A 72,089-nucleotide genomic window follows, 5' to 3' on the forward strand; every position below is an offset into this window, starting at 1 on the left:
CCGTCCAGCAAGATCGGGCTCCTTCAGTAGGACCATCCAGGGAAAGTGAAAACCCACCGCCCTCTTCCCCGCCTCTACCCCTGCTGGCCTCATTGTCTCACTGGATATAAGGTCCTTATAAATTCACTTCCTCAAAGGGAGAGCAAGCAGTCCAGCACTTCACATGGCAAGAAAGTGCACAATGATGCAAAAGTAGGGGAAACAGCTTCTGCAGGATCCCCTCGGGCCCATCATTGCCCCTGCCCCCAACACGCACAATCACACCATCTGGGCTCCCCCTGAGCAGATTGAGAGCCGCACAGGCGTGCTCACTCCAGCAGCCCCCTTATCTTGGAAATCCACCTACGTGTGACCCAAGCCCGGGTCTCCCCTATCCAGGGTTCACAGCTGTATCTCTGGCCAGCTTGATTTTTAGATTTTAAAAATCAAAAATCAAGCTTTTTTTATTTAACGCAAGAGCCACCACCCCACCCCTGTGGGCCCAACACAGGTCTGTCTGCTTTCTGAAGTTCTGCTGATGGAGGGCTTTTTTCTTCCTTCCTTCCTACCCTTCTTCCTTCCCTTCTTTCTCTTCCTTCCTTCCTTCCTAAATGAGGACACAGTTTCTTTAACAGTAAAGGATCATCGGCTGCAGGTTATACAAATTGCACACAGTGACACCACCTGTGCGTCAGAGTCGATTTGCCTGTGGACACATCTGCCCCCAGAGTCTATCCTTTGCTATGACAATACCTCACCAGCAGGAAATGACATTGTCAGGAAAACGAAAATGGTCAGATTCTGAACACAACTATGAACAAACAGAGGGCAGTCAGGCCACGGACAGGAGCCTCCCACTCAACCAGCTCTGACGGCAGCTCCAAGCGGCGGAGGAGGAGATATTACTCAGCTGTTTCATGGACAGACTCATTAAAACCTCAAGTCATTCTGTTCAACCAGCTTTCAGAAATGGAAACAGGCCCTCAAGGAGACTAGCCGAAGAACTGAGTGACTCAGGTGGCAACTCAGTTGTCCCCTCTCCAAGCGAGAGCCCTGCCTACGGTTCCTTATATAATTCTCTTAGTTCTCACAGCCCCGTACATCAGACAGCTTGTGTTGCTTTATGCCCTAAATGTTTGGATCATCGAGTCAGTTCTGACATATGCCCTAACCTGGGCAAAAGAATCTTCACAAATGATGCCTAAATGGTTTTGGTAAATCCATATATCAAGGCAAACAGGAATGCACTGAATATGACGCCAAGTAAAAACTGTAGGCATTTTGGGGGAAATACTCCAAATGGGCTAATGTTGAACAGTGGACAAGAGGTAAGAGTAGGAAGATGAGAAGGGCCAGATGAGAGAGAGAGAAGGAAATTTTAGCTAGATAGGGCACTAAGTAAAATCAGTGGCTAAAAGCAGAAACAGGTTTGTGGAATCAGAAAATACTAGTTCTGTGGTCTAGTGGTCCATGAGCAGTCTTCTTGCCCCTCCTTCACCTCCTCTCTATTGCTGGCGCCCTCCTCAGACAGAGGTCTGCAGAAACAGCTTCTGTTGAAACAAGTCATGGCTGAGAAAACCAGACTTCCTAACGTGGCCGAGAATCTGCTTTTACAAACTCCAAAGTGTAGGGCGAAAAGGAAAAGTCTTGAGCTGCAGGGTGAGGTTATGCACAGGTAAGCATTTCCTGATGGGAGCACAACGTTTCGCCTTTGGAGAAGGTGACTGGGGAATGCTCAGGTGCAGTGCGGATGGTGACAAGGACAGGAAGGAAGTTGTAGGCTCCTCCAGCAGCCCTGTCCCTTACAGACCTAGGAGTCTGTCCAGTTAGCTGCAAAGCCAACTGCAAGACTCTAAGGGACTGAGTGATCCAGCCGCTCTCAGCTCAGGCTCTGCCATGGTGGTTGCGAGAGCTCAGGCTCTTCCTGCCCTTGGCGAGGGACGTTTCCCTGGCTGTCAGAGAACACGTGCATTTTCTCATTCACCAGCGCTGAGTCCTCCGGGGCACTTCTCAAGGGCAAGGTTTTCGTAGCCCCTTCCAGCTGCCCTTTCTGGAGTCATCTTCATCTCCAGTCACAAGAGGGACAAACTGGCAGAGCACAGAGGGCAGCTTAGTGTATGATCATGTACTCTGACCTTGGTTCAAAACTGGTTCTGCCTCCTACTAGCTGGGTGAACCCGTAAAGATTCTGTTTCCTTTTCCTTTCATGTAAAAGGACGGTAATGAAACTTAAATTATGGTAAGGGTAAAAAGAGAGAACATATAGGACCCCCCTTAGAACACAGCCTGGCACGTGGTAGGCACCCAACACATGTGCCTTTCTCCCTGTAAACACTGTGCTACAGCCCCTGAGGTCCTGGGGAACCCGGCAGGCCAGCCTATGGGGCAGAGGAGAGGAATTCACCCCCCCAACACGAGGCAAAGAGAGCTGGATGTGAGCCAGAGAGCACACTTACAGTCACCTCGGCGGAGCGACACAGAAACAATGGCCACTAAACTCATCTCTTCTGGAAACTTTGGCCTTGACAACTTTTGACTCCTTTTGTCATTAGAAACTTCCTTCAGAAGACCCTTCCCTACCCCCCAGGGGTTTCAGGCTCTTTATGACTTGAGCTGAGGTTTTCCAAACCTTGATGCCTGGGCATCAAAACTCATGACATTGCTGAGGGGGGCACAGACAGGAGCATTTTTTAAAACTCCAGTGATTCTAATGGGCAGCCAGGGTGGAAAACCACTGCACTACTCTTTCACTGCTGCCACAGGTTTAAAAAGCTGCCTCCTTACACCTGCAAGGAGGGTAAACCATGCCAGCTGGGAGAAGAGCAGTCACTAGCACCAGAGTTGCTCCGGGCAGGAGGGCGGGGCCACAGCTACTGGTCCCAGGCATTTCCTGGTGATGCTCCCAAATGACATCCCAGTGTCCAGAACAGATAGTCATTCCTTCCGCACTGTCTTAACAAATCACTGCTTAGACGCAGCCCGATAGCCCGCAAAGATGCTGGTGCAAGGCTCTTTCAAGTGAGTAATGCCATCGAAACCTTTCCATCTTAGCCCTGCCCGAGATACAGATTAATCATTTTTCCTGGTGATAGGAAGTTAAGCGCAGCTATATCCAGAGATAATTTGGATTTATTTTCAGGGCATCTGGTTCTCTCCTGAATAGATTCCATGGGCTAAGACAGTCACTACCAATACCCTGTTTCCACTAGTCAAGGGAACAATAAAAGTCTAGAATGAATCCAACTCAAATGATCTGTCGAACAAAATAACTTTGCAAGTTGTCAAAGACTCTGGACATCTGATATCTCAGGTAGCATCTCGCCCAATTCGTAAGACCTTATTTATGACTCGGCAATGAGTTCCTTTTCTGAGACACTCATCTTTATTATTTTACTATTATAAGCCATGAAGCCATACCACCTCTCTAGACAAAACGCCTTGTGGTATTTGCCCGAAGGTCCTACATTCCAACAGACATTTTCAAGAAATTACCATGTTATGTACATTCCATGGAAACCAGTTAGAATCTGACCCTCGCCCACCCCTGTTTTTGGGGAGAGTGAAGAACAGGAGTAACTTCTCTAAGAGGCACTGCCAGTCTTTCAGCTCTTGGGCAAGGCCCCAGTTTGATATGCACAAGTTGGTAAATAATAAAGAGCCTTCCCGGAGTTCCTGTTGTGGCACAGTGGTTAATGAATCCCACTAGGATCCATGAGGTTGTGGGTTTGGTCCCTGGCCTTGCTCAGTGGGTTAAGGATCTGGCGTTGCTGTGGCCCTGGTGTAGGCCAGTGGCTACAGCTCCGATTAGACCCCTAGCCTGGGAACGTCCGCATGCCACGGGAGCAGCCCTAGAAAAGACAAAAAGACAAAAAAAAACGAAAAATAAAAATAAAGAGCCTTCCGGAGCATCAAGCAGAAAAACCCTGGCTTTAGATACACATTGGGCTTCAACAGAAGAGGTGTGTGTGTGCAATTCTCGTGTGTCAAGAGCCTCTCCATTTAGAAGACAGCTCACTTGCTTGTGCTTAGAATCAAGCATACATGACACAGACAGAACCAGAGCCCTCTGCTACTGAGCTGCTTCCCCCTCAGGTCATCCATCAGGTCATAGAGACAGAGGGTGTTTTCTCAGGAAAAATCACGCATTGCACCTAGAGGAACAGAAAGGCAGGGCTTGCGGAACTGATGTCAGCATCCAGATGATGACAAATGTACTTGCCAGTGAAAAGCAAAGAAAGCCTTGGTTAATCCCTCGATGCTCCGAAGGAGGTAAACCCCGCTATGTATTTAATGCCTCTTTTCCTTTAAGGAGCTCGCAACAGTGTCTGAGGCGGTGGCGACTGTTTCAGTGCGGAGGTGCCCACTGTAAAAGGAAGTAAATAAAAGGGAAGAAAGACAATGCCTCCCACCCCACCCCAGCCCCAACGTGAGCAGGCGAGAATACATGCCCAGAGCTGAGGGATCTGAGGGGAAAGGCATCCCCAGAAAATGAAAATTCAGCTTATTTAAAATCTAGGTCCTTCTAAGTTAATAATTAGAACTTTAAAAAGCACCAGGCAGAAGAGAAATGAGCTTCAGTGAAAGGCTTTCTCCCCCAAGAGATTTGTTCAAAGTCTATTTACTGACTGCCTACTATTTACAGTAGGGGGCATCATCAGAGATGAGGCAAAGACGGCAGAAGTCCGGACACTCTTCAGCCGCTCTCCACACCCAAGACGAAGGACGACATTCTGGAGATCGCCTCTCCCCTCCCCTGTGAGGAAGGGGGGATGCCAGACAAGTCTTAACTGCAAACAGAGTTCAAAGCCACACATCCTTCAATTGTTTCCTAACCAATAAACGAATGTGCTCTGAGGGTCCATACAAAAATATCACAGAAGTCAAGTCCCTCAAAACCTGAGCCCAAACTATTAAGGTAGAATCAAGACACTGGTGGATGAGAAGTGCCTAGTGAGACAAGGCAAGTACAGGGACGCCCGAGCATTAAAATGCAGGGTTTCTGCCAACGCGCCCCCTGCTGGCGACTCTGAAGAGCAGCGACCTCCGTCAGCAGGGGGTTAGCAGTTGGGGTTAGCAGCCTGCACTCCCACTGCAGCCGCTTCCTCCTCCATGACTCCTGCCACCTCATCCCCACCTCAGTTCTTCTCAGAAGCCCATCCACCTACTGTTTGGCTGAATGCATCACTTCCTCAGAAAAAGAGAAAGAACAGAAAAGGCAAATCTGTGCAGACAGAATGTAGGCAAGGGCTTGCTTGCGGCTGGGTTGACATGTGCCTGAGATATCTGTTTGGCGTGATGAAAATGCTCTAAAGTTGGATGGTGGTGGCAGTTGCATAACTCGGTAAATATACTAAACATCAAATTGTACACTTAAAACAGGTGAATTTTATGGTTTTATGAGTAAGGTTAATTTTTAAACGTATTAATTGTGTTTAACATAAAGCCATGAGGGTCTAAACAAAGGGAGGAGAAACAGCTTTGCTGAAAACACCGAAACACGAGCAACTGGACTACAGGTTTGTTTGGAATTCCTTCAACTTTAATTGTGGAAGTAAGATCAGGCAGCCACTGAGGATGAAACGCAGTCCCCGGGAGGAATTGCGATCCTGTTTTTTTGTAAAGTAGACATGGTAAGAGTTACTCTTTTATTAGCGAAAATGATCAGAAGTTGCCAAAAATGTCCTCATTCTTCGATTGTCTCTTTTTTCCCAGTTTCTTGACCTTCAAAGAGAGGATATCTGGCCTCTACATCGGCCCATGTGATGCTGCCATTGGCCAGGTCGCGGACCACGCTGGGCAGTTCGGAGACCTGGGGTAAAAGCAAAGAGAAGTCCCAGAGTCAACCAACTTGATCAGACTGTCACAATGAGGCTTCGCCCTCAACTCGGGACACTACACAGAGAGCCAGGTCAGTGTCCCCGCAATGACAGGATCCCTCTACAAACTGGTCCCTACAGCAGGTTTCCTGTGACTCCCACTGAAGCCTCTTTACCGAAGCACCCTCACCTCCTTCCCAGGCCTGGGTTCACGCTCTTCCTCCAGCCCAGAAAGCCTGCCAGCTCTCGGATAACTGGCTTCTCCGGCAGAGCCTTCCCTAGTTACTCCGCATCTCCAAGCCCCATGGACTTAGTTCACGTGTGAAATTTCACTCTCAGACCAGGGGTCAGTCAAGTCACATGAACGAAGGGAGCTGGGAAACTGGAGAGCCCTTGGTAAGGGGGGCCAGCTGCTCCCCAGCCAGAACCAAGCCTTGGTTGCCGCATAGGAGGGGGTTCTCAAATTTGAGTGACCCTTGGAATCATCTAGAGGGCTTGTGAAGCAGTTCTGCCTGCTCTCTCTCCCTCCACAGCTCCCCCACCCCCCGCTTCTGATTTAGTAGCTGTGGGGTGAAGATTTCACTTTTCTAACAAGCTCTCAGGTGATGCAGACGCTGCTGGTCCAGGGACCACCCTTGGAGAATCCCTGCCGATGGAGACATGGGTGCAGAGCAGCCATGGTTTTGTAAAAAGACGAGCCAGAAATCTGTGACTTCTGAAGTAGACTATGAACTCTTTTAGGAAAAAGCAGTTTTTCACTTGTTTTCCCTAGTGCTAACTCTCTGTGAGAAGCAGAGCATATGACAGGCACTCTAAATAAAAACCTATTCAAAATAAATTAGTCGGCGACTATCAATTAAAGTGACCACTCTCCTCTCCCTCCTGTACTCTTCCCATCTCCATTATTCCTTTCCCGTTAAGTCCAACTACTGAAACATTATTCACTGTTTTGAACAGGTTAACATGAAAACCTTTATATGTACACATGCATACACTTAAAGACAAAACTGTCGAAGCCCTCCAAAGCCAACTAATACAATTATGGCAACCACCGCTTGGGATTGCATTTCTCTTATCCAAACAAACAAACAGCTATAAAAGCAGACTGTCAGAGAATGAGTTCAGAGTGATCCAAATTCATGAATATTTTTATAATTAAACCGAGGGGATTTAGGAGTCTGTGCTCTGTCTGATACAAATTTATGATCAAAATTAAAAAGAAAAAAAAAGGGAAGGGAACATAAACACAGCAGCCTCTTCAAATCAGAAGGGAACCATATACATTTCTAAATGAAACATGCAAACAGGAGGCAGCTACCTCTGCTCTTATCTGCCGCATGGAGTCTCGGTCCCGCAGGGTTGCCGTGTGAGGGGTCTTGTTCACTGTATCGAAGTCAATGGTGATGCCAAAAGCCACGCCGATCTCATCCGTCCTGGCATAGCGTCTTCCGATAGACCCAGAGGAATCGTCTACTTTGTGAGACACACCGTGCCTGGTCAAGGCTTCCGCTATCCAAAGTAAATAGTTAAAGAAATTACAGTGGAGAAAGGGTTGATGTCACCTCAATGTCATGCGAGCTCAGGAAACTTACAAAAGGGGTGAACCCCAAAGTGCAATAAGCTGCAGGAGCCAGAGAGAAACTTCCAAAAGTTTAACTCCCTGCTGGTGCCCAACCCCTCACTCACACCTATGTCTTGTTCGGCCAGGAGTGAGTATCAGACTAAGAGCCAAGGCCAGGAGGCTTGCGTGGCGCTGAGCAGCTCCCTGGCCTCTTCCCACTCCCCAGCTCTGAACTCTGGGCCACATCAGATGATCCCTAGGATCCCTTTCCATGCTGTGGCTCCAATGGCTGTAGATCTGCTAGGGCTGTCACCCTCCACCAGGACCAAGAGAAGCAAGGATGTTTTAAATTTAACTCTTGGGTCCTACCCTGACTCACTCAAAGGCTAGGAGGAAACAACCTGAGCAAGCATCCTCTCTCTCTCTCTCAGAAATAAGAGCTGAGGCTAAAACCATGTAGATGTATTCTTTTTGAATATATATTTTTATTGAAAAAGAGACACCTTCTAAAATTCAGACCACTTGACAGTGTCCCCAGGGAGATTACCCAACTGGATCTACTCACATAATTCCTTGACAAATGGCATGAACTCCTGGTTCTGGCTCAGTGGAAGGACGGAACATTTGAATGGAGCTACGACGGCAGGGAAACTGAAGAACTAGACGGGTCAATGAGAAAGAAATCCAAACACGTTAGTATATAAACATCTAAACATTAATATCCAAACTTCACTATCAGAAGACCAGACAATATGGTATGAAAAGCAATGTGACCAAACAGAGAAAGCAGGATAACCAGAACGAGAATCAGAAGAGAGATTTGGTTTTCAGCTCTGAATTTGGACCACCTCAGGGAATCCGACCTCTCTGGACTTCAGTTTCTCCATCTAAAAAGCAGCTCTCTTCCATCTACTCTGCTTACTTGGCAGGTCTATTATAAACAGGTTAAATGATGTGGAAGCCCTGTGACAGTTACCATCCGAGATGGGAATTTTTGGTATTACATAGAAGCCTTACTTCTTTCTACGGCGATCCCTAAAAAACCTGCCCCCGAATCATCGAGTAAGTGGTAGTGTCCAAAGACAAACTCCTGTTCTGTCCCGTAAGAGAGTCAGCACGGCTGAAGGATCACTGAGGCTCAGTGACTAAGTAAAATAAAAGTTTAATAGCTCACAAAGGCATGTCCAAAAGAAAGAGGAGAAAACAAAAGTGCTCTATATACAGGCAGTGAAAAGTACAGCCCTCCTAAACTGCTCCTAAAACAGCTTTCTAGTTATTCAGAAATAAGAGAAAGCGAAGGTATTCTGTGGAAGGCAAACCAGTCTACTTTTTGGGTTGGAAATGAGGGATAAAGATAGTTCTTTAATAATATTGTACAGGAGTTCCCATGTGGCACAGCAGAAACAAATCCGACTAGGAACCATGAGGTTGTGGGATGGATCCCTGGCCTTGCTCAGTGGGTTGAGGATCCAGGGTTGCCATGAGCTGTGGTGTAGGTCGCAGACACGGCTTGGATCTGGCGTTGCTGTGGCTGCGGCTGTAGCCGGCAGCTATAGTTCCGATTCAACCCCTAGCCTGGGAACCGCCAATGCCGCGGGTGCAGCTCTAAAAAGACAAAAGACAAAAAATAATAACGTTGTACAAAAGGTTCAACTGAAGGCAACATGGGACTCAATGAAAAGGTCCTGTAAAAATAATGAATGACATGGGTTCCAGGTTTGCCCCCAAAGCCTAATTAACCTTAAATGCCAAGCCATGGAGAATATCCCACAGTAAGTAAACCATAGACTCCACCAACATGGTGTCTGAACCACAGAACACCCCAAATTCCACCCCTCTCCTTCTCTTTGTGACACTCCATTTAATGTGGGAGAGAGGCAGGGACCTGCCTTTGTAGAAAAATAACTTTTTGTTATCTCACCGGCAATGTTTTTATATCAAATTTATAGAAAGACGGATCAAGGGACTATGTGTTAATAATTTAGAAATGCTTTTGGCGTTCTCGCAGCCTAATCAGATTTCTCTTCATGATTAGAATCTATGCAATTCATAAAATACTGTTAACTAATTTATTCTTGCTTAGCTCTTATGAAATTTCTATTAAAACTCTAGCTATGTCGATACTGTTAGATTCAAAGGAATAGCTAAAGGGCCTTTTAAAAAACCTTTTTATTAGAAAAATAAGCAGAAAAAGCTTGACGGAAATTTGGCATCTGAAAAGAATGCATCCTCCAGTTAAGACGACATCATTCCTCAGGAAGAACCATGCTCTAATGTTTCATGTCTGGGGTCTGGCTCAGGTTCTTACTATCTGCTAACGAATGAAAAGCTGCTCCTTAAGTGTCAGGAAATGAAGATGTGACTTCAGGGCAGAGAATAAAAAAGTGGCTTTATTAGCTACCTATTACCAAGAACATGGCGGCTTTTCTAAAATGCCCGTGCCAGGAACTCATCAGTTCATCCTTTAAGATTAAATGCCCTAGGAAAAGCCCCAGAGCTGATGTCCCATTCTGCACACACTCAACTTTAGCTGGTCATGCACGTAAAGAATGCTTCTTTGCTCTGTCAGGCTTCTTTCAGCCTCTCCTCTCTAGCCATTCTTCTTCTGAGTGAGCTTCCTGGAAACCTGAAGCTATAAATTAAAGGAGTCTGATTTCCACAGGCAGAGGCAAGGTGAAAGAGGTGAAGTAAGGCAGAAGAGAAGAGACAGGTGGGAGGTGTGGAGCAGGGATTCAAAAGCATCAGAGCCAAAAAGAAAACTTGAGCGAGGGGACGAAGACTTAGAAACCTTAATCTCTAGCAGTGCTTGAATGCTAGGAAGGGCTATCCCTCACACACCTCTGCTCAGTTTATCATCTGCCAATCTCCCACACTGGAACCGCCTGGGGCTCTTATAAGGCAAATCCTAAAACCAGATCCCTGCGTCTCTGACCTAGTGAATCAGTGTCTCTGGAATAGAACCAAGGAATTTTACATCTTTACTCCAAAAAACCTCCAGACAACCTTATGCAGTTTGAAAAGGTTCCCTCTAATGCTTTACCGATGTACAAATACAGAGTTTTGGTTTGGCCAAATTCTATGAATTATCGCCCCCTCAATTTTCCGAAAAAGCGAGTATATCCAGAAAGTATCATTCCTGCCACTGAGACAACACAGACAATTTCCCCAAAGTAACATGTTCTATCTCAGAACTCAGGTGCAACTAAAACAATGGCATCTAGGATAACCCACGCACCCCGAAGCGCCAAGGAGATAAAGCGCTTTGCTTTGTAAACAGTTAAACAAAGGTGTTAACATTACCGCAAATGACGACTAATTGTCCCCGCAGTAAATGACAGTGTAAGCACCCTGTATGCGACAGCTCACCGTTCTCTGTTCATCTCCCTCGCGGACGTGGAATGTATGTTCAAATACCGTGTACATGATCCTGCCCAGGCCAAAGGAGGGCTCGATGACACTCGGGACAACTTCTTCAACTGCAAGAGACACAGAAACCCAGGAACACTCTCTCAAACCCCGTCTCATGCATCTCGGGGCCTCCCTAAACAATTCGTATTGGCCTTAAAAATAACCCCATTCTAAATGGCTGATGGCTGATTCTGTACCTCAGGACAAATCAGAACATTCCCCAAAACTATTTGCTGGTAGGAAACACGATGCCTTTAAAGAGAAAACAGGAGTGAAATTTTTTTTTACCACATTTAATTCTTTGTTTCTGTAGCATAAAAATGAAACAAGATACCAGCATATTCCTGCCCTAGTTGGTAAGCTAGGAACAGCAGCAGCTACACTCGATCACCTGCAGAAAGCATTTAAAACGTCTAGAGCTTCTGTAAGACTCTGCTAGAATTAGACATCTGCTGCCACGGCTGGCAAAATTAACAAGAATAACTCCTACATACGACAAGTATAATGTGATTTGTGTTTTACTTTTTATTTTGCTATCTTGATGAGAACTCCTTACAGGAGCCACGTTACTGCCATTGCATTTCCAAGGTTCTGGGGTCAGAAGAGTTTTGCTTGGGACCAGCACTCACTCAAAGACATGTGCCACGGGCCCCAGAGCTTTTCCCCTAAGTAAGCCTTAGCCGTGGTAAGTAAACACAGGAATTGTTATCATCATTACCTCTTATTAAAAGGAAGCACTGCTGAGCACTGTTCAAGTCTAAGACACCTGACCCTAACTTTGGAGAACTTAGGTTTCAGAGGAAATGAGATAACTGGAACCCAAACCCCATATACATAGAAGAATAGAGAAGCTGTTTCTTTGGTCTGTGATAATGAGGGAGAATAACATTTTAGAACAATAATCTAGGCATTTTCTGTGCATCCTTTCGTGGCATCTGAGTGATGGTGAAATGCAGCTCTGAGCCAGCTGCCAGGATGGAGGCTAAAAACTCTAGAGCATGAAGAAGGAGCCCCGAGTCCTGCTCTGCGGCTCACCGCAGCCTGGTCACGACGAGGCTGGCCAAAAACAAATGGAAACGGAGGCTGCTCTCGCCACGGGCAGCAGCAACTCAAGTACTCACTGCTCTCAGTTTCCAGGCCCTTCAGTTCAGCCACAGGAACCACCAGCCCACTTCCAATACTCTCCAAAATACCCATTGCCCCACCCAGAGAATTTGTTCTCCAAAAAAATAACCATCTCCTTGGATTTTAAAAAAAGCATGAAAGATCACTAATCTCAATGACTTCTATGTTAATTTGCCAAAAAAGATAGAAGGGTGAGCTCTCTCTTTTGCTTAAGAAACAAAAGGACTTTTCCTTAAAGAAAAAAACAAAAGATGTTTTTAATCAAAGAGATATTCTTCTCATGTACCTTAGGTCATAGGAAATTTAACGGAAGCGTTACACATTATTCTTCAGTAAGAGTACAATGATTTTTTTTTTTTTAAAATCCCAAGATAATACCTTACACATATTCATTAATTTTAGGTTTGTGGCGTTAAGGGTTTATTTTTCTTCAAATTTTCTATAAAATGGTTATGCTATAAAACTTAAAAAAAAAAAAAACCACCTTCAAGGAGTAATGATTTTTGTTTGTTTCTTAATTATTTTTACAAATGTACCATGTAGTGTTTTCTGGAATCTCTTCACATTGACCATGTCTTTTGTTAATTGAAATGTTTTCCCTTCAGTCTCAACGGTAAATTCCCTACAAAGAAACAAAAGACATCATATGTTAGTGAAATACGGATCCCCATGCCTTAATTTAAAGGAGTTTTACAGATTGCTAAGCTGTTTTTCATTTTAAGAGTAATACAATTTGGTCAACTCTCCAGATATAACAGCTATAGCCAAATTTAAATTACTTCATGAGGAATATCAAATTATTATTCTAACAACAGCATCAAACAGTATTCTGGGAGGCACCCAAAAATGTGGCTAGTTTTATAAAATTTCACAAATGACTTAATGACCAAATTCCTTTGGGTTTGAGATCAAGGTAAAACTAAAAACAATTTTTTAAAAATTCAGTTTTAGGAGTTCCCGCTGAAGCACAACAGGATCAGCAGCGTTTCTGCAGCATCAGGAAGCAGATTCAGTCACCAGCCAGGCACAGTTGGGTTAAAGGATCCAGCGTTGCCGCAGCTGCATCAAAGCCCATAGCTGTGGCTCAGATCTGATCCCTGGCCCAGGAACTCCATATGAAGCAGGGAGCCCCCCCCGCCACCAAAAAAAAGATTCAGTTTTAGAATAATTACAATAAAATCTGTCAGAAACAGGCCTTCTGGTAGAAAGATTCTCACTATTGTTCCAACGAATGTAAAAACGACCAGTTTGTCATCTTATAGAAAAAAAATGTTAAACTCCCACATGAAACTGTTTCCAAAACAAACTTTGACGCTCATATTGATGGAGATTGCCTTAAAAGAAGTTTAATGATTCTGCTTGATACTCTCTCTCCAAGATCACTGGCTGCCATGTTCACAGCCTGAGCCACGCCCATTCCATTTCAGGTCATAAGAATTCACTTTTCTAAAGCGCTTCATGTAATACCCGTATTTCAGCTTACGAGGTATGTCACACTATGAAGGTTAATTTGGATGTCTTATCTCCCAAGCAGCTCAGAGTTGGGAAGAGAGAGCCCTCAAGTGGGGGAGTCCTTGAAGCTTTATGGCTGGTCCATGGTACAGTGCATTTTGCTAGTTTCTAGCAGTGATGATCTCATGTATCATATGAAAGGTTTTCATTGATTTCCTCCATTTTTATTCCTCTGAAGTTTGTGCATGTGCGCACTAAAACTCTATTATGTCAACAACATCATATGTCCTCTGCGAGCACAGTCTAAGTGCAGAGCAGGTGAGAGCTATAAAAAAGCTGAAATTAGCAAGGAGACAGCCATTATTTGAGAATATATTTTTTAAAAACCCCACAACTCTCGTTTATAGATAATGATATCTGACTAGAGATCTATGACAGTATCAATGGGATTTGATGTTATTTCAGCATAAATAGACATGAATTCTGGGAGACGAGAAATGTTTTAAAACTTTCCTACTGAAATGGATAATTATGTTTTCAACTTAAAAGCATTCATCTTATGATAGTTTGGTGGCTTTTTTTGTTTTGTTTTGTTTTTTGGTCTTTTTAGGGCAGCACCCACAGTATATGGAAGTTCCCTGGCTAGGGGTCGAATTGGAGCTATAGCTGCCAGCCTACACCACAGCCACAACTACGCAGGATCCAAGCCGAGTCTGCGAGCTACACCACAGCTCACAGCAACAACGGATTCCCAACCCACTGAGCAAGGCCAGGGGCCAAACCGAGTCCTCATGGATACCAGTTGGGTTTGTTACCGCTGAGCCGCAACAGGAACTCCTATGACAGTTTTTTTGACAAATACACATACATATAATCTTTCACTCAGCCTAACGTCTATGACAGGGGTTTGGCAAACTTTCCGCATAGGGCCAGTTATGAAATACTTCAGAATTTGCAGGCCATACGCAAATCTCATGTGTTTTGTTTTTATAAACTACACTTTGAAAATGGAAACATCATGTTTAGCTGGAGAGGGGTATAAAAGCAATATAAAAGATGTTTCAAATGCACTTAAAATGTACACTCTCTGGCTATTAGGTATTCTGTAAATGGCAATTAGGTTGACTAATAATGTTTGTATCTTCAAATTCCTATTGTTTTTTTTCTTCCTATTTGCTCCACCAATCACTGACAAGGGGTGTAGAAATCTCCAGTTGCAACTGTGGATGTGTTCACTTGTTGCAGTTCTGTCATGTATTTTGAGCTTGTTTTAGTTACATACAAAGTTAAAAATGATATGCTCTCTTGATAAATAAACGGATACCTTTATCTTTATGAAATGCAAATTTGTCCCCGGGAATTTTCCTTGTTCTGAAGTTTACTTTGTCTGATATTAATATAGCTACTCCACCTTTTTGATTAATGTTTGAATGGGAAATAATTTTTGATTCTTGAACTTGTGTACAGGCAGACCCTGTTTTATTGTGCTTTTTGCTTAACTGGGCTTTACAGATGCTGATTTTTTTTTGCAAATTGAAGGTGTGTGGCAACACAGCATTAAGTCTATCAGTGCTATTTTTCCAACAGCATTTGCTCATCTCGTATCTCTGAGTCACATTTTGGTAATTCTTGCAATATTTCTAACTTTTTCATTATTATTTAACTTCTTAGCAATAAGGTACTTTTAAATTAAGGTATGAACACATCTTTTTAAAGATACAATGCTACTGCACACTTGATAGAGTATGGTATAGTGTAAACAAACCTTTACATGCACTGGAAAACCGAAAAATATTTGTGTGACTGGCTTTATTGCAATATGCACTTTATTGCAGTGTTTGGAACCAGACCCACAGTACCTCTGAGGTCTGCTTGTATTACAATACAGTTTACTGTAAACAACATTTAACTGGGTCTTGATTTTTCTCTAACTAGTCTGACAAGTAAAGGCTCTTAATTTCGGTGTTTAGATAATTACATTTAATGTAATTATCAATATTATTGAGTTGAAATCTATCGTTTCACAAGTTATTTTCTATCTGTCGCATCCATTCTTTGCTTTTCCTCCTCGCCTGTCTTTTTTTGGAGTATTTTTTATTATCCTATTTTATCTCTCTTACCGGTTTAAGAGAGATAAACCCCTTTGGTTTCGGTGGGGTTTTTTCCCCAGGTAATTTCTGTAGAGTTTTAGTCCTTTTTTACCTTCTAGTCTATGTCCACGTTGTAATGTACACACTTCATGCAGGACACCTATTCTCACATATTCCCAATGCTTTGTCCCATCCGTAGGGTTACTGATGGTAAACATTTTACTTCCATGCATTGCACATTTCATAACACACTGTTATCATTTTTGCTTTAAATGCCCCATTATATTTTAAAGAATTAAGAGATGTCATGTTAAAGAAATTAAAGAAAACGTTACTCGAGAGCTTCCGCGCCTGCCTGCTTGCATCTCTTACAAGCGTCCTATCTTAAAAAATCTATTGCCTTTCAAAAAAAAAAGAAAGAAAATGTCACTCGTATTCATCCACATATTTTATCATTTTTAGAGCTCTTAGCTTCTTTGGGTGGATCTAAATTTCCATACTTCTGCCTGGAGAACTTCCTTTAACATTTCTTGTAATGTAGGGTCTGCTGGCAATGTAGCCTCTGAGCATTTTGTCTGAAAATATTTTCTCTTCATTTTTGAAAGATCTATTTGCTGGGTGCAGGACTTTTGTCTGTTAGCACTTTAAAAGACTGCATTCTATGGTACTGTGGCTATGTACACACTATTTCAGTTGAGATATGGCCTCTAGATGCTCCATTTGCATTTTTTTCTATATACATTCCCATTTCTCACCTCATACATTCACGTTTTCTCTTACATCCTTGAACATATGAAGCACATTAACAATAACCATCTTAACACCCTTCCATCGTGTTTGCCACTTCTGGGTATTTCTTGTGACTGAATTTTTTCCCTTGTCATGGGTCACATTTTCATGTTTTTTCATATGTTAAGAGATTTTTTATTGTTTGCCAGACACAGTAAATTTTATATTGTTTAGTGCTGGATTTTGCTGAATCCCTTTAAAGTGTCTTCTCTGTTGTTTTTACATGTATGTTCACAGCCTATTAGTTTTATACAGCCCATGCCAAAGCTCAAAAAAAGGGAAGTGACTTGAGAGATGGATGTAGTTTCTAACTCCTCCTCGGTAGATACCTTGCACAAGACTCCTGCTCTAAGAAAGCTATTGGGGGAAAAAGAAAAAGGTCTTTATAGTGTATTTTGAATCAATTTCCAGGCTATCATGCCAAAATCTCGACAAACATAAGCCTTAAATATACCCGAGAGGTGGTACTTACCTGCAAAACATTTCTAAAGAAACTCATCTCGCCCTAAGTTTCAAAACCTGGCAGAGATGACACAGCTGACGGGAAACTGTGTAGAAGCGCACATATTAAATCTTACCCTTTTTCATTCAGTAGTTTCTCCATTTCTGTAATGTAACATTCATCACAAATGGCCAGGTACTCCATCACCAGCTTTGCATCCTTCTTATATGCTTTACCAATTGCTCCCTTATTGGGTTCAAACTGAACAACATTGACTGTCTTGTATGCAGCAGTCAAGGAATACGAAACTGCAGAACTGCCTCAGTATCGCAGGAAACGGCCTCGAGCACAAGCCACCATCGACCTAAAACAACTACTGCTTCCTCATTGGTTCCTGAGATCCTCTCCATGCCAATTTCAAGAGCCACATGAAACAACGACCATAACATCATTCGGGCAAACTGCACTCAAAACATGGAAACATCATCAAGAAAGACTTTTTCCAAAGTTATAGTGAGATAAAGGGGTATTATTTCATCAGCAACATAACCTGACACACAACATAATAACCTCTGATAACAAATTACTCATTTCTCAAATGCCTCAACACAACAGGATCTATTTCCTGTCACTGGCTTAGCCCTTAGATCAGCTCACAACCTCACTGCCTGGTAAAGGAAGGAAATTTCTCTTTTGCTGATTTACAGATCAAATGAGCTAAATTATTTCATTCACCATAAAAGGGCACTCATCTTTTAATAAAGTATTCACCATGCACATTTTAAGAGCATGTTATGTAGACGCAGGTGTGGGAAATGGCTGAGGAAAATTGTTCACCATCCCGAAAGACATTCAGAGCATTTTTCTGCATGTGCTTCTTTCAAGGACCAAACACTGAGAGGCACATGTCAGATAACAAGTAAAGAGACTAGCAAAGGAGCAATGACATGGGTAAAATAAAGAGGTTTAAATAGAGTGCTATCACAATACCCCAAACATCGCAGCTTTTCCGTAGAACAAGGTGTAGACTTGCATTTATCTGACTGGGTAAGTGGATTTTACACTTTGGTCCTGAGCTGCTGAAGTGACCAGAAAGGATATGGGCTCTTTCAGAGGTTTCTCAGCTACAAGAGGGACTTTGGTGGCTCTTGCATGACAAGAAAGGTCATAACAGGAACGATCAGCACATCCGACAATTTCGATCCAGCCCTAAGAAGACATAACAGAAAAACATGCGTAACTTACATAAGGTTCATTCCTAAGTGATGCGTATCGGCAGTAACGCTTCCACATATTCACGAATAATTCAGTTATAGGACCTCCTCTCAACTTTTACTTAAAAGGGTTTGAAATGGGAATAGTTTTATAGAGCAGGCAGTAACAGTCCTATAAAATACAATTCACACATGTACACAAAGCAGTCTTTTTATTTTCTGGACAGATTTATTTTGCCATATGGTAAATGTGGGGTAAACTAAAATTTCCTAAGATTTAGTTATGAGAATAAAATGTGAACTTAGACAAAACTGATAGATTTGTTCCAAATTTGTGACCAGGATTCCAAATGAATCTGACAGAAACCATTAACACAGGGATTCTCTATTAGGGTCTTTAGCATCCACAAGGCATCCTGGAACCAATCCCTCATGGATATCGAGGGATGACTGTGATGGGCCCCCCACCCCGCCCCGCCCCTGGCCCCCATACATATATGTTGGTAAAACTTTGGCTCAAGTCAAAGAAGTCACATCTGCAAAGTTGTTACTCTCCGTGCACTTTTAATAATTGCCAAAGAGAAGGGCATGGCTGGGTCGGAAAAGCCCTACACTTGCAAGCAAATCACATCCATGACCAGAACTCACCCTCCGGAATCCCACAGGACACACACAACAGCACACTCTCCAGAACTTTCTATCACCTTACACGCGGAGGGCTGAGGGGTCAAGAAAGGTCCCTTTTGACAGTCCACACAGAATATATGCACCCACAAATCTAATCTGGTGCTCACCTCAAAAGAAATTTGTGGAGAAGAAACACAGGAGAACAATTTTCAGAACATTTTAACAGCATGGAAGATAATTAGGAGGAAGAATTTCACCAGTTTTTACTAAAGGGAACAACAGTTCATAGGTGAATGACCCAATTAGCCACTTGAAAAATCGCTTTAGGGTTCAGAGACCAACATAGGAGACAGAAAAATAAGGTCAACAGCAGCGGGTGGGAAAGCGAGGATTCACCAAAGGGGTCAGCCATCTGAGAGGAGACAACAGACAGTAAGACATGACAGTAGAAGAGCAGCAAAAATAAGAACATGTTAATACGATGCTGGGTGATGGCAGGTCTGAATGTAGGTGTCGAAGATGCAAAGGGTGACACGTGTGGGGAGGGGACTCGGCCGGGCAGTTAGTTGTATGACAGCACGTCTTGCGCCCACGTCACTCAAGTTCAGAACCCTGCGCCAGGAGATCTTTAGGAGAAATTACAGGAAAACAACACAATGTGCATATGCATTTTTCTAAACCATTAAAAAGGAAAGAAAAAGAAAAGTAATGAGAGTGTGGAGTTCCCGTTGCGGTTCAGCAATAACAAACCCAACGGGTATCCATGAGGACGTGGGTTTGATGCCTGGCCCTGCTCAGTAGGTTAAGGATCCAGCGTTGCTGTGAGCTGCGGTGTAGGTTACAGATGTGGCTCAGATCTGGTGTTGCTGTGGCTGTCGTGTAGGCCAGCAGCTGCAGCTCCAATTCTGAACCCTAGCCTGGGAACTTCCATGTGCTGTGGGTTTGGCCCTTAAAAAGATAAAAAAAAAAAAAAAAAGTAGCTAGCTACCATGAGTGGCCCTAAAAAAACTGAGAATAATAATAAGAGAATACAATGCCCTACAAGAAGGAGGAATGGAATAGAGGCTAACACATCCCATTGGCCCCAAAGGGCAAACAGAATGGATATCTGTCCACACCCGGACTTACAGACCAAGGAAAAATGCAAGAACTAAGAAGAATGCCAGTGTGCCAGACTCATGGTGGTGACACCGAACCCTGCCTCAATTTTTATATATTAGGGAGGCATTAACGAACTAGAACATGAATTTACTCAATTTCGCCTGTTTCCTCCTCTTTTTAGTAGCCTATCTGTTAATTCAAATGGATGAACTCTGAAGTTACCGTACGGAAAGGTCAGAGGAGAGACCACACAAATGTAAACTTAGAGAAGACAGACGAATAAAGAGGAAAAAGGAACTTTCTCTACAAAGCTACTGCATTGCTTTATTGACATTCACCCTCTAGAAGGTTTCTGAAAAATGGCAAGTAGATTCTGAAGGGTGGATTCACGTGATACCAAACGCAGCCAAGAATACAGAGTTCCTGCTGTGGCTCGGCAATAACAAACCTGAACACAGGCAGCCCTCTGTATCCTTGGGTTCCACATCTGTGGATGCAACCAAGTGTGAATCAAAAATATTCAGGAAAAAAAAATTTCCAGAAAGTTCCAAAATGTCAAACTTAAGTTTTCCACATACTGGCCACTATTTACGTAGCATTTACATTGCAGTAGATGTTTTAAGTAACCTAGAGATGACTTAAAGTATATGGAAGGAGGTGCACAGGGTCTATGCAGATACAAAGCCATTTTATTTAAGAGGCTTGAGCATTCAAGGATTTTGGTATCTGCAAGGGTCTTGGAACCAAGCCCCAGTGGACACTAAGGGACAACTGTATTCTCTTGGCATGAACTGTCTACTGCTCTCACAACCTGGCGTCGGATGGCTGTGCTGAACACACACCGCAGCTGGCCACGAACGTGGGCATTTGTGCTCAGTTCAGGTTCCTACCCAACAAAGAAAACTCAGTAAAGGACAGGCACTGTTTAGGTCACAGAATAAAGCTTAGTAACAGCACTGCTATCACATGGGTGACAAGTTCCATTTCTTGTCAATGCCTAAGACACTTTTCAAAAGCATCATCTAAAGTATTTTCAAAGACTCTTAAGAACCTATTATTTGAATAAGACCAAAAGTGGGAAAAAGCTTGTTTCAGCAGATCTTCAGTTAGTCCTTCTCTTGAATACTTATTTTTGTCTTTAATTCAAAGAGTTTGAGAAAGTTCAACCATCACAACTACTAAGCTTTCCAAGTACATGTCACCACATGGGGTACTTAAAATGAAGAGGCAAATACAAAACTCATATAAGCTCAAAAATCCCAATACATAACAACAACAAAATAGTCATTAAGGATAAAAACAAAGCCTAAAAACATGTAACTTGATCATCGGACAGTCACTTAAGACGTCAACTAGTATACCTATATTCTTAAACATATAAACCTTGCTCGTGGTCATTTGCTACAGATGTCAATGAACACATATTTATGTACTAAAAGGTAAAACTAGAGAAACATGCCTAGGATTGGTAGACACCGACTCTGGGTTCTCTCTGAGGAGAGAGACGAAAAGGAGGGAGCATTAGCTGTATCAGTAACTTTTCTTCTTAAAAAAAATGAACAATGAAGCACACACCAAAAAAGTATTAAAGTCTTAAAAGGTGTCCTCTCTCCTTAAAAGTTTGTTATTTTGGAGCTTCTGGTTTTGTTTAGACTAGTCTCCCAATGACTACACAAGACGTTTTGGCCTAATCTCAAAACAGGCCCTGATTTTCTTTAAAAATTTTTTTTTCCTTAATTTTCTTTTTCATTTGGGTATAACTGACATGCAACATTCTACTAGTCGCAGGTGTACACAGAACGTCATGATTGGATATTTGTATATACTGCAAAATGATCACCGCAATGCAATGCAACCCATCAACATCCATAGTTACAAAGGTTTTTTTCTGTAATGAGACCTTTTCAGATCTACTCTGAGCAACCTTCACATGTGCAATACAGTATTAACTGCACCCCCAGGACTTAAGAGGCCCACATTTTCTGACGCCCCCCCCCCCCATCCTTGAGGGTATGGCCACAGCCCCGTGATACTCAGATAAGGATGAACAGGGGTGCAGCAAGGTGTATTAAAGCAACGTGGTTAAGATCCCAGGTCTAGACTTAGTCCTGGTTCACACCCCTGCGTCAGCACTCACTAGCTGTCAGACTCCAGCAAACTAGCTGACTTCTCAGCACTTCGGTCTCTTCAGAAATAGGACCCATGAATAGAATTATTGTGAGCATTAGATAATAATACACTCAGAATGATACCCAACTCTCGACGATTACAGACACTGAATGAACAAATGAAATGTAATCTAGGCCAGACTCAGAATCTAAATTGAGATCCTAAGACTCTGTGTCTGGGTTAACCCGAAATCTCACACAAAACAGAAAATACCTTATTGGTTTAATTTGAAAATAAAAAGAAATTCCAGAAACTCTAAAACACATAAAGAAATTACTCATCATCTCTAATCCAAAAATAATGACCACGATCATTTAGCAGATACATGTCAAGCAAGTTTGTGAAGAAAGTAAAGTAACAAGAAAAACCTAACAGATTCTTGCCTAATTCCACAAAGGAAAGAGAATATATTAAAAACAGTGTCAGGAGTTCCCATTGTGGCTCATCAGAAAGGAATCTGACTAGCAACCAGATGGAACCTAGGATGCAGGTTCAATCCCTGGCCTCACTCAATAGGTTGAGGATCCGGCATTGCTGTGAGCTATGGTGTAGGTCAAAGATGCGGCTCGGATCTGACACTGTTGTGGCTGTAGTGCAGGCCAGCGGCTACAGATCCGATTCGACCCCTAGCCTGAGAACCTTCATATGCCATGGGTGTGGCCCTAAAAAGACAAAAGACAAAAAAAAAAAAAAAATACAACCCATCAATAACAGCCACTACAGATATATGCATATCATTCTGCATGTATACATGTGTACATGCTTATAAAAGCATATAAAATTATCTTGAATAGGGGTTGGCAAACCAAGGTTCATGGGGCTAAGAATGGTTTCTACATTTTTAAAGGGCTATAAAAAACCAACAAATAAACAAATGAAAACAACCAAGAAGAGAGAACACAGAGATTCTCAAAGCCTTAAATATTTACTATATTTACCACGGAGAATGTTCGCGGATCCCTGATCTAGAAAAGAGACATGAAATGCCTTGGGGGAGAGGGAGATACACAGTCGCAAGTTTCACTTTCCACACGATACACTTAGAATTAGGTTTTGCTTTTTGTTTTGCAAAAAAGGGTCACTGTTTGTAATAACTTTTATTTTTAATTAAAAAATAAATGACTCTATTAAAACAAAGTCACTTTACAAAGTGAAACCAAGGGCATGTCGGAACCAAGGCTCCTCAGCTAAAGTCTCCACATGTGTGAGAAGTCCCTCTAACACCAAATAAGGGACAGGCCAGAGGCTCTCAGCCCCCTTGTTTTGGATGTCACCCTGTTCCTACTGCCACCAATGCAGAAAGCATCTCCTATATCCAAACGCCTTTTAATCCTAAGCTTCAGTATTCCTGTTTGTGTTTGGGGAGGGGGGGGTAGGTACAGCAAAGAGGTAGCCTGAAGGTCTTCTCTGAACTATCACTACATATACGGAATTTGAGAAATTCGAGAAAAACAAGAGATCAGAATCTACTAGTCCATCCTCAAAATCTACCAAACAGCTCTCTCAAACTAAAGCACCTTCCTCCTCAGCACCCCCACCACTTCCAGCGTTTGCCAGGGTCTTTGTCAGGGAGGCCACCCCATCTTAGCTGCACTCCGGGATGTGACCAATCACACTCCCACCCCCCGGGAAGGACCCACCAGCCCTGCCTTTTCACTGGCCGTGGCATTCTCTCTCACTCTCATTCTCACCCTTACTCTCTGGGTAAAAGCCATCCGAGTCTACGAGGGCTCCTGGAGCACAAGAGTAGCCCCCACCCCGTTATGAGAGGACAGGGGGCAACTGCTTTTTCCATTTTGCTCAGGAAGAGTTCTCTTTCCTTTTTGTGCCACTCTGACATGAAACACATGAAAGGCAATTTTGATACCCACGCCTCTAAGTTAACAGTGTGAAACCACATGGTAAAAACCGCTCCATTTGACTCACATAGGATGTTTTGGACTCAGCATCCCAACAGTCGCAGGCATAATGGGCCATCTCATTCTCCATGTGCTGTCGGAAGCGGAGCTTATCTGGAGATACGCCAACCTTCACGAGGTAGAGGTAGATGCGGCCGATGAAATAGCCTAATACTGAGTTGTTGATCACACCCTAACAAAGTGAATAGACGAGTAAGTTCATAAACAAGCAGGCAAGCACGCACACTTCCATCAGTCACTACAGGCAAGACAGAAGAGTTTAAAATCCGGAGAGCTCGCTTTTTGTGTGTCAAAATATCTCCCCGCAGCAGTACATGCTGTTAAAAGTCAGACTGATGAGGCACAGTTCAAACCAAGAACCTTTCTGCACGCGCTCTGCTAAATACTGCTTTCACGTCAGCCCCCATGGCCTGCACATTGGCATGGTCAGGAGATTTCCTCCCACTACAGTGTTATATAATAAACACTGTTTTTACACAGGCTGTATAAAATAAAATAATGGCCACAATAAAATATTTTGCTATCTAGTGCACAGAATGTGTTAATGCTTAAATCCTGGAATAAGGACAGTCTCCACTGAGCCAGGTACAGAATCTCACCTGTTCCACAGCATCTCCTAGGCGCATTTTCCGAGCAGACTGTCCGCTGACCTGGGCTTTCGCCGAATACAAATGAAGGTGCAGGTCGGCCACATTCTGGAACTTGGGATGGTCTTTCTCACTGGGATCGACAAAGTGCTCAATTTCTGCCATTGTGAACTCTCTGAAAGCAAAAACATGAGGGAGAAAAGTTGCATGCTTAACTATGAAAAGTAACTAACAAGGCCTTTATTTTTAACTCATACTATAGCGACATCGAATGACATGGAAAATATATATTTTTTTAATTTTTATGGCCACACCCACGGCATGTGGAAGCTCCCAGGCTAGGGGTCAAATGGGAGATGCAGCTAGGGTCTATCCCACAGCCACGGCAACACCAGATCCGAGCCGCAGCTGCGACCTACACTGCAGCTTGTTGCAATGCTGGATCCTTAACCCACTAAGAGAAGCCAGGGATCAAACCCGAATCCTCACAGAGACGACGGGCCTTAACCTGCAGAGCCACAATGAGAACTCCACATGGAAAATGATTTTTAAAGAACAGATTGATAGTTTTGTTTTGTTTTTTTAATTTTTGGCCACCCACAGCATAAGGAATTCTGGAGTGAGAGAACTGAGCCGTGGTTTCCACTGATGCCGAATGCAGGATCCTTTAATCCACTGTGCTGAGCCAGGGCCTGAACCTGTGTCTTGGCACTGCAGAGACACCACAGATCCCAATGCACCACAGCGGGAACTCCTAATACAGTTTTTAAAATTAGGAAAACTTAAGCAAACATCAGGCACACACACAAAATGAGATACTGAATAGTGACTTCCAGATAAAATGATTTTCCTTAAAGCATTAGCAAGTCTTTATAAATGTACATTAAATGAAGCTCCTGATATTTACCCTTCAAAGAATGGGAAATTAAAAGTGAAATAAAATTGTTCTTTAGCTTTTCTAACAAGTTTGATTTCCTCCTTTTTATGGCTCTGAGCAAGTAAAGGACTGGTAATGGCACCATACAGCTGGTGTCTTTAGAGTAAGAGCTTCTTAAATAAAGTGTTATTCAAGGCAGAGGACATACGGCGTAAATGGAACAAGCTAACATCAAGCTAACTGCATAATGATGAAATAAATATGCACATAGCAATGGTTTCCCAAAGAGATTTCCCTGAATGGCAATTTAGTAGCTATTGGGGGGAAAGTGTTTTAAGTTAATTTTATGAGTCAAAATCAAATCTCTCTTCTTTAAAACACACACACACATTTACTAGTGCACTTTCATGATTACCTCAGATGTTTTAGAATAAAAAATTGCTTAAATGGGTCCTAAAAATACATGAAATGAACTGCAAAAGAGCTTTAATTTTTTTATTTTATTTTTTAATGGCATCTCTTATTTTATCCAGCAGCACTGTGTCTTAACTGCCTTTCAACAACTATGAAATAGCTTCTGTGTGCACAGAAATAAGAGAGACGCAGAAGCCTATGTCCACCCTCACAGAGCTTCTAAATGGGATGACGGCAACAGAACTTCTATAAGGAAGGGCAGACAGAGGTGAGGACCTTGCCCAGAAACCCAAAACAATCTGCTGCCAAAGTCTTTCCATCTACTCTGTCGAATGAGCCCAGCTCACAGACAGGAGACAGAAATCAATAAGAATACTGATTGTCTCCTGCCCTTTGAGTTTGGAAACTCTACCTGGAACTATGGAGACATTCAATAGAAGTAAGCCTATTGAAATGAAGTTTATAAAAAGTGTCACATGAACAATATAATGCCCCTAACCTAAACCAAAGGAATCACAGCTATACAAGGGCTTATCACCTCCAATCCTGTCACCAAGAAGGAACCGAAACACTAAACGAACAGATCCTAGCCCTACTGTGAAACAAAAGCCGTGGAGACAGTGACCTGCGGAAGGGTGAGTGGATCTCTAGCCATGATCTTGTCCAGGCACGTGACAAAAGCAGCCGAAATCCAGACAGAATGCTTTGAAGTGAAACTGACCAAGAAACTGCCTTTCCGCAGTTCTGAGCTGGTTTTCCTTATTTACCACAGGCCCCAGGTTTTGCCTTATGTGGTCCTTTACCATCTTCCCATCGCTACACTAGCTGATGTAAATCCTCTCCAAAACACTGGCTCTGGACAAGCTCAGTCTGACACAGCTGCCTCGGTGTTCCGAAAGCATGCCTGCAAATACTACTGGAACAAAGGGAAAGCCCACAAAGAAAAGGAAAAAAAGATACAAAGAAACATTGTCACTGAGAAATAAAACCGATTCAGACCAGGTTTTTCATTGTGACCACACCTGGATAAAGTTTCCAGCTACTTCTTTCTGCACCAAGGCCCAGGGGTATCCTCCCACTCCACTTTCCTAGGTTGTGCAAGCGCCTTCCTCCAGGAAGTCCCCTTTCTAGACCATACTGTGGAAGGCACTGGAGACACAGTCTGGTGAGAACACAGGAGCATTCCTCAGAGGGTGTCCTGAGGTCTGACAAGATTAGGCAGGTGCTCTGGGTGCTCTGATGTAAGTCAGGGGTTGGGATACACTACGTCTGAAGTCTGTCATTACTGCGAGTAAGAAAAGAAGAGAAGAAACGGGGGGGCGGGGGGCCCTGGGGCTGCGGAAGATACTTTGGAGGCTAAGAAAGTTAAGTTTCCCTACATATCCCACGGTTTATATGGCATTTATTACCTCAAGAGATGGTATCAGTAAGAAAATGGAGAGAAATCACAAAAAAAGGTTAAGTCACCAACAGCCGAGTCAGTTTCTAGAGAAAAACATGACAGTGGTGCTGTTACGCCTTCCCACATACTCCTGGACACATCTGACAAGGGCAGGTTATCAGAACAGAGAGAGGAGAGTGTCTGAACGAAAGCAGATAGCGGTAAACCTGCCGGCTGGACTTCTTGTCATCCAGGTGCCTCAAACACCCCAAGGATCACCAGCTGGCTACTGAAACGCCCTCACCCCAACACCAGTAATGCGGTTTGCCCCGGACACCTAGCATGGTCCTCCTGCCATAACCATCACCTCCTCCCCACCTGACCCTACACTCATCTATATCACCACTGCCAGAAAATGCCCCAGTGCAGACAATCCAGATCTTGCCATCCCCAGAGTTCCCACAGTGGTTCAGGGGAAATGAATCTGACTCGCATTCATGAGGACACAAGTTCGATCCCTGGCCCTGCTCAGTGGGTTAAGGGTCTGGCGTTGCCATGAGCTGTGGTGTAGGTCACAGACACAGCTCAAATCTGATGCTGCTGTGGCGACGGCTGTGCTGTAGGCTGGCGGCTACAGCTCCAATTTGACCCCTAGCCTGGGAACCTCCCTATGCCGTGGGTGCAGCCCTAAAAAGACAAAAAAAAAGATCTTGCCATCCTCAAATCGTAAGATGAACAAGGAGAATGAATCATTTTGCCTTAGAGGTGACACTTGAGCTATTCCTCACCTTCCTTCTTCCCCCTTCTTAAGCACTGTAGTCACTCGAAACTGCCTATAAGCCCAAAGACTATATCCTGAGGCCACACATGTAAAACAAGCTTCTTTGGAAAAGAAAAATAAATATATAATCATGTAAGAAAGCAGCAGAGTTGTTTCAAGCTTGTTGCGAGCTGTTCTTTCCAATTCAATGCCAAAGTTATTCACCACTTTTACCGGAAGAATAACAGGGCAGTACCTGACTCTGATCAGTCCAGATCGAGGGGAGATCTCATTTCGGAAAGAATTTCCAATCTGGGCAGCAGCAAAAGGCAACTTTCCTTGGTTGAATTCCAAAAGTCGTTTGAAATTCAGGAAAATCCCCTGCGCAGTCTCTGGTCTCAAGTACCTATACATTTAAATAAATCAGTCTGTTATAAAGAAAGAAATGAAGTTTTCCAATAAATGTGAAATTCTAGATACAAATCCTCAAAGTCCTCCATGTACTCTTTTCACACAAAACTGTAGGGGGCCGAAAACGAAGTCTGAGAAACAGATACTTGCCTTGGTAGTAAAGCTAAAGCAACGGAGTTATCAGTTATCAGGCGACTGGCAGATAGGTCCTTTGATTTACTCACTCCAGGGGGTCAAACACAACCTCTCTTACGATGTCTGTAAAACCTCTGACATTCTCCTGCCTAATCATTTACTTTGGAGGGAGATGACAATTTGAGATTCTTCTGAAAATACCCTAAGTACACCTCTGCTGTTAATCCACATACTAATTCTAATCGTGGAGCTCAAAAGAAGCCAGTACACACTGACACGGAGGGAACATCACAGCCTGCTCATCACAACTATCACACCGTGCCAGGCAATTTTCAAGGTTTTTCACATCATTTTCTTCTCTGGACCCAGAGACACAAAGAAACAGGGAAGAGCAGAATGAGCAACTCTTCATGGTATTTTACATTTTCAGCCAGAGGCGTCTCTGTATTTCTCCATATAGCCAAGCAAATACACCACTCGAACTGCTGCCCTCTTCTCCATTCTACAGAATATTCTGTGCAAAACGTAAGAGCTCCTAAAGTCTACTGCAAGATATTTTATGAATACAACTTTAAAACAAAGAATAAATAAAATTTTACCTTCTTATTCTAACATACCAACTCTTTTTTGTTTTTTATTGCATCCAATATGACTATAGTTTATATGCATATTTATAAGTAGAATGTATAAAATTATGAACTCTTATAAGTATCCATTTTCTTTAAAAAATCATAAAATGTTCTCATATTTAACAGTTGTTGAGTATTCTACCAAAATGATCTACTTTACTGTAATTAATTTAACCACCCTTAAATTATTGGATAAATGGGTTATTTCTACTTTTAACTGATATGCTCTTGATGAGCACAGCTTCTTTTCCTTTCGAATTATTCCCTAAGATAAATTCACAGGAGCAGGAAGGCAGGTCAGAGGGTATGGTCCATTTTATACCTCTCTGTATGCACTGCCAAAATGGCAGGTTCACTCTTGGCTTCCTTCCACAAAATATCCTAATTCAACTCACTGTCTTGTTAAAAGAACGCCAATAATTACATTATATCACAATTAATTTTTATTATTACTTAGTTTCTGCTCCAGGAAACACGATCTACCTAGGCTAGCTTCATCTAGCAAACACCACCTTCTCTTACTCTACAATGAGACCATAAGGAAAACACGTGAAGCCATGAAATGGAAGACTTTGATGAAGTTTGTTAACAATGGACAAGGAATCTGTAAATACAGATTCTGGTTCTGGATCATACTGTAAAGTGCTCAGGTTTTCTTTATCTCTGAAAACCACATTTTTAAGATCAATAAGCTAAACGTAACCTGTCCAACATAGTAAGCCACCAGTCCATGTCCATTTCAATTTAAATTATTTGAAGTTACATACATTTTAAAACTTGGCTCCTCAGAAGCACTCAGTCACGTGTGGCGAGTGGTTAGCATGTTGGACGGCACAGATTACACAGAACACTTCCACCACTGCAGGTAGTTCCACCTGCAGTGTAGCTAATCTACACTACATGGCTTCTAAAGTCTTTTAATAGTAAGGTCAATGATTTTCAGAATCATTCTTCAACTGTCTCTACTGCCCTATGTAGCAATAATTACAAGAGAGGATGATCACAGCGTTTTGTCTTCATTTTATGGCCCAAAAGATCATCACCCTACTAAAAATATATATATATATTCAGAAAGAATTAGAAGAAATGAAATTTAAGAATACACCGGTCATTTTAGCTCCTTGATATGTTTATCTGGAATTTCTACACATCACTTTTCAAAACTTCTCCTCCCTGGCTGATAACAATCTTTATCTTTTATTACAAGCAATTTTAATAATTTTATTGCATAAACAGTAAATGATGCATACCCAGGCATGTTTCCTCCAGGCCCAATGAAGGTCTTGAACATTAAGTTAAAAGACACTGGTGGGGACAGATCATTTCCAGTAATAGGGGATTTTACGTTATAGTTCACAAAAAGGTCTCCAAGTTCTTGCTGTCCATAGTTCTCAAGCTAAAGAATACATCAAGGAAGTCATGAGTGTAAAAGACTGAGGAAAAAACCCAAGTATACAACACAGTATGATATGTGAAACCCCAACTAGTATTAAAATTCACCCAAAATAAGCACATCAAAATTAACCTAACCTTCAAGATATCCATGCTAAAACCATAACCAGTCTGCACACTTTACACTTACCAACAGAAAAATGGAGTATCTTTCTGGGACTGACATAAAAATTCACACATTTACCATTTCACGATGAAAAAAAAAGCATAATACTTCTGTTCAATGACAATCGTTATTAGTTGGTAAGAATCTGAAATCATGTGAATAAGTTTTCATAGTTGAATTTTACTACTCTGTGCATATTTAAGAGTCAGGGCACTTCCCTATTCAGAGAAAGTGGCTCCAAGCAATTTTAAACCATTGTTACAATTCACATTACTTATGTAGCACTGAGGAAAAACAACAACAACAACAACAACAAAATATATATATATCACATATATATCTGATGCGGCAAACCAAAACTCAAACTGTTCTCCTGGAACACGTATCTGAGATAAAACAGAAAGTCAGTACTCAATTTATACACTATGACTTAGCAAATCAACCAATTCTTCCAGCTTCTGACCATTTATTCGGAAATGAATGAAATTGCTAAAAATCAAAGACACTCAAAAAAAAAAATATACACATAAAACCTTAGTAAGTCTAAAATTCTGAATAGGAAACAGAATAATTTAAGGGTAATTAGAATAATTTAGGGGTGCTTTTCATTTCGTCTTTTAATAATAGTCATGCCATTGGAAAAGGAAGGAAATGAGAAATGTGTGTGGCCTTAACAGTATTAAAATACAAGAAATGATTTTCTAAACCATGAGTAAATACTAAAGCAATGAGCTTTGAGCATGAGAGTTAGAGAGTCTTACACTGAACTTCACTCATTTATATGCCAAAATAAAGAAAACATGTATTTAAAAAAAAGAAGAAGAAGAAGAAGAAAAAAGAAAACGTGTATCCATATAGCACTGGTGGTTGTTTTTTCATCCAAGGAAGTCAATAAAATTTAAGAGGTAAGCCCTGCTGGACCTCAGGATCAAACGTGGTGCTGGAAAAATGTACTTTGCTTGAAAGGATAGATGAGGTGAGAGAAACCAGCAACATTCACATGTGGACACGTGCGCCTCCCTGGGGCAAAGGTGTGCAAGAGAAGGGTAAGAACTACTTCGGACACAGAAGGTATTTCTGCACTTCTACATCAGCTAAAGGTCAGAAGAGGTTATCTCAATGGTATCTTTGGCCTTCCCTAAAATTATCAACTTAAATAAACTCTAAAACTATTGGTCTACAGGAGTTCCCGTCCTGCCTCAGCGGTTAACGAACCCAGCTAACACCCATGAGGACGAGGGCTCAATCCCTGGTCTCGCTCAGTGGGTTAAGGATCTGGCGTTGCCATAGCTGTAGCAGACATGGCTCGGATCCTGCGTTGCTGTGGCTGTGGCATAGGCCAGTGGCTACAGCTCCGATTCAACCGTAACCTGGGAACTTCCATATGCCATGGATGCGGCCATAAAAAAGACAAAAGACAAAAACAAACAAACAAACAAAACCATTATAGGTCTACAGAAGTGGCCATGAGACAGCGCTCATATACATGCCTGCCCCAAACCTCCATGCTGAATGCGAGTCACCATTAGAGACTGCCCTGATTTTTGCCATTAAATCCAGACAATTAGTTTCCGAGGAGAGAGAACTAATTTCATGTCTGTTTTCACTGACCTGCCCAGTTTGATAGAAATAAAGGATTAGCCACAAAGAGTAGACAGAGAAGCAAATAAAAACGCAAAAAGAGATGGCACAAGGGACAGAAAGTAAACTTCTTTACAGCGGTGACCAGGTCAGCACGTGCGGAATCCGACAGTTATCAGATGCTGAAAGACAGACAGCACCTACCTGGGTTACTGTGATGACATCTCTCAAGCACTCACCTGGGCCAAGACACTTTCCATCTCTGATTTCTTCTCAGCAGAGCACTTCTTGTCAGACATCAATTTCTGTAAATGAGCTACAAAAACAGGGTTGGTAAATGTCAATTTCGATCGGTCAGAAAAAAAGGACCATGTACTTTTGAGTGTCAACGCTGGACAGGTAAAAAAAATGAACCCAAGGATAATGTTCTTAATTTATATGAATCCCATGGTTGATTTTACAGGGAGAGTCATAGTATTGTCTTGGTTCTTTTGGTGCATTAGAATTTCCAATGATCTTATACGTGTACACACACACACACACATATACACACACACACACATATACACACACACACACATATATATATACACACACACACATATATATACACACACACACACACATATATATATTTTTTTTAAATGAGGGACTAGATCTGTATACTTATAAGATCTGTGCACTTACTCTTTGTATGTTACATCCCAAGAAAAAAACATAATGAAAAATATTTGAGATTAAAGATTAATCCAAAGCCTTTGTTTTGATCAACTACTTGAAAGGATATTTATCTGAGATAAAGAACCATACCTTTCAACAGATGGTCAGCCCGAAAACACTCTCCATTTTTGACATCCTTCACCATGAAATCAGCAAACTTGTCTACGTGGCCAGAGGTCCTAAGTTAATAAATGCCAAGCCAATTAGTCATTTTCATACGAATTAACACATAGATTTTTACCTTGTAAGACAATCTCCCTTCTATATGTTTAGCCATAGTTTACATCTGTGAATCTGAAAGATGAAAGCTTCCATATCTATTATGATCCATCCCACAGCAGATAAAAATGTATGCCTGGAGTTCCCCGTGGCCTAGTGAGTTAAGGGTATGGCATTGTCACTGCTGTCTCATTATTATTAGTGATCCAAGCAAAGTCCAAAACACGAGGATTCTGACTACCCAAGAATTTGTGATAACTCAGTATAGACAATGAACCTAAAGGATTTTTCTGCCACCAAAACCTGCATGGACACTGGTATTTATCTCTACGCAGTTCCCAAAAGTGGAGCAAGGAGTAAAGAATTGGTTGTTCTGATCTTATATCCATCATTAAGAACTCAATTTGTTTTAATTGGCTGAATTCCCTTGCAGCTCAGCAGGTTGTGGTGAGGGTTTGATCCTTGGCCTGGGGACTTCTGAATACCATAGGCACAGCCAAAAATAGACAACAAAATAAATAAAAATAAAAATTTAAATTTAAAAAAAGACAGGAAGGATAAATACAACATTTTTAACATGGCTATCTGTGGGCAGTAAATATTTTCTGTTTTTCTTTATTTTCTAGATTTTCACAATGAACATGGGTAGTTTTTTTAATCAGAAAAAGTTAGTTAGAATTTCCACCTCAAACTAGAAATCTTACTTTAAAACTGGCTCGGGGGTGAGCATGGTGCAATCAATCTCCAGGATCTGTTCCTCTTGGATAAAGTGCTGCCTCCAGGTCTGAATAATATTGTTCTTCAAAGCACATCCAACTGGCCCAAAATCATAGAGGCCACTAACACCTGCAAAATACAGGAGGAAAACGGGTACTTTCCCTTGTTACTCTGAACAAATTAAAGCAAGGAGACACAAGAAACTGATACTTTTAAGACTTCGCTTACTCCCTAAAAATGTATTCAAATTCCTCAATACTGAAGAGCCTTATTTTCAGCTAGCTGACAGAGAGGTAAAATGAAAATACTCTCATTCCATTTACTATTTCCAAACTTGAAATTTCAGGTAGGATTAGCAAAAAACTAGAAAAAGTAAAAAGACCTTCCTCCATATATAAGAAAGAATGCAAAGGCAGATTATAGATTTCTGCTATAGAAATCAGAAAATAATTTGTTGTATCAGCTGAATAAATATGATCTCAAATTTTAGTAGCCAATTCTCTAAAATATTCTTGAGTATTTGAGCCACCATTTAAACCTCAAGAAGTTAAACACTTAGAGATCTGCTCAGACTAAAACTCAAATCAAGGTCGGTAGCAAAGTACTGAAAGTCTAATATTGTTGCAATAATCTCTGAAAACTATGAAAAATACCATTCTACATTTAATCAGTGAATTATATTTGTCTACATAAATTCACGTGGTGTTCAGAAAAGATGCAGATGTATTTGCGTACCTATGAAGCACGTTCTCTCCTGGCAGCTGCCACAATGACTGATCTAGGAACTATGGTTTATCAAGCCCTTGTGTGCAGGGGCACAGTGCAGTCGGCCAGTGTACAATGGCCCCTCCTGCTCCCTAGGCTCCACTGGCATGGACACATCAAGTGTTTAATATCGGGACCCCCCTTAATTCCCTAAGTCCTAATGCAAAAAGTCGCCTTCAAGAACAAGGAGGGTGTAGGGAAACAAGAACAGACATCACACCAAGTGACCAACTCGAAACAAATGACAGCAAGATAACTAGCCTCTGCTTCGTGTGACCGGATATAATTAGCTACCAATTGGCAAGCTGTGTTTCTGATTTAAGAACATTAAATCAGGAGTTCCCGTCATAGCTCAGTGGGTTAAGAACCCAACTTAGCATCCATGAGGATGTGGGTTTGATCCCTGGTCTTGTTCAGTGGGTTAGGGATCTGGTGTTGCTGTGGGCTGAGGTGTAGGTCGCAGACATGGCTCAGATATGGTGTTGCTGTGGCTGTGGTGTAGGCCAGCAGCTGCAGCTTCGATTCAACCCCTGGCCTGGGAACTTCCATGTGCCGCAGTTGCGGACCTAAAAAAAGGAAAAAAAAAAAAAAGATTATTAAATCCACTAACAACACAATTGTTCTTTCTCTCATCAGTTCCCTACCTCCATAAATAGCAAAAGCTTGATCGTAGAAAAACCTCCTCTTCAGGGTATCTTCCATTTTTGCTCTGTCTACCACATCATCTTTGGGCTGTAACGCTAGCTCCTATAGGGATTTTTAAAGAGAAAATACATGACTGGAGGAGTGAGTGGGAATTTCAATTTACACACATGAATTTGTTTTATTCCTCAGCAGAATTCAGTATAAAATTTATCAGACAAGATTTGGAGACCCTTAAAACAAGAGAAACCTTAGGGTGTTTTCCCCTTTGAGTTCCAGAAAAGACACCCTTACTTAACTATTTAGGAAAGTGTGTGATCATTTCCAAGACTATCAGACTAAGCTTACTTAGATGCAGATACTGAACCAATACTTGATTTTTCAGTGGATCACTGTAGGGAAAGTGACTTAAAACTTCAAACTGGGAGTTCCTGTTGCGGCTCAGTGGTTAACGAATCCGACTAGAAACCATAAAGTTGTGGGTTCAATCCCTGGCCTCGCTCAGTGGGTTAAGGATCCAACGTTGCCATGAGCTGTGGTGTAGGCCAGCCGCTACTGCTCTGATTCAAGCCCTAGCCTGGGAACCTCCATATGCCGCAGATGCAGCCCTAGAAAAGATAAAAACAAACAAACAAACAAACAAAAACTTCAAACTATTCCAGTTTGGTGATGGGAAATTTATAATTTGAAAGTTCGGGAGCATGTATCAGGTGAATAGAACTTTACCTTAAGAGAAAAAAATTTAAAACATCATCACTATTATTTGCAGACATCAGGGAATTCATAAGAACACAATGCCTTCCAGGAACATTCATGGAACATAACCAGCCTAGGATGTAAGTCAGGGCAGAGAAGGGATGGGTCAGGGAGGAGGAAGGCTTTGAGAAAACGTGACATTTTGAGTTATACGCAGAAGGGGTGAGGAGTCTGCCAAGTAGAGGAGGAGGAGAGGATTCTGGGTAAGTAGAGATACAGCAAATGTGACTAATTCAGAAACTTTTCTAGGTCTCTCCCACCCAAAGAGACTAAATAAAGGTGAATAATTCTATACCTACTTATGTTCCTTTTTCAGGATCCCCTAGACTCACCTTTGCTTCCAGAACCCTCTTCCGGGCTTTGAGCTCAGCGACTGCTTTGTCTACATCTACTTGGGGTGCTTTATCTTCTTTCAGTTTTCGCACAAGGTCTCCCTAGGCAACCAAGAGAATGCGTATTCAGGACTGGTTGGTTTCCAGAAGTCAAGAAAAGCATTTTGAAGCACGCCTTGTAAAAAGTGTAAGAATGAGGAAATTCAAATGTTTACTATGTGAAAAAAAGTTCCTTATGAATAACTGAAGGTCTCTGCCCTCAGCCTTTATAATCCAGCAGAATATACAGATGAGTACATAAATAACCATGCTCACAGGGTGATTACTACTGGTTTGTTTTTTCTCTTTGTGAGGACTGGATGGATGGAGGAGAGAAAAGCACTGACAAAAAGTGAAGAGCTAAGTCAGTACTGAGAACACAGAAGAACCAACAGACCACCCTCTCCGTGAGTCTCTCCCCTTTCTCGCTTACAAAAAAACGACTGTCTTAGTTTTCCACTTAGCTCTCTGACCGTGTCTTCTCAGTTACTACTGGCTTATCTCCCTTGCTAATTTCTTTTTCTTTTTCCTTTTTTGGTGGCACCCACAGAATGTGGAGGTTCCCAGGCTGGGGACTGACCCCTCTCCACAGTTGCAACCTGTGCCACAGATGTGGCAATGGCAGATCCTTAACTCACTGTGCCACAAGGGAACTTCGCCTGGTTAATTTCTTTTAGACTACTTTTCTCACTTGCAACAACCTACCACTTGTACAGTGAGAAAGGAAATAAAAACACTGTACTACACAGTCTGGGAAACTTCAAGCTGAGAAATTAAAGTTGCCAAAGTAATAGAGCCCTTGGGTGCCCCAGAGAAGCAACTGCCCTCTGGACAAGCAGACCTTCCACACAGGCCTTTTAGGATTTCCACATGTTAAGGTCACCAAAATAATAACCCAAAACTTAAAAACCTATGAGGAAAAAGCTACCATGAGTGAAACAAAATTAGATCCCTTAAAATATTAGGATGATCAAATATATTTTTTAAATGCTCAAGATGTTTAAAGTAAAATAAAAGGAGGACTCAAAAACATGATCGAAGAACCAGAGACTACCAAACACAATCAGGGGACTTGAAAAGGAACCACCCAGATCATCTGGAAATAAACCTGAAATTAAAAACTCAGTGGACAGTTTAAATAGCAGATCAGACACAGATGAAGAAAAAATTAGTGATCTAGGAGACAGACCTAAAGAAATTATCTGTGGATAATCCATAAAGTGGAGCAGAGAGACAAATCTGAAAATATGAATGAGATAATGAGACACAGAGAAGAGTATGAGAGTCTGGCATTCACTCATCCAGAATTCAAGAAGAAAAGAACACAGAAAATTTCTAAGAGGTAATATTTGAAAAGATAATAGCTATGCATTTTTCTGTAAATTCTCAAAAACATGCATTCTCAGATTCAAGAAGCATGATGAAATGCAGGCAACGCACAAAACAAAAATCCCATGCCTATACAAGTTATGTAAAACATAGTGCTTAAGAGGAGTTATTAAAGACCTACATTTTAATCCCTGATCAGCTAATTGTGAAACCATGAACAAGCTGAAACCTCTCTAAGCTTCAGCTTCCTCAACTGTAAAATCAGGATAATAACACTTACCTCACTGGATTGCTATAAAGAAAGAATAAATAAAACAATTTAAGAGACTCTTTTGAATAGAACCTAACAGTAGACAAAAACGACAGCTGTTATGCTATAAAAACCTCAAATTTGCTGTAGCCAAATTATTCCAAACCCAATGGAATTATCTTTCTCTGCTCCAAACCTGTTCCTTCTCCTTTGTACTGTATTGCTCTCCATTGTTAATGGCAACCAAACCTACCATTTCCCAACAAGAAGCCTCAAGTCATCCTTCTTTACTTCCAACCTCTGGTCAATTTCACTTGAGAATTTCAAATCTAAACTCTCCTTTTCACCCCTCATGGACTAGATTGCTACAACGGATTACCAGCTTGTCTCTCATCCAGAAGGGTCTAAATTAAGATCACACCTAGCACCAAATTACTCTAATTCATTTCATTTCTCTTCCACCTTTGTAAATCTTCTCTTCACAAACAGACGGCATCCCTAATTTGGTGACTGTTCCTACCCTTATGCCAAAATAATGTTTATCCTCGTACCAAAAGTGCTTCCTTTCACTTAATGAAATTCTCTCACATCCCTTCTGAAGCCTTTCCTGAATGTTGCAGACTTACAATCATTCCTTGAGGACATTTCTCCCCTTGAAGCCATCTCAACCAGAGGCTGGGTTTTCTCCCCTATCCCTTTGATCCTCAAGGGCTGGAAATGGATAGATGTCCTCCTTATTCCCCTCTGAACTTTCAAACTGATTCCTCTTTTCTTCTTCTAAGACTCCGGCTCCTTTGAGGGGCCTGTCATCATTCTTTCCTCTAGTTCACATTTTCTAAGCTCCTGCCTACTTCACCTCGTCCAATGACAGTCCCCCTCCCCTGCCATTCATGCTACTTTAGCATGTCCTAGTTAGGAGATGAAAAGCTGTATAAAATTATCTGAACCTAGAACCTAATTCTGCTTATATATAATCAGAAGTACCGTCCCAGTTTTAACATACACTGAATTTTCCAGGAATGCATCCAGGAAAATATCATTTAAAGGAAGACGAAATTCAACTATACTTCAATTTAAAAGGGAGAGGAAGGCCATACCTTGTTCTGCTCAGAGTTTCACAAAGCTGTTACTACTTGAAAGAAAAACAAACCATGTGACCACTGGCTATGCTACTAACTTATCTAAGTAACCGACATAATATACCTTTCTCAATGTGCATGTATAGCAACTGCATTCACAGTAAATCTGTGCAGAGGCATAAACATCCACTTATTTCAGCAGAAATTTCAGTGGAGTCATACCCCAAACTCACATATTGAAATACACATTATTTTACTATAAATGACTTCTGTTTATTCGTATTACACCTAGAGCATTATATGTACACATATTTTTAATGAGATGTGCATAGATATTTCATATGCATTTCATTACAGGGTAGTAACAGGGAATTCCAAAGTATCTGGTAGAAAAGGGGACACTTGGTCTGATACATTGAGAGACACTGAATTGGTTATTCCTCTCATTCTCTTACCATATACAATAAAGTCTCATCCTTTTTTTTTTTTTTTCTTTTGAGGGCACATGGAAGTTCCCAGGCTAGGGGTTGAGTCAGAGCCACAGCTGCCTGCCTATACCACAGCAACAGCAATTCGGGATTCAAGCCAGTTCTTGAACCTACACCACAGCTCATGGCAATGCCAGATCCTTGACCCACCGAGCAAGGCCAGGGATCGAACCCGAGCCTTCATGGATACTAGCCGGATTTGTTACTGAGCCACGAGGGAAACTTCTAGTCCATTATTATTCTAGCAGTTTTTATTCTATTACCTTGATCTCTCCAGCAAAAGCAACATCCTCAGTCACCTTCTATCTTTATTTTAACTTTTTTATTACAAATACAATATCTGAAATCACCCTATCAATGGACTGGCTTATTGATTTCCATGCATTCTTACCTGGCCCTGTCATTATAAAGTAGGCTCTTTTAAGACAGGAACTCTGGCATGTCAATTCTGGCACTCAAATATTTGTTGCCTGAGATCACAACCTAGACCTAGTTCAACATCAAATATCTACTGACATGTCTTTGACTCATTGAGCGGTTCTTTCCCCTTCTACTTGTCGGAACACTTAGCTCTTAAGTGTTCACAAACAGTGCTTTTCGATGGGGATAAGAACCTTATGAGGGTCTGTGTTCTGAAAACAGGGTGGCAAGCAGTTCCTCTATCGCTGTGTCAAGTATTGATGCTTCCACGTTTTCTTCTGGAGCTTTTCAAAGGGCAGGGCAAGTAAGGCCACAAACAAAGGTAAAGGCAGGAAACATTTTAAATTAATTTCCCTGAACTACTTTTCTGTCTTTTAAAGTTCAGGCACAGAGTAAGACACACATACATTCGAGAAGAGGCTAGCTATCAACAGAAGCAGTGAAGTGAAGATTCTTACACTGAGTTAATCATCTCCAAAATCTCCGTGGACTAAGGAAACAATCACGTTTATTCGGAATCATGGAATAATTAAAACCATGATTTATAATGACCTAATTCTGTAAACAAAAGAACTCAAGTGATCTAAACATGGAATGAAAGAATTTAAGGATTTCTAATTATTTTTCTTCTCTCTTTCGTCACTACCAACTATAGTGTGTGTGTGTGTGTGTGTGTGTGTGTGTGTGTGTGTGTGTGTATTGAATGAAACTGATGTGAAACATCAACATTATCTTTAAATTACCTTCAGGAAACATCAACTAGGAGTTCCCGTCCTGGCTCAGTGGTTAACGAATCTGACTAGGAACCATGAAGTTGCAGGTTTGATCCCTGACCTTGCTCAGTGGGTTAAGGATCCGGTGTTGCCGTGAGCTGTGGTGTAGCCCCGCAGCTGTAGCTTCGATTTGACCCCTAGCCTGGGAACCTCCATATGCCGTGGGTGTGGCCCTAAAAAACAAAAAACAAAAACAAAAAAAAAGAAAGAAAAGAAACATCAACTAGAAGCTTAATTCCTGCATAAATTCTGGTCATAAAGACATATATTAGAACTAAGAGTCTGTGATTACAGAGCAAAATAGTTTTTAGATGAGAAATCATTCCAAAGGAGCTTCCTCATGCATCCTTCATACATATCATGCTGCATATACTTCCCCTAAAGCACTGGCTCTCTGACTTTTTGGGCTCAAAACCCAGTTATACTGTTAAAAATTACTCAGGACCCCCAAATGCTTTTGTTCATGAGGATTATTTTCATCAATACTTACTGTATTCGAAGTTAAAATAGAAATTTAAAAATTCTTAATTCTGGGAACTTTGTCTAGTCACTTACGATGGAGCGTGATAATGTGAGAAAAAAGAATGTATACTTGTACTTGTGACTGGGTCACCATGCTGTACAGTAGAAAATTGACAGAACACTGTAAACAAGCTATAACAGAAAAAAAAAAAATCAATATATTAAAAAATGCTTAATTCATTAAAAAAAGCTTAATTCATTATGTGCTAACTTGCATAAAATAACATTTTTATGACAATAACTTTTTTCCAAATAAAACAAAAATAAGAATGATAGTTTTACTTTTTTGTAATCTCTTAACTAGTAGTTTACAGAAGACAGCCAGATCTGCATATCTGCCTCTCTTCCAATATGATATTGCATCAAAATCATGCACAAATGGAAAGATAAAACTTTTAAAGCCTTTTCAAATAATTGTGGATATTCGTCTTTGATACAACACCAAAACTCTAACAAGTGGTAGTTTCTTAGAAGTTATTTCTTTTTTTTTTTTTTTTTGTCTTTTTGTCTTTTGTTGTTGTTGTTGTTGCTATTTCTTGGGCCGCTCCCGTGGCATATGGAGGTTCCCAGGCTAGGGGTTGAATCGGAGCTGTAGCCACCGGCCTGCGCCAGAGCCACAGCAACGCGGGATCCGAGCCGCGTCTGCAACCTACACCACAGCTCACGGCAACGCCGGATCATTAACCCACTGAGCAAGGGCAGGGACCGAACCCGCAACCTCATGGTTCCTAGTCGGATTCGTTAACCACTGCGCCACGACGGGAACTCCAGAAGTTATTTCTTTAAGGCCAGGAGGAATGTGGAATTGGACACTAGAGCAATGAACTTTTTTTTTTTTTTTTTTTTTAAAGGGCCGTGGCAGGGGCATATGGAGGTTCCCAGGCTAGGGGTCTAATTGGAGCTATAGCCACAACCTCATGGTTCCCAGTGGGAACTCCTAGCAATGAACTTTTGATATTGATACATTAAAACCATTAACATGTCTTAGACTGAGTAGATCTTTCACCAATACTTGATTTCTTTACATCATGTATTGGTCATTTGGAAAATACTATTTAACCAAGTTATGCAGATCTTTCAAATATTGACTCATACATTACATAACAGCAAAAAAAAACCCCTCATTTATTAATATCACCACTTAGCTCATCAGAAAAGTCGTGAAGTACTGGGAAGCTGTCAAATTCACAGCGATAGATACAAATTTTCCAAAATTCTAAAATTTCCCCAAATTGAATTTTATTATTGGCCGCAAATACTATCAGTTGTTTCCTGAAGTAAGTCTTTCTTCACTTATTTTCCAGATAATGAATGAATGCCCAATACCCAAGACTGAATAACAACTGTTTGTCAGACATTTTAGAAGGGTCCATGAAAAAAAGTGAGTTTGGCTTGCAACTCAAACAATCATAAGTGCTTTTCTTATAATGGGAGAAAAAAGAATGTATACATGTATATGTAACTGGGTCACTATGCTGTACAGTAGAAAAAATAATTGTATTGGGGAAATAACAATTAAAAAAATAAGTGCTTTTCCTGAGACAATCATCACATTTGGGCATCCTTCAGCCATACTTCCCATGCAGTCACACAGAATATTAAAAAGATTGCCCACAGAGGTCTGAATGTAATAAAATTAATCATTTTTACTGCTTTGTTACAGACACTTTAAGGCAAAACTGACTTTTTTTTTTTTTTTTTTTAACTGAGAGAGTGTGGCAGAGAATATGACCCAGTTTGGTTTAGTGTCCCTTACTTGAAGGGCTAGCAGTTTTATTCACCAAGCTTTGCACCATCAGTGCAAATGTCAACACAGTGAAAAATGCATATAATATTTTCATTTTATTGTGCAAACGGTTTTAACCTTGAAGACCTCCAAGGGTTTGCAGACCATACTTTTAGCACCATTGCCCTAGAGCAATAGGTTTCAAACAAGAAACTCCAGGGCAAAGTTTTCATCAATATGTGCTAAACTGGGGGCATGGGGGGGTGAGCGAAGACAATATATTAGACCTTTTTGCAAAGTTAAACGTACTAAATATAAAAGACTGTTCTTTAGTCTGAGTTATGGTCTGCCTTTTTTTGGTATGAAATGAAAGGAGAAATCAGATAGTAGTTTGTTGATTGCAATTTTCTAAACACCCTTATTTGGCAAAATAAAGTCTGGCCGCCCTAAGCTAATTCCCCTTTTTTTCTAGGGCCACACTCGCAGCATATGGAAGTTCCCAAGCTAGGGGCTGAATCAGAGCTACCAGCTGCTGGCCTACACCACAGCTACAGCAATTCGGGATCCAAGTCATATCTTCAACCTATACCACAGCTTACCGCAACGCCAGATCCTTAACCCAATGAGTGAGGCCAGGGATTGAACCTGCATCCTCATGGATGCTAGTAGGATTCATTTCCAATGCACCAGGAAGGGAACTCCCCCCAACTGCTTTTTTTTTTTTTTTAACTCAGTTGCCCCCTAGTGTGCCCTTCATCAAACAACTAACAGTTTTCTAGATGCTGTAAGGCCCTCCTAACAAACCGCATAACCAAATTCTCCAGGAAATAACTAAGAATATGCCATGGGAAAATACACTTCAGTCAATCAACAAATCAAATCTTGAAAAAACAGCAGCAGAGCAGATTGGCAAATTTACATTAAATATATATTTATATGAAACACATGCCACTAACAAGACCAGTTGTTAACCACCTTAAAAATCCCACTCCAAGGATGTTTTCCACTTTACAGACTTCACAGTGGAATTATGCAAAATGGGTAGAGATGACAGTGCAGCTCACGAACCCATAAGCCAAAAGGGGGGGGGGGTAACTAGATGATCTCTAAACTCCCTTCCAGCTGACCCTGAAATCAGTGTCATTCAAAATTCTATTAACTGATATATGTGTGGTCCTGGAAAATTAGGAAAAAAAAAAAAAAAACCCACTAACTCACATATTCAGAAAATACCTTAAGTACAAAAAAACTAACAATCAAGCCAACAGAAACAATAGGCAAGACAGTAATAGCATTGGAAAGTTGTTCCATCATCAAAGTTTACTTCAGTTAACTAGTTCCACAATCTTACTATAGATGGGTAACTTGCACTGCAGTTCCAGGCTAACGTGGCAGAGGGAGGGGTTTGAGTACGTGTTTTTCCAAATTAGATGTATTCTCCCATCTAAAGTGAGGGATATGGGGGAGAAAAAGGTTGAGAGTTACAGAAAAGACAAAGGAACCACACCTAATTTTATTTGGGGAGGGTGGGTGGATGGAGACAGAGAATAAGCACTCATAGCGCTCTGATAACGAAGAATAAAGAAAAAATTAAGCCCCTAGTGAAATCTCAAAATAAAACTCTATTGAATCAGTCAGGCTCAAACTTGAGAGAAGTAGATAAAGTGGCAGAATTCGCCGAATTTGCGGCAGCTCTGCCCCAATGAATTATTTCGGAGAAGGTTCCTCCCTCCGTAGCTAAGGCAAGTTATTGCATCAGGCACCCGTGCAGGAGAAACCCGTTTGGCGTTTGCTACTAGTCATCGGATCCTCAGGGTCCTAATCTGAGCTTTTGGTTCTACCTGAATGGATATGAGAATCCCTTTGAAATAACCTTTCTCTGTCTTCTCTAAATTCTGATATCCATGCAGTGCCCTAGGAAAAGGAGGCCTGCATTAATCACAAGCCCTCCAGCCTATGAAACCTTCCTCCCTTCCTCCAAATTTCAAAATGTTCCATACGATGGATGGCTGACTTCACCGAGTAACTCAAGAACATTTACAGCTTCCCACGTTTACGATCTGAAAGCTCACCCACTCCAAATGACCCTTTCGGGACTCAGAAAAGATGAGAGGAGCGAAGAATGATGAACTTAACATTATTAGAAAAGAAAAAAGTTCAACACCTCCTCACATCCACGTTTCAACTATTTTTATGTCTTCAGCGGACCACAAGACTAACTAAGCACTGAATGAAGGAAGACACCAAGAAGAAAACACTATCCAAAGCATCCTGAAGATTAAAAAAGAAAGTCAGGCCGTAAGGAGAGCACCCGCAGCTCCGGCTGGTAATTGACCAGGCAAGAACTAGGCATCTCGCCATCCAGGGAGCACAAACATAGGAGGGACTGGAAAAGTGAAGTGGAGCTTATTGAGCCAGGGCAGGAGAAGAACCAAGGGGATCACAGATCCCAGTCTCACCGGAGAGGGAAGAAAGACCGGCAGGAACAAGGAAGAGAAAAGGAGAACAGATTGTGAGAGGAGGAACGCAGGAAGTCGAAGGGATCCGATGGAGACACCAAGGAGAGAGAAGGACAAGGGTCCACGGAAGGGAAGGTGGCCGACGCACGCGGGGACCCGGGTCCAAAGTAGGGTAGGCGAGGAAGATGCCAGGAAACCAAGGGCTTCCAGAGAACGAAGGAGAGGTGGAATCTAATCCGCGATGTGGACTGGTGCCCGGGGGAGAGAGAGAGGATGAGCAGGAGGGCACTAAAGGGAGGAGAGCGCGGGCTTAGGAAAGGTGCAGAATGCCGGTACCTGCTGGCGCACCGCTAGCCTGAGAGGTGCCAGCACCTCCTCAGTCCCGACGCCGTCCATGCTGCTCCGGGAGGCGGCGGCGGAGGCGGCGGGGGACGAGATCGGGGCGCGGGCGGGCTTGCTGATGTGCCGGCAGGGCAGGAGCGGCGGCTGGGCTGGGAGCCGGGGCGGTGGCGACAGCAGCAGCGCGGCGCGGGCGGCTCTTAGCAGCGCCGGGCGCAGAGAGGGCATGAGCCGGCAGCCCTGGGAGGTCTGGAGGGGGCGGCGGCGGAAGCGGTGCGCGCGGCCCGGCCCGGAGCATGATGAAATCGCCAAGTAAACGCCGCGGCGCGCGCGCAGCCGCACATTCCTCACCCCGCGACGCGGCGCTGGGTCGCCACCGGCTGATTCGACACAAAACCCGGAAGAACCCAGAATCCTTCAGAGCCCCGAGAGCGCTTGTTCCACCTCGGGCGCTGTGGCGGGAGACCGGGTTCCAGGTATACCCTCGGCGAAGAGATTTGCACAGTGTGTTGGTGGTATTTAGGGACGCAGCTCCCTCTGAAACTTGCAGACTGAAACTCGTGAGGAGCTTCGGAGCAAAGGCTTGTGTACGGGCACTGACACTCGGGCCGACCCGCGGGAGGACCCACTTAGTTTCTGTTCTTTTGCCCCCTGGTTTTTTGTGGGGTTTGTTGTTATTTTGTTGCAGCCTCGGCGTGTGGAAGTTGTTCCGGGCTAGGGATGAAACCCAAACCATAACTGCAGCGACCCAAGCCGCTGCCCACTCCCCGCCCCTTGGTTCTTAAAGGGTCATTAAACGATGAAATCAGATAAGGACTTAGACTGAGTGTTGCTCGAAGCTCGGGTGATCCTCAGGAAAGGAAGCAAGAGAAGTTAACGATTCGCCCACCTTCACCCATCCACGCCTTGCCAATGTCAAGACAAAACCTGGGGAAAGGGAAAGGAAGAATGACGGGCTTTTTGGAGATGTTGCTGACCAGCCTTTGCAGGGCGAATAGGATTTGAATCAGAAGAGATGAGGGCGGGCAAGAGACAAAGAGATGAGAAAAGGGTGGCAAACGATAATGTGCAGGGGAGTGGAGATGAGCATCCAGGTGCCTGGGGTTCCCTCTCCCTGGCCTTGCCTCGGCGGACCTGCCTCTTCTAGTTATGCCCCAGCTGATGGACGCTCCAGAGATGGCTTCCTCCCTCCCTCCTGCTCCAAGGGCAGGTTGACTGAAAAAACTGAATTCGCTTTCCACAGAGGGAATAGAAAAATAAGTCTGTGTGAACTGCAGAAATAGCAATGCACACACCCACCAGAATGCCTAAAATGAAAATGAGGGGAAATGCCAGGTGATGCTCTGGGACTCTCCCACGTGGCTTAAAGGATTGTGGGTTGGTGCAGCCACTTTCAGACAGTATCTCCTCAGACCAAGCATACACACCTTACCCGTGACCAACTGTTCTTCCCCAGGAGTGTACAGGAGTAGTCAGGCTCAGCAGAAGGAAGCCGCCTTTCCTAGAATTGTGAAAGTCCGTATTCTCCTCCTGTTCCAGTTTATGGTTCTGGAGAAGTACGCACAATTTAGCATAAGCAGAGCAGGTACAGAGGGATCTTCTGCAATATTAAACAATTTGCATTTTTTAAACTTTAATTTCAAGATTTGATATTTGTTAATCATAATTTTTATTTGCCTTTAAAGGTAATTGTTTTTAAAAGTATTGAAGTATAGCTGATATACAATATTATATGTTACCGGTATTCAAGATAGTCACCATTTTTGGAGGTTATGCTCCATTTATAGTTATAAAATACCAGCTATATTCCCTGTGTTGTACAGTATATCCCTGTAGCTTATTCTGTATGTAATAGTTGGTACCTCTTAATTCCCCTCCCTCTTCCCTCTCCCCTTGGTAACCTCGGGTTTGTTCTTTATATTTGTGAGTCTGTTTCTTTTTTTGTTATATTCACTAGTTTGCTTTATTTTTGGGGATTCCACATATAAGTGATATCATACAGTATCTGTCATTGTCGACTTATTTCACTTACCACAGTACCCTGTTGCTACAAGTGGCATGCATATTGCTGCAAGTGGCAAATTTTCATTATTTTTTATGGATGAGTTTTGTTCCCGTGTATATACGTTCCATATCTCCTTTATCCATTCATTTGTTGATGGACCCTTAGGTTGGTTTTTTATCTTGGCAATTATAGGTAATGCTGCCATGAACATTGGCGTGCATGTATCTTCTCAAATTAGTGTTTTTGCTTTTTTCAGAGATATACCCAGAAGTGGAATTGCTGGGTCATATTTTTAGTTTTTTGAGAAACCTCCATACTGTTTGCCACAGTGGAGGCACCAGTTTACATTCCCACCAGCAGTGTAAGAGGGTTCCATTTTCTCCACATCCTTGCCAACATTTGTTATTTGTATTCTTCTTGATGATAGCCATGCTGACAGGTGTGAGGTGATATTAGCAGTGTTAAGCATCTTTTCATGTGCCTGTTGGTTATCTGCATTTCCTCTTTGGAAAAATGCCTGTTCAGTTCTCGTGCCCATTTTTTTATTGAGTTGTTTGGTTTTGTGATGTTGACTTGTATGAGCTGTTTATATATGTTGGATATTAACCTCTTATCAGTCATATCATTTGCAAATATTTTCTCCCATTCAGTAGTTTTTGTTTTGTCAGTAGTTTCCTTTGTTGTGCAAAAGCTTTTCATTTTAATTGGGTCCCATGTGTTCATTTTTTGCTTTTATTTCCTTTGCTTTAGGAGACAGATCCCAAAAAATATTGCCCCTAAGTATGTCAGAGACTGTTCTGCTTATGTTTTCCTCTAAGAGTTTTATGGTTTCTGGTCTTACATTTTATACGTTTTGATTTTATTTTTGTATGTCATGTGAGGGAGTGTCCTAGTTTCATTTTTTTTAAATGCAATTATCCACTTTTCCCAGAAACACCTATTGAAGAGACTTTCTTTTCTCCATTGTATATTCTTGTCTCCTTTGTCATAGATTGATTGACCATGGATTTATTTCTGGGCTCTCTGTTCGGTTCCATTGATCTATGTGTCTGTTTTTCTGCCAGCCCCATGCTGTTTTGATCGCTGTAGCTTTATTTTTTTAATTTTATTGACGTATAAGCTGATTGACAATGTCGTGTTAATTTTTACTGTACAGCACAGTGATTCAGTTACATATTCTTTTGTATTATGTTTTATCATAGGATATTGAGAGAAATGTTGTTAATTTCCAAATATTTGGGGCTGTTAAATCTATGCTATTATTTTTATTACTGCTTTCTAGTTTAATTCTCATATTGTCTGGAGCAAACTTTTGAAATGTATTGACCTCAATCAGTTTTATGACCCAACATGTGGCATACCTAGGTGACGGTTCCATGACTTTAAAGGAATGTGCATCATGAAGTTGTTGTATGTAGTGTTTTATAAATGTCAGCTGGACAGGGTGGTTCATGGTGCTGTTCAGATCTAGATCATTAATTTTTTTCATCTAGTGCTTTTATCAGTAACGGAGAGGACGTTAAAATCTCTGTGCGAATTTGTCCATCTCTCCATTGAGTTCTGTCCTGTTTGCTTCCTGTATTTTGAATTTATTTGGCTTATACAATTTATAATCGTTATGCCTTCTTGCTTAATGACATTTTTGTTATTATGAAATGCTCATCTCTAAATATAGCTCTTATCTTTAAACCTATTTAGTCTCATATGAATATACAGCCATTCCAGCATTTTTATGACTGGTGCCAGTAGCCAATGAAGAGCTGAGTCCTACATAAACCAAGTGAGTGAGCCACCTAGAAAGTAAGTCCTCCGGCCTCAGTCCAGCCTTCAGATGACCCCAGCCCCAGCCAATATCTTGACTCCAACTTTCTGGAAGACCCTGATTCAGAACCACCCAGGTAAACTGCTCCCAACTCTCTGACCTACAAAAACTGTGAGGTAATAAAGATGGTTTTTTAAACTGCTAGATTTTAGGGTAATTTGATACACGGAAATAGATAGCTAATACAGGGGTCTTTTCTGAATTGACCATGCAGTTGAGGAGTGGCCAAACTGTAGGCCCTTCAGAGACCTGGTGGGGCATTGACCGTGCGGGTCATGGCAGTAAGAACAGTATTCTCCCTGAATCGGCTTCCTATGGAAGAGCCAGGAACCTATCACATAGGTTCCTTGTCCAGTGAACATTTAGCCTTTTACTCGAGAGGCAGAGAACATCAAGGCTTGATTTGCTGGGTCTTCTTCCATCAGGTATATGCAGCCGTACTGAGGGTAAAGCAGGGAAGTGCCCTGGAAAAGACTAAAGTGCAGGACGAGTGAATCCAGGCTGCCATCCAGCTGGTCTGCCTTCCTCAGTTCTCTCTCACCGACTCTTTTCTGGCTCCTGAGTCATTAACTCAGTTTTGCCTCAACCTCCAGCCTCCCTTTGCAAAGATTTGTCTCGGCCTTAGTCCTCTCAAAACAAGGAGGCAAGATCCCTTGAAATCTGAGTGGTAATGTCTGTGGATGAGGCAGGGTAATTTGTCTTAAGATGAATTTCCATTCTGTCTCTACTAGTGTAGATGCATCAGGAAGAAAGAGAACTGCTTCCTTTTCCTTCCCTCCCTGATTCCCAGGGCATAGTTGAGGCAAGATTTTCTCTTCTAACATCTTCAACCAGGGGTCCTGGGAGAAGATGCCCACTTAGGGGCTTGGGAAGTGAGGAGCAGAATGGCTGGGGAGGCAGAATTTTCTCTGACACAGGGAACCAAGGTCTGTGAAATCAAGAAATGGAGACGAGCAACTGTTCCCAAACATTGTCTTGGCCACAGTATCAACGTCTCAGAGAGAAATGGCTCTGCAACACCCCTGGGGAAGCTGGATCCAAGTCCTGGGACTCCTAGCCTTTGAAAGGGTCCTGTGTTCCAGCTTGGCCTGCAGGTGGCCAAACTGCTGGCCTTCAAGGGACAGTGAATGTCACAGGAGTGAGACAGTGGCTTCCCTGTAGTTTCTGTGCTGCTTAAAAGCCCTGACACCTGCCACACAGTCATTCAACATTCCATCCAACATTTACCAAGGGCCTGTTACCAAGTGCCAGACATTGTTCTAGACACTGGAGAGACAGCGATGAACAAAACAGACTATTCATAAGGAGGTTGTCTTCTTCGGGACCAGTCTGGCAAGATAAAAATGAGCTGATGAACAGTTTCAGATAGTGATACAGACTAAAAATAATGAAATGGGGAGAGTGGATGGCGCATGACCTGGAGTAAGAGGGTGTTTTAAAAATTATAGTAAAGTATAGTTTATAAGGGGGGATGGGTTAGGTGGGTGGTCAGGACTCTCTGAGGTGACATTTGAAGGAGCTGAAAAGACAAGGAGTCAGCCGTGAGACTATCTGAGGTAAGAGCATGTGCCAAGGCCCTGAGGTAGGAACCTCCTTGGCCTGTGTAAAGAACAGTAAGAAAACCCCTGTGTCTGGAATGTCAGTAAACAGGAGAGAAGCATGAAGTGATGTTAGAGAGGTAAGCAGAGTGGATCATATAGATCTCACAGGCTGTGGTTATTTATTTGGTCATTTTGGTTAATTATTTTCAGTGCCGTGACAAGTCACTGAAGCATTTTGAGCAAGGGAGTGAACAGTCTGATGTCTCATTGAAGATGTTTCTTTTGGCTCTGCGTGGAGATGGGGCTGGAATGAGATGCGTGGCGGGGTGAGGGGATCAGTTAAGCAGTTACTGTCGTTACCTGTTAGAGTGCCTGGATCAGACTGGTAACGGTGGAGCTATTGATTGGGATTGGATTTAGGAAACATTCTGAAGGTAAAGCAAACCAGACATGCTACAGATCAGTTGTTTGGAGGACAAAGGTGAGTCGGGAAAAGTGAACGTGGCCTCGTAGATACTGTCACCTGAGCAGATGGGTGGACTGTGGTGTCATTTGCTGATGTGGAGAAAATTGGGAGCAGTACAGCGTCCCTGCATCAGAGGAAGGGGATCCAAAAACTAGGACATCAGTTAGATTGAGGAAGCCCTTGGTGATGGAGGACAGGAGAAGGAGATGAAGGATGGGAGAGGCAGGCCCTGCGTGAGGTTGAGAAACTCCCCTTCTGCTGGTGTTTGTTTTTCTGTGAAGGAAGAGGTAAGGGAGTGACCAGGTGGAACAGAGCCCCTCACCCCACCCCCTTGTTATAAGCTCTATGAACCGTTGGCAGAGCAAAAAGTAAGTTCCCGTTGCATTTGAGCTATTGCTTAGAACAGTAAGCATATACTAACTACTATGCTACCCCTGGGCCACGTATGCGCAAGGTGGTCGTGGAACATAGGAGAAGCAAGGGAGGGTAAAAAGAGCATTTGATTTACCCAAGTTCTGTTTACACCTGGCTTTTTAGGAGCATGGAGTTAGGCTATGCTGGGATCACTCACAGGCTGACAGGGACTCGTCCAGACAGAGTGGACTGAGGGGTGGGCCTGGCTCTCTTCTCTGGGTCAGCATCTCGCCAGCTTTCTGATGCCTCTGCTTGAAGTCAGGTGCCCACCCCTTCTTTGCCTTCTCTTTCTCTGGCCATTCGTCCTCCAAGCTAAGCTGTATGCAGCCTTTCCAGGAGTCCCGCCCTGGCTATCTTCCAGCCTGCACCTCCAGGATGCTAAGGGATGTTTCCTAGACCTTGATCTGGGAGGGAGGTGGCACATGTCTGGTCTCCGTGTGGTCTTAGACAAGGCCTTTCCCCCTCCAGCCTCAGTCTCCCCCACTGCACAATGGGGGTTGGGGGCTGGACCTGCTGACCTCTGGCCCCTTCCTCTTTTTACTGTGGGTCTGTGAACTTGTGACTTAGGGAAACAAGTCCCTAAGAAATGGAAGGAGAGCAGATTTCCCTCTGTCCAGCAGAGGGGGGCAGTTCCCCACAAACCAGCAGCTAAGCAGTGAGAGGGCTGTGGTAAGCAGTGCAGGCCCGGCCTTCTGTGCAGGAAGTAGCCTCTGAGCCAGAGTTGCGAGCACCAGAGACCCTACCCCTGAGAGTGACCCTGAACCCCTTCTCAGCCTTGCCCTAGGATATCCTGGCCCCCCACACCTGGCCTGCAGAGAGAGGGTGGGGCAGTCACCAAGTGTCAGTGGGGCTCTGGCTTTGCCAGTTTCGTGGGAAGGAGGAAGCTTATGTAAGCTGGGAAGACAAGGCAGAAAAACCAAACAAAAGGCTCACCAACGTTAGGCTTACCCCTAGGTTGACACATCTCCAGCTGTATAGGACCTCAGACTCCCCGTTATGGTCTGAATTACATGCCTCCAAAAGGTAAGGTCACCTCAGAATGTGACCTCATTCGGAAATAGGTTCAGTGCAGATGTAACTGCTTAGGTGGAGTCCATACTGGAGTAGGATGGACCCTTAATCCAGTATGACTGGTGTCCCTGTAAGAAGAGGGACATTTGGACATAGACACGGGGGAAGATGGCTACGTGGAGGAGGCAGAGATTTCGAGTCATCCGTAGCCAAACGCTAAGTAACATCTGGAGCTGCTCGTAGCTTCAGAAGGATCATGGCCCTGCCAACAGTTTGATTTTGGATTTCTGGCCTCCAGATTTGTGGGATGATAACTGTAAGATGATCTGTTAAGCTACCCAGTTAGGCAGTCAGGAAAAGTGAATGTGGCCTCGTAGATACTGTTACCTGAGCAGATGGGTGGATTGTGGTGTCATTTCCTGATGTAGAGAAAATTGGGAGCAGCCCGAGCAAACTAACACACTCCGCCCCCCACCTTCCTGGGCAGAGGCTGTGCCTCCACCAGTCCCACCTGTGCAGCAGGCTGCGTTCCACATGCCCAGTGTTTGGTGTTGCTGCCGCTGGTTTTAATTTTGAATGTGCATCCCTCTCTGGTTCCTGTGGGCATTTCCGCTCTGGTCCCTGTTCCGTATGTCCCCTCAGTCACCGCCCCACTCCAGCTCCTCTCAGCATCAGCTATTTATTCCCTCCCCAGGCTTTCTTTCCACCCAGGAAAACTCTGAGCTAGAGAAGGTTTTTTTTTTTTTTTTTTTTTTTTTTTTTTTTTTTTGTTGTTGTTTTTTTTTTTGCTCCCTATGGATTCCAGCTAGGGAATCGAGCTTGCCCCGCCTCGCCAGGCCCGCCGCGGTCCGGCCGCGTCTGCCTCTCCGCTCCGGCCGCTCGTTACCCACGGCAGGGACCCGCAACTCTGCCTTCGACCCTGCCCCGACGGTCTAGAGAAGGATTTTATGTTGGACAAAATTTGCCTTCCCACAGCTGTGGCCCACCAGTCCTTGCTCTGTACTCCAGGGCCACACAGAATCCTCTGCTTTCTCTGCCTTCAGACTTGACCGCAGGAGCTTTATCTCCTTAAAAATTATCTGGTCCCAGGTCCCTCAGAACATCCTCATTGCTGTGGTTTCCTGATGGTCACCTTCTCGGGGCAAGCTCCAGTTGTTAAACTTCTCTTTGTGATTAGGGATCAAGACTAGACACGATACACCTGGTATATGGTCTGTCCAGAGTTGAGAGGACAGGAGTATCACCTCCCTGGTTCTGAGCTCAGTACCTTTGATGATACAGCCTGAGACCAACTGAAAGATGGTGACTGTTGTGACTCCAGGGGAGAGATGGGAGATGGTGGGTTCTCTGGTCACCAAGAACATTTCCACAGGTATAGGGATGTGACATGAGGATGATAAACTACCTGCTGGAGGAAAAAAGTGGTATCCATCCAGGTGCTCAAGACAGAATTCTTTTTTTTAATTGGAGTACAGTTGATTAACAGTATTGTGTTAGTTTCAAGTGTACGGCAAAGTGAGATACATATATATGTGTATATATATGTATATGCATATCAGATTCTTTTCTGTAACAAGTTTACAAGATACCAAATATAGTTCCCCGTGCTATGCAGTAAATCTTTGTTGTTTTTCTGTTTTATATATAGTAGTTTGTAACTGCTAATCCTAAATCCTAATTTATCTCTCCCCTCAGCTTTCCCCTCTGGTAACCATAAGTTTCTTTTCTATGTCTGTGAGCCTGTTTCTATTTTGTCATCAAATTCTTTTCTTTTAATTTTTTATTTTTTAAAATTTTTTGTCTTTTGTCTTTTTAGGACCGCACCCATGGCATATGGAGGTTCCCAGGCTAGAGCTCCAATAGGAGCTACAGCTGCCAGCCTACACCACAGCCACAGCAACACAGGATCTGAGCTGCATCTGCAACCTCTACCACAGCTCATGGCAACGCCACTGAGCGAGGCCAGGGATCAAACCCGCACCCTCATGGTTCCTAGTCACATTCGTTTCTGCTGTGCCACAACAGGAACTCCCTGTTTTGTCATCAAATTCATTTGTATACTTTTTAGATTCCACATATAAGTGATATTGCATCATATTTATCTTTGATTTGCCTCACTTTGTGTCGTATTCTCTAGGTCCATCCATGTTATTGCAAATGGCAATATTTCATTCTTTTTACGGCTGAGTCATATTCCATCGTGTGTATATAACACATCTTCTTTATCCATTCATCAAGACAGAATTCTTTTTTATTTTTTATGTTAAGCTTTATTGAAGTATAGTTAATTTACAAGGCTGTGATAATTTCTGCTGTACAACAAAGTGACCCAGTTAGCTGTGCACATATACATATCCATTACTCGCTCTCAGATTCTTTTCCCATGTCGGTTAGCACAGAAGACTTAGGTAGAGTTCTCTGTGCTCTACAGCATGACCCCATTGGCCAGTCATTCCATATGCCTCAGTATGCGTTTGCCAGTCCCAACCCCCGAGTCCCTCACTCCCCCCACCTGTTCCCTTTGGTAACCATAAGTAGTCCAAAGTCTGTGAGTCTGTTTCTGTTTTGCAAATAAGTTCATTTGTACCCTTTTTGAAAGAATCCACATATAGGTGATATCATAGGATATTTTCAAGGCAGAATTCTGAATTTTGAACATGATATCTTTTCCTCCTTTACCCACCAAATAGAGTTCTTGCTTACTTTATTTCCAAACCTCTCTAAAATTTGTCTCTCCTTTTCCTATTGCCTCCATCATTCCTTATCTGGATCCCTGCAACAAGTTTCTGTCTTCACACAGGCTCCTTATAATCCTTTCTCCTTGCTACACTTACAGTGAGCTTCCCGGGTTGGAAACATGATCATGTGACCTGTGCGTACACACAAATAAAACTTATCCATGACTCGCCATATCCTTGAGATTGAAGTCCAGTGTCGCACAGCCTACGTCTCAGCTCCACTCTAGCCAGTCCTCCCCCTCCCTCTATGACCCAGCCTCAGGCCTTTGGCTTTTGCACATAGTCAGACCTCTACCTGGAACATGGTCTTTCCTCTCCACCGCCCCCTCCCCATCATGGCTCTAGTCTCCTTTGTCCCTCTCACCTGGCACATGCTTTGTATCGGGGGACATTTGTGGATATGAGCAAGGTCCCATCAGGCTGGCCCGAATGGCAGGACAAGCACTGGAGGGACATCAGGGAGACCCATGGGGTCGGCGGGAGCCTGGGAGGCTAGGTTCAGGAATGCTTAGACCCGAGAGAGGTCTGCATGGCCCAGGAGCAGAGTATTAGCTGGGAATTGCTTCTGGCTGCAAGTATCAGAGACACGACAATCAGAGGCATAACAACACAGTGCTCCGTTCTTCTCTCATCTAGAAAGAAGCCCAAAGGGGAGACGTTCTGGGCAGGTGCAAAGCTTAAGGGTGTTGGAGCTGAGTTCTCTGAGCCTCTCTTGGCTTTCCCTGCATTAGTTCAAAATGGCTAATGAAATGCCAATCGCTAGGTTCACCTCTCGGGCAGGAAGGACGAGGAAGAGGTAACAGGCCATGCGCCAGCGTGGCTGCCTTCCTCTTCAGGAGCACTGTCCATCCAGCAGCCTCTGCTGACATCTCACGGACCAACGCTGGCTCATACAGTGTGCTGTCTAATTTCATGTGTCACCTTGGCCAGGCCACAGTGTCCAGATATTTGATCAGAAACATCTAGATGTTGCTGTGAAGGAATTTTTTTGAGATGAGATTAACATTTAAATCTGAGTAAAGTAAATCTCCACATGGGTGGGCCTCACCCAATCAGTTGAAGAAGGCCTTTAGGAAAAAAACTAAGGTCCTCTGAGGGTTCGGCCCACAGGCTCTAGTTTGGAAGCCTCTGTCGTTGGGTAGCAGCAGGCAAGGAGGTAGAAAGTATAGTGCAGGGGGAGAGAAAAAACTGGCATGAGAGCTAAGAGAAAAGAGGAGCCTTTTAAATCTGCCGACTACAGAAAGAAGGCAATTCTTTGATGTTATGTGACAGTTTACCTGCATGGGAGAAAAGGGCAGAAAAGTCTATAGCTGGAAAAGTGTCTCAGCCATCTCAGGGTTAGCGCGGCATCCATCCTGCTGGATTCTGCAGATCTTGCTGGCCTGATGCCCAGATGCAGTCAGCTCACTGTGATTTGTTCCTTTTGAAAACAACAGGTGGAGAAATCTCTCTCAGCACCATGGCAACCAGCTCACATTCTCCTCTCACAGGAGGACCACGAGTGCTCCCATCCCGGTGGACACCGATCCATTTGTGTGCACCTTGCTCCTTACAAGGCCAGGCCCTGTGCTGAGTGCTTGGAGCAAAGATGCATAAACTCAAGGCCGTGCCTTTTTTCCCCCCTCAGTTTCAATTTCTTTTTTTTTTTTCTTTTAATTTTTTATTATAGTTGATTTACAGTGTCTGTCCAAGACCCTGCTTTATAGGAGTCCACAGGCTGGAGGAGGAGACAGATGTGCAAAGCCAAGAGCATGATAGGCGATGGTCCCAGGAAAGAACATGCCAAGTGCGGCGGGGATGGTGCCTCCTCTTTGGGATCGAGGAGCTAACGGGCTGGGCCTCTCTGAAGAGCTGAGCTCGAGCCAAGTTGGGGAGAATCAATCAGACTAGATCAAAACAGTGAGCTGGGGAAGCTTGAGAGCCAAAGCATCTTAGAGGAACCGCAAGTGTTGCCCGATCCCAGGGCCCTGGTGGGTGCTGGGGACAGGCAGGGAGAGCCCATGGTGCCAAACCAGAGCTCTGCGGACTCTGCTCTCACTGGATCCACCACCACCTGGTGCCCAATCCAGCAGCTATTTTCAGCCCATTTGTACTCCCTCCTCTTAAAAAATCCTCTTGATGGCATGATGGTGATAGCAGGACACCACTGGCTCCTGATGCTCCTCTGCTTTCTGGCCACCGTTTCTCACTGTTCTTATTGACTCCCTCACTTCCGTAAATTCTAGCCTTCTCCAGCTCTGCTGCCTAGGTATACCGGAAACCTCTCCATTGCTCATTTCCATCTCTGGTTCTCTTTGCGTGTTGGCCTCACTTTCTCCCACCACAGGGTAAGCCCCTGTCTGTGTGTGGGAATGCGGCGGCAGGAACTCCAGCGAAGCAGTCCCATGGGGGTCCCCATGTTCACCCATCAGCTGGGGAGGGATTCCGACTGGCATTGGTGGGGCCAGGTTCCTGCCCTGGAACTCATCACTGTTACCGGCAGGATGGGTCAATATGATTTATGACAAGGAAAACGAGGTTCCATGATGGGCTCCCTCAAAGTCACACTGAGTGAGAGGGAGAAAGGCAGTTCCCCCAGGCAGTTCCTGTCAGCCAGGGTCTCAGAAGACAAGAACTGCATGATGTGAACGAGAAAGGTTAATGTAAATAAGTATTCACTGATAACAGAGGGTTTACCACTTAATGGATAAAGAGAACTCTAAAGAATATAGAAAGAGATTAATGGATAAACAACAGGTGGCTTACACATACAAAGGAATAGTATTCCGTCAAAGAAAGGGAGTAAATTTTGACACATGCACCAACATAGATGAACCTTGAAAGCATTTTGCTAAGTAAAATAAGCAACACAAAAATATAAATACCGTTGGTTCGGCTTCTACAAGGCAAATTCATAGAAACAGAAAGTAGAGGCTGATAGAGGGGGACTGGGGAGTTATTATGTAATGGGTACAGAGTTTCAGTTTGGGATGATGGAAAAGTCTGGAAAGAGATAATGGTGATGGTTACCTAATATCGTGCATGTACTTAATGATACCGAGTTGTACACTTTAAAATGGTCAATTTTATTTATGTCCATTCACCACACACACACACACACACACACACACACACACACACACGAAGAGTGGGTCTAGGCGGCAGGCATTAGTTCTAGGACTGAAGGAGAACTCGAGGGAGAAGTCTCCTTGGAGAAGGCCTTGCTAGGCTGAGACTCAGACCCCATTGGGGAGAATTCTGTGGCCCTTTCTCCTCCACATACAAAGATACAGGGCACAGGGGCATATGTCACTCCAGTTGGGGATTCGTTGTTGGGTTGATTTCTGTCGCCATTGCACCTCTTTGGATAAGGAACGTGAACAAAAACTGTCTTTGCAGCCGTGATTGCCAGACATGGCCTAACCCAAAAGCACTTGGGCATCAGGAGAGCATGTGAACTTGTACCCATCAGATAGAACAAGGTCGAACCAGTCCAGGTGTTTGAGCAGTAGTCGGGGGGAGTGTGATCAGGGCTGCAGTCAGCAGCAGCAGGCACAGAGATAGGGATACTTCAGAAGCCACCACGTCTGCATGAATCATCCTGTTTTCACCATATTCAGACTGGGACGACAAACCCCACAGAAGGGCAGGGTCCAGTAGAGCTGCTGCCTGATCTAGGCTGATGGGTGACTGCCAGGTCTTGGGGACAAGGAACCATTCATTGCACCCCTGCCCCTGCAACTCAACACCTCCAGGGTCCACAGATGCTGGGGTTACTGTTCTTCCTCCGCCAGCACAGGACCGGCACATCCTGTTCCAGCACCTGCGCCTTCCTCTTTCCTTCAGTCATGTTCCCAACACGCCCAGACCTTCCATACGAGACGGGTCACGTATGAGGATGACAGAGGCACTTTTACCAAATTCACAGAGACCCGCAACAGCACTCCAGGGGCTGCTAGAGGAGGATTCAGCAAGCCGGGCTCTCAGGCAGGTGGTCATTATCTTTATGATCTAGGACCATCTCAAGCAGGGAAGAAAATCCAGGTGGCTGAACCAGAATTTACTTGGATCCCTTCGGTCCCTTTCTGGTTGAGCTGCCGCCAGGAGGGTCCACACTGCCCTGGTCTGGTGCTGCATCCAGGGGGAGAAAGGAAGCATCAGGCCCAGGAGTGGTCAGGGTGGAATCCCAGATTTTCCAAAGAAGCTCATGTAACTCACCACCCCCTTTTAGTTGTTTCTTGTTGGTTTTTTTTTTTTTTAATAGTTTGCTGCCATGTGTAGGTTTATTTATATTTGGGGGAGGATTGTAAAAATTGTTTTTTAAATTTTTAAAAAATGGAGTTCCCGTCGTGGCGCAGTGGTTAACGAATCCGACTAGGAACCATGAGGTTGCAGGTTCGGTCCCTGCCCTTGCTCAGTGGGTTAAGGATCCGGCGTTGCCGTGAGCTGTGGTGTAGGTTGCAGACGCGGCTCGGATCCTGCGTTGCTGTGCCTCTGGCGTAGGCCGGTGGCTACAGCTCCGATTCAACCCCTAGCCTGGGAACCTCCATATGCCGCGGGAGCGGCCCAAGAAATAGCAACAACAACAACAACAAAAGACAAAAAGACAAAAGACAAAAAAAAAAAAAAAAAAAAAAAAAAAAAAAAAAAAATTTTAATTTTCATATTATAGTTGATGTACAGTGTTCTATTAATTTCTGCTGTACACCAAATGACCCAGTCATACACGTGTGTGTGTGTGTGTGTGTGTGTATGGAAACTATACATATTCAATGTCATTTCTAGGATCGGTCTGTTCAAATTATTTATTTCTTCTTAATTCCGTTTTGGTGGGCTGTATGTCTCTAGAAGGTTGTCCATTTCTTCTAGGTTGTCAAATTTGTTGGCATATAATTGTTCATAGTATTCCCTTGTGGGTTTTTTGTATTTCTGCAGTATCCATTGAGATTTCTCCTTTGTCATTTCTTATTTTGTTAATTTGGGTTCTCTCTATCTTCTTGGTGAGTCTGGCCAAAGGTTTGTCAATTTTGTTTACCCTTTCAAAGAACCAGCTCTTGGTTTTATTGATATTTTTTCTATTTTTAAATCTCTATTTTATTGATTTCCTCTCTGATCTTTAGGATTTCTTTCCTTCTGCTGTCTTTAGGTTTTGGTTTTTTTTTTTCTAATTCTTTTAGGTGGGAAGTCAGGTTGATTTGACATATTTGTTGATTTGACATATTTCTTCTTTTTTCAGGAAGACCTGTATTGCTATGAACTTCCCTCTAAGAACTGCTTTTGTGGCATCCCATAGATTTTGAATGGTTGTGTTTATGTTGTCATTTGTCTTGAGGTATTTTTTTTTATGTGTGTGTCTTTTTAGGGCTGCACCTGTGGCATATGGAGGTTCCCAGGCTAGGGGTCGAATTGGAGCTGCACCTGAGGCCTACACCACATCCACAGCAACACAGGATCTGAGCCGAGTCTGTGACCTACACCACAGCCCACTGAGCGAGGCCAGGGATCAAACCTTCGTCCTCATGGATGCTAATCAGATTCGTTCCTGCTGAGCCATGACAGGAACTCCTCTAGGTATTTTTTAATTTCCTTTTTGATTTCCTTGTTGACCCATATATATATTTTGGTAGCATGTTGTTTGGTCTCCATGTAGTCGGTTTTTTTCTCACTTCTTTTCCTGTGGTTGATTTCTAGTTTCATGCCATTGTGGTGAGAGGAGATGCTTGAAATAGTTTCTTTACTTTTTAATTTGTTGAGGTTAGTTTTGTGCCCCAGTATGTGGTCAGTCCTAGAGAATATTCCATGTGCAGTTGAAAAGAATGTATATTCTGGTTTTGTTGGATATAATGCCCTGAAAATATCAATTAAATCTAACTGTTCTATTGTGTTATTTGGGAAGTCTGTTGCCTTATTGATTTTCCATCTAAAGTATGTGTCCACTGATGTGAGTGGGTTGTTAAAGTCCCCTGCTATTATTGTAGTCCCATCAATTTCTCCTTTTTGTCTGTTAGCATTTGTTGTATGTATTTGGATGCTCCTATATTTGGGGCATATATATTGACAAGTATAATATCATCTTCTTGAATGGATCCTTTTATCATTAAATAGTGTCTTTAACTTTTTTTTTTGGCCTTCAGTTTAACGTCTGTTTTGTTTGATGTGAGTATCACGAGTCCTGCTTTCCTGTCACTTCCATTCTTTTTCTATCCCCTCGCTTTCAATTTTTATATGTCCTTTGCCCTAAGGTGTGTCTCTTGTAGACAGCATATTGTAGTCTCTTGTTTTGTTTGGTTTGGTTTGGTTTGGTTTTATTCAGTCTGCCACTCTATGTCTTTTGATTAGAGCAGTCCATTGACATTTAAGGTAATTATTGATAAATATGTATTTATTGCCAATTTATGAGACTGACACACTGCCAACTGCACCAAGAAGGCAGATCATATTGCCATTTTAAACCTTGTTTTCCAGTTGATTCTAAAGAGAAGACCTTTCAGTAGTTCTTTTAGAATGGGTTTAGTATTGATATATTCTTTTAGTTTTTGTTTGTTGAAGAAATTATTTCTCCATCTATTTTAAATGATAATCTTGCTGGATAGAGTATTCTAGGCTGCAGATTTTTCCCTTTTAGAACTTTGAATTATCTTGCCATTCTATTCTGTCTGTAGTGTTTCTGTAGAGAAATCAGCTAATAGCCTTATGGATATTCCCTTATAATTAACTCTGTATTTCTCTTGCTGCCTTTAGAATCCTCTCCTTATCTTTGACTTTTGCCATTTTTATTATGATATGTCTTGGTGTAGGTCTGCTTGGGTTCAACTTGTTTGGGGCCCTCTGTGCTTCCTATATCTTGATATCTAGTTCTTTTAGATTTGGAAAGTTTTCAGCCATAATTTCTTCAAATGTATTTTCAGTGCTTTTCTTTTTCTTCTCCTTCTAGAATCCCTATTATGCATAGATTGGCCTGCCTTATATTATCCCATAGATCTCTTATATTGATTTCATGTTTTTTTCATTTGGTTTTCTGTCTGCTGTCCAGATTGGGTATCTCCATTATTCTGTCTTCCAAGTCACTTATTTGTTCCTCTGCATCATTCATTCTGCTCTTCAGTGCCTTTAACTCAGCTTGTGAATGAATGAATATTCTAATTTTTCTTGGCTCATCCTTATATTTTCTGGTTCCTTTCTAAAGTAATCTGCATTACTGTTCATATCTGCTCTGAGTTCCATCAGTATTTTTATTACCTCCTTTTTGAACTCGGTGTCTGTTAGACTGCAAATGTGGACTTCATTGTGTGTTCCTCCAGGGGAATCCTCCTATTCTTTTAACTGGGAATGGTTCCTGAGCATCGTCATTTTGCTTAAATTCTTCCAATCTGTGTGTTTAGAGAAAACAACTATTCACTGTAGTCTTGGAGGGCTGTTTCTATGTGAGAGTGCTCCTGGGTAGCTTGTGAGGGCTCACTTTTTTTTTTTTTTTTTTTTTTTTTTTGCATGAGGGCTGCTTTTGGTTTGGATACTTGCTGTCTCTTTCCTCAGTGTGTGCAGGCTCTTATCCTCTTCAAAGCGGGGTGTGCCAGTGTATGACCTGCAATATTTCCAAAGAGATGGAGGCAATGGGCAGGGCTAGTAGCCAGTGCTTGGTTGCTGGGCCCTTGACAGTGGCAAGGACCCATGGAGAGGTGGGGGCGCAGGCTGCTCCTGGTTGCCGGGCCCTGGGGAGTGGCAGTGACCCTCGGGGAGGTGAAAGCAGGACCCAGATCACCACCCCTTTTGTTCTGATCATTACTCAGGAAGCAGAAAGAGGAGATGGTCCCTTTCTGGGTGTGGCCACCTTCAGTGACTGTATTAGACTCCTTGAGCTATAGTGATAAAATACCACAGGCTGGGTGGCCTAACCACAGACATGGACTCACACACAGTTCTGGAGCCTGGGGGTCCATGATCAAGGTGCTGCAAATTCCATTTCAGGTGAGGGCCCTCTTCTGGGCTCATAGCCAGCTTCCTTCTCACCGTGTCCTCACCTGGCCTCTTGTGTGTGTGTGTGCCCACTCCTGTTGTCTCTTCCTCTTCTTATAAGGACACCAGTCCTGTTGGAACAGGGCCCCATCCCTATGACCTTATTTAACCTTAATTACCTTCCTAAAGACAATATCTCCAAATATCACATAGGGGTGGTTAGGACTTCATCTTAGGAATAGGGGGCAGGACACACACAGTTCATACCATAACAGTGACCAAGCTACAGAGGAGATGACAGGGGTAAAGGTAGAAATTTGGGGGAAATTCATTTTTGAGGAGGCTGTTTCCATGCTGGTTAATACCAGATGCCTGTCGACGGGAGGGAGCAGCAGAGGTCCATGGAATCCCTTGACTGGGGGCCATCTGTTGGGTGGTTGTATGGATGTTGGCATAACTGATGCCATCTTAAGCCCTTTCAGCTTCTATCCTTCCACTGCCCCTACCCAGGATTGTACTGTACAGTTCATCACAGCTCTGTCATCAAGAGCTTTGTAGTTAATAGATAGTGTTTAATCGTCTGTGGTTTAGGACCAAATGGCCTCTCTGTTCTGTGAGTCCCAAACCAATGACAAAAAGCTTCACTGATGTATTCCCAAGACCAGTTGCCCGTTCATAAATCTTGACTTAGGAATGCCCATCCTGTTTCCAACCACCAACCCCCATGTCTTAGGGTAAGTATAAAATTCTCCCTCTGGCCGCTCAACATTGCAGAGTACAGCTGCAAATGCTTCTAGGTCGTCATCATCTGATCCAGATCCCATCCTGTAAGTTACCCTATAAGAAACCAGCCTATTGATTATATGGAGCTGCCTGCCTCAATTTTGGCCTCAAGATCCCTGCTCATTTCAGTGGGCACTTTTCCTTCCCTCAGTCTTCTAAGATGGGCTTTGCATTTTCGACTGTAGATGGTCTGGAAAGCTGAAAACGAGACACAATTCTGATTCAAGGGCCATAAGGACCTGGCCAGTGTCATTATGGAGCTGCTGTATTCCTAGTGTCAGAGGGGAAGAAATTGTCCCCTATCCTTCTAGGCTCTTCTGGCTGCTGCAGGAATTAAGTTGACATGAAACTGATGAACAGGAGAAAATCAAACAAATGTTTAAGAACACGTATACATGGGAGAGACCAGGAAAACTGAGTAGACTCTCCAACAGGACTGAAACCCTCCCCTTAAATACCACCTTCAGCTAAAGACAAAAGAGGATGTTGGGGGTGGCAGTTTGGGACCTCAGAGGGGAGGAGGGTCATTCACAGGGAGATGGAAAAGCAAGTGTTTGGTGAACCGATGTTTGCTGGGCCACAGAGACAATGAGACACCGAATGGACTCCGACCTCTAGGCCCTTCAGAGTGTCCCTAACCACAGCTGGTCCCTATTCTCTGCAGACTCTGGTAATAGCTCTATTCCAGGAACAGGCCCTCCGTCTAAATCCTTTTAGGTGTGTTGACTTAAAAAAATATGCACAACCGGGAGTTCCCGTCATGGCGCAGGGGTTAACGAATCTGACTAGGAACCATGAGGTCGCGGGTTCGGTCCCTGCCCTTGCTCAGTGGGTTAAGGATCCGGTGTTGCCGTGAGCTGCGGTGTAGGTCACAAACGCGGCTCGGATCCCGCCTTGCTGTGGCTCTGGCATAGGCTGGCAGCTACAGCTCCGATTAGACCCCTAGCCTAGGAACTTCCATATGCCGCGGGAGTGGCCCAAGAAATGGCAAAAAGACAAAAATAAATAAATAATTAATTTAAAAAAATTTTTTAAAATATGCACAACCTAGAAGTTGAGAGTTAAGTTTTATGTGGAGCAAAACGAGGACTATAACCCAGGAGAGAGCATTTCGGCTAGCTCTGAGATACTGCTCCAGGGAGGCAGGGGGCCGGTCAGTGGATGTGTGATTTTGGTGAAGGCGGAGGTACATGTAGGCGGCACACATTTTGCAGAAGGTCGCTGCCCGTCAGGAGGAACAGATGTCACCATGAAGGTTCTTAGTGCTTTTCTGCTTACAAGGAGATGCAAGAACTGGGCTCGTAAAAATCTTCTCCTGAAAATATCTCTCCGAAGACCTGTTCTGCCAGTTTTCCCAGAGCACAGAGCACCTCACTCCTGATCGCCCCACGAGCTCTTTCAGGGGGTGTCGACGGTGGTCAGCTGCAGTGGCTCATGACTTAATCCAGGTTTGGGCAGATGCCAAGTGCCAATCTCCAGCTCACAGGCAGTTAAGGAGAAGATCAGAGTTTCTTCCCGAGTCTTTTGGGCAATGGTTGCTTTTCAGCTCAAAGTAATTCTGCATGGCAAGGAGATGTTTTGGGGTGGCAAGTTTTTCTCCCCTACACTAGTGCCTCGAATAGTGCCTGGTACATCATCGGTGCTTAATAAATTCATAAATGTCAGGTGTCTTTGCCTGACCTTGCCTAATTTCTTTTAACTCTTTTATTTCCATCTCATTTTGCTAAGGTTTTTTGTTCGTTTGTTTTTGTTTTTGTTTTTTTTAGGGCTGCACCTGTGGCATATGGAAGTTCCCAGGCTAGGGGTCGAATCGGAGCTGCACCTGCTGGCCTATGCCACATCTGCAACCTACACAACAGCTCAAGGCAATGATGGATCTTGACCCACTGAGCAAGGCCAGGGATCAAACCCGCAACCTCATGGTTCCTAGTCGGGTTTGTTATCACTGAGCCACTATGGGAACTCCCACATTTTGCTGAATTTTTGTTATTCCTGTCTTCTGTGTCCTTACAATATTTTTACAAGTTTTTTTCTTCCTTGGGCTAATTTCTATTTTCTTTTTCCACTTTTTTTTTTAATCTCATGTTTCACCTTCTGATATCTTACCATCTTTTCCCTGTACTCCTTCTTCTTGGAGGCAACCATTTTATTTTTTTAAATACCTGGTAGTTATTTGGTTATAGCTTTTGTCTACTTTTGTTTCCGGTGAGGATGCGGCATTTGCCACTTGTTTTCCTGCAGTTTCCTCTTCTTGGAGAGCTCTTTTGCCCCTTCCTTTTTGATGACTCATCTTTGAATGAGCGGAGTTCTTCCCGGACCAGCTCTTTGTTAAAGCGTCATGGGGGATGCTGAAATTTTCCTTTGACCCAGGGTTTTAAATATGAGCTTGATCTGCCCTTACTTCTCAGCTCAGGCATTTCAGGACAAGTTTGACAACTCAGAGATACTTGGCCTCTGCCAAGGAGATTTTCATGATTTGACTTCGGCCCGTTTATTCATTTATTGCTTAAAGGTAAGGGATGTTTATGTCCCAGTGCCTGGGGGCAGAAACGGAGCCTGACAAGACAGTGTCTGCACCTGAGCCTCCCAAGGACCAGGTTTGAGCATCTGGAGGGAGGGGCTGTGGCAGCAGACAACAGCCCTTCTCCTATAGGGGCCGGATGCCCAGGTGAGACACAGCAGCATGGCAGAGAGCTTCTCCCCTCCTGCCAGGCTGGGGGCTCAGGGGCAGGGGCCAAAGGGAACACAGCCATGCTTGGGCATCATGTCAACCGAAGTCTTAGGTTATAGAGGATAGAAACCAGCCTGCCCAACGTGTGAGTGCCCAGCTCTCCTTTATCCTTCCGCCTCGCGCACGGTCCTGATGCCGCCGTCAACAGCAGGACCACATCTCAGCACCCCGCACCACCTCCACCTGGGCCCTGGACCCACATCTGGCCTAGAACCTTTTAAGACCTAGTTAGTCTGGTGTTGCTGCAGCTGCAGCTTCCCCTGGCCAGGGAACTTCCATATGCCTAGGATGCTGCTATAAAATTTTTTAAAAATTAAAAAAAATTTTTTAAAAAGACCAAGTTAGGAGCCTAATGTTTGGACTTTTTGGGGGGGCAGGGGAGGAGGCCCATACCCACAGCATATGGAGGTTCCCAGGCTAGGAGTCAAATTGGAGCTGTCACTGCCAGCCTACACCGCAGCCACAGCAACACAGGATCCAAACCTTGTCTGCGACCTACACCACAGCTCACGGCAATGCCGGATCCTTAACCCACTGAGCAAGGCCAAGGTTTGAACCTGCATCCTCATGGATATTAGTCAGGTCCATTAACCACTGAGCCATGACGGGAGCTCCTGGACATCTTAATTGAAGAAGAATCAAATGGAGATGGTGGGGTCAAAGCGGGGGTTGAATGTGTCGCTCTGCAGAGATGGGGCCACTCCGGGCTTTCCATGTTGCTCAGGGGCCCTGCCTCGGGTGCTCAGCAGTGTGGACTGGACACTGCCACCTGTTATCTGCCTCGACACAGACTGAATCACCAGCCACTGCAGCTGCCCACCCTCAACACCCCCTGGAAGAGCTCAGGGTGGAGCTCAGGAGTGAGGCGCTCTGTGCTCTGGGAAAACTGGCAGAACAAGTCTTCGGAGAGAGATTTTCAGGAGGGGATTTTACGAGCCCAATTCCTGCATCTCCTCGTATCTAGGAAAGCACTAAAACCTTCATGGTGACATCTGCTCCTCATGACCAGCATCAGCCATCAGGAGACCCGCAGCAAAATCCCATAAAATGTGTGCTTGGTGGCAGGTACCTCCCCCTCCGCCAGAATCGCACATATACTCACATCTCCTGCCTCTTTGGAGCAGTATTTTAGGGCTACTTGAAATGCTGTCTCCTGGGTTATTGTCCTCATTTTGCCCCAAATAAAACTTACCTCTCAACTTTTAGGTTGTGCGTATTTGTTAGGTGGACAGCAGTAATCATCTGTGGACTCCCCATAAGGTTCAAATTCCCTGGAAAGAGAGAATCTAAGGTTTATAAATAATGTGAGGCAAGAACTAAAATGTATCAGCTGCCAAGGACTAGTGTTATCTATTTTGCTTTTGCTTTTTTTTTAAGAAAGCATTTGTCTTTTGTTTTTTTATTTTTTTATTTTTTGCTTTTTAGAGCTGCACCTGCAGCATATGGAGGTGCCCAGGCTAGGGTCGAATCAGAGCTGCAGCTGCCAGCCTACACCACAGCCACAACAACGTGGGATCTGAGCCAGGTCTGCAACCTACACCACAGCTCATGGCAACACCAGATGCTTAACCCACTGGGCAAGGCTGGGAATTAAACCCACATCCTCATGGATACTCGTCGGGTTCATTACCGATGAGCCACAGCGGGAACTCCAGCTTTTGCTTCGGGAGAAGAAACACCAGTGCAGTATCGTGTGTGAGGCTGTCTTCTAGAGAGAGAGCCTAGGCCAGCTGCACTCACTCAGAGTGAAAGCCAAAGTAAGCAAATAATAGCAACAGCCGAGCTCGATCATCAATAAATGATGATACACTCTTTACAACAGGTGAAAACCAGCCACCCTCTCTGCCGTGGGGTTCAAGTTAAAATATGATACATCTCTTGAAAAGTCAATTTCCCTTTGTTTTTAGGGCTGCACCCATGGCATATGGAGGTTCCCAGGCTAGGGATCTAATTGGGGCTACAGTTGCTGGCCTACACCAGAGCCACATCAGATCCGAGCCACATCTGCAGCCTACACCACAGCTCATGGCAATGCCGAATCCTTAACCCACTGAGCAAGGCCAGGGTTCGAACCCACAATCTCATGGTTCCTAGTCGGATTCGTTTCCCCTGCACCACGATGGGAACTCCCAATTTCCGTTTTTAATCTGCATAATCTAGGTTCCTCTGGCCCTTGTGCCTTCATTTAGCTGCTAAACAGATTGATCTCAACTCAGTGGCCCCATTCATAGCCCTTCCTGGCGGGAGCTGTATGGAACTGACATCCCCCTGCCTCTTTGGAGCAGGTTTTCAGAGCTGTCTGACATGCTCTCTCCTGGGTTATTGTCCTCATTTTGCCCCAAATAAAACTTTGCTCTCAACTTTTATGTTGTGCATATTTTGCAAGCCTAGCTGAAACCAACTCAACAGTCTAAGAGGAATTCTGATGGGAAAAATTTGAAGCAGATTCAATTAAATTTGTAAGAGGATTTGAAATTGGACCTAAGTAAGAAAGAAAGAATTCATAGAGAATAAGATGCTCAGTTACGCCAAGAAATTAAAATCTGAAGTATAATGAAGCTTTTGTTCATGAGTATTGACCACCTACTGAGTGTCAAATGATATATCTAATGTTAAAGATACCGAAATAGTTACGACATAGGCCCAGCCCACCAGAGCTCATTGAGCAGTGGAGAAAGTATTTGAATTTTTAGTGAAATTGTTCGAGAACTGGAATCAACAATCTATTATATTTTAATTGCCTTTTTTTCCTGACTGTAAAAACAATGCATACCTATCGAAAAGACTTGGGAAAACAAAGAAGAAATTAAAAATCAACTCTGATCCTGCCACCAGAAATAATCCCTGTTAATACTTTGTATTTTTTTTTTTTTTTTTTTTTGTCTTTTTTGCCATTTCTTGGGCAGTTCCTGCGGCATATGGAGGTTACCAGGCTAGGGGTCGAATTAGAGCTCTAGCCGCCAGCCTGCACCAGAGCCACAGCAACGCAGGATCCGAGCCGCGTCTGCAACCTACACCACAGCTCATGGCAACACCGGATCCTTAACCCACTGAGCAAGGCCAGGGATCAAACCTGTACCCTCATGGTTCCTAGGCGGATTCATTAACCACTGAGCCACAACGGGAACTCCAATAATTTGTATCTTTTTTGTAGGTATATATGGGTATAATACTAAGCACTAACATGGATCAGTGCATTCCACGTGCCAGGGATTGTTAGACTCATTTAATCTGCACATGAGCCCTACGAAGTGGATACCCCCAGCAACCCCATTTAACAGATGAGGAAACAGAGGTTTTGAGATTAATTTCCTCAAAAGATCATATCTAGGCATGAGAAGAGGTAGGACTCATTTGAGATCTCTCTTATTCCCAAGCTCTCAACCAGCCCAGGGACTGGAAGGACTCAGCAGCCGTTGTCAGAAGAGCAAAGCTCTTCTGACTACCGCCCTGTGGCTGTGACTCATGTTTGGCTTACAGGAGACTAATGGCTGATTCCTATGGTGAGACAGGGGCTGAGAAAGCTATATCCTGTAGAAACAAAAAAATCTTGGTCTTTTGGGAACTCTTTAAATTAATGCAAAAGACAAAAAAGGATTCTTTGTCATGGTCTGGGAAGAGGGCTCAGGAAACTGAAAGCTGTGCCTGCTAATGTAGTGCTGCCGCCTGGTGGAGATAGTGGGGTAGGACACTGTGTCCCTCAAAGCCAACCTTGAGATAGGTATCTTGGGATGGAGAAGAGTTTGAGAGAAAACTTTGCAAGAAATTGGACGTCTTGTGTTAGCAGGTAGGGACAAGAGTTATAACTGCTACTGTCACCCTGTAACTCTCCCCGCATCCTGATAAGGCTGGGAGAAACTCAGATTGTGGATGTTTTCTTGTATTCATCAGAAAAATTTTCCCTGGAGTTCCCATCGTGGCGCAGTGGTTAACGAATCTGACTAGGAACCATGAGGTTGCGGGTTCGGTCCCTGCCCTTGCTCAGTGGGTTAATGATCCGGCGTTGCCGTGAGCTGTGGTGTAGGTTGCAGACACGGCTGGGATCCCGCGTTGCTGTGGCTCTGGCGTAGGCCGGTGGCTACAGCTCCGATTCAACCCCTAGCCTGGGAACCTCCATATGCCGCAGGAGCGGCCCAAGAAATAGCAACAACAACAACAAAAAAAAAAAAAAAAGAAAAATTTTCCCCCTATTACAGTGAACGTATCTCTGATGTTCACATACCTTAAATGCTTAGTTGATGACAACTAAATTATATAAATGGTGTTTATTTTTTTCTTTTCCATAGTTGTTTATCACAGGAGATTGAATATACTTCGCTGTGCTATATAATAGGATCTTGTTTATCCATACTTGTATAATTTTTATTTTTTTTGTCTTTTGTCTTTTTTGTTGTTGTTGTTGTTGTTGTTGTTGCTATTTCTTGGGCCGCTCCCGCGGCATATGGAGGTTCCCAGGCTAGGGGTCGAATCGGAGCTGTAGCAACTAGCCTACGCCAGAGCCACAGCAACGCGGGATCCGAGCCGCGTCTGCAACCTACACCACAGCTCACGGCAACTCCGGATCATTAACCCACTGAGCAAGGGCAGGGACCGAACCCGCAACCTCATGGTTCCTAGTCGGATTCGTTAACCACTGCGCCACGACGGGAACTCCTATCCATGCTTATATATAGTAGTTTCAATCTGCTAGTCCCAGTATATCCCTCCCCACCCCCCTGGCAACCACAAGTCTGTTCTCTGTGTCTGTGAGTCTGTTTCTGTTGTGTAGATATGTTCATTTGGGTCATATTTTAGATTCTACACTTAGGTGATTTCATGTGGTATTTATCTTTGTCTGACTTCACTTGTGATACTCTCTAGGTCATCCATGTTGCTGCAAATGGTATTATTTCACTTTTTTTATGAAAAATAAGACTGTGTGAGAGGGCCCTGGGCATCATGTGTGTGTGTGTATGTGTGTGTGTGTGTTATCTTCCTCATTCATTTGTTGATGGACACGTAAGTTGCTTCTGTGTCTTGGCTATTATACACAGTGCGGTTGTGAAC

The 72,089-nt window shown here is 43.3% G+C and overlaps 1 protein-coding gene across 1 annotated transcript; it reads right to left on the bottom strand.

The window, feature by feature from the left end:
- Positions 5,497-45,987, bottom strand: GARS (glycyl-tRNA synthetase). Its single transcript, XM_003134806.6, has 17 exons — positions 45,598-45,987; positions 36,177-36,278; positions 35,091-35,193; positions 33,669-33,810; positions 32,836-32,924; positions 32,265-32,341; positions 30,137-30,282; positions 27,968-28,117; positions 24,292-24,454; positions 23,700-23,864; positions 17,764-17,871; positions 16,799-16,944; positions 12,426-12,511; positions 10,723-10,832; positions 7,922-8,015; positions 7,114-7,304; positions 5,497-5,788 (listed from the first exon to the last, which is right to left on the bottom strand). The coding sequence occupies exons 1-17, from the start codon at positions 45,826-45,828 to the stop codon at positions 5,663-5,665; spliced, it is 2,229 nt and encodes a 742-aa protein (XP_003134854.3). The 5' UTR covers positions 45,829-45,987; the 3' UTR covers positions 5,497-5,662.

Source organism: Sus scrofa, chromosome 18, assembly GCF_000003025.6.
Source record: "Sus scrofa isolate TJ Tabasco breed Duroc chromosome 18, Sscrofa11.1, whole genome shotgun sequence".
NCBI lineage: Eukaryota > Metazoa > Chordata > Mammalia > Artiodactyla > Suidae > Sus > Sus scrofa.

Excerpts from the sequence above, each read along its gene's own strand:
- GARS (XM_003134806.6), bottom strand. The coding sequence starts at position 45,828 with ATGCCCTCTCTGCGCCCGGCGCTGCTAAGAGCCGCCCGCGCCGCGCTG. Across the intron at positions 32,342-32,835 it reads GGCTGACCATCTGTTGAAAG|CTCATTTACAGAAATTGATG; the intron begins GTATGGTTCTTT and ends CTGTTTTTGTAG. Across the intron at positions 10,833-12,425 it reads ATTCCAGAAAACACTACATG|TTGAAGAAGTTGTCCCGAGT; the intron begins GTACATTTGTAA and ends TGTCTCTTGCAG.